Genomic DNA, 72089 nt, shown 5'->3' with positions numbered 1-72089 from the left:
GGTAAGTCCAACGAAGAAGCTGAGAACAATGAGAGTAAATCTGAAGCACAACCATCTACCCCCAAGGTAAGTACTTTTCCTTCACCTTTTGTTGAACCTTATATTCCTTAAGCTCCATTTCCTAGTAGGCTCGCGAGACCAAAACTAGAACGTAAGGACGAGAAGTTGATCGAGATGTTCAAAAAGGTTCAAATAAACATTCATCTCTTGAATGCAATCCAACAGATCCCCAGGTTGTTGGGGTTGATGCCCTAAACTCTCATGGGGTCCTGTAGTTTGTAAACACTTGTATGAACAAACACTTGTAATGTAATAATATGAGATATTTTCTTCACTGTTGTCTATGAAATATGAGATATTTTAGTTGCATTTACCACAAACCAATAAACTAAGATCCCTAGTTGTCGTTGTAACTTAAGTATGTATGTGGAGACATACAAGTGAATCATGTCTTAAGTGAAAACCTAAATGGTCTATAGTATATGGATAAATGAAGGAAACCTTATCCTGGTGACATTACAGATACAGCCCACTTTGTAGATGTTACAAGAATTGTAAGTGCTACAGGTGGTCTGATCTTGATCATTCATGTGGAGATATGCGAGCAGGGGTGTCCTATAAAAAGGAGTTTGTGTAAGACCAGACCAGGAAATGTTTAGTCTCGTTATATAACGCCGTTCATGACAGAGACTTTCATTTCACTTAGATGACCATAGGTAACATGACCTTAATCCTGAGTGAGTTGGGAACTTCTACCTATGAGAGCAGTCCTTTGATTTGCATGGGTGCGAGTGGCCAGATTGCCGACTCAAACCTATCACTTTTGGGATTCGTTTGATTGGGGAGTTGGAAACTTAGTTATACAAGATGGAATTCACTCCTTCCCTAAAGTAGGGGTAAGTAGATAAATTGCTCCCTTAAGGGCTGATTCCGGGCTTGAACGATGTGACACCACACACCTTCTCATGGCCCGAGAGGTGTCCACTTATAGTAGGACTATGATGTATTGTTCATTAGAGGAATCAGTGGTACTTAAAGAGTTAGATGTAACTACAGGGGCAAAACGGTAAATTGGCCTAGCTATACTTATGAGCGATCAGTGAAGGATTATCGTACTATTGATTGGTTATATCCGATGGACACAGAAATATATTTGTGGTGAGAAGAGTGCAACTGTCAGTCTTTAATGGAGTGTCCGATAGTTAACAGATGATGGATCTCGTGATTAAAGAGTTTAGTCAACTATTCACGTACCGTTGGAGCTTTAAGCTACAGGTCCATAAGGTCCCCTTGGTAGCTCAATGGATTCAAGTTGAGAATAAGTTTTTGGGTCAGTTTGAATTGTTCAAATTGACAAATGGGAGTTTGATTATATATGATGTAATTAAATTGGTTCAATTATATGTGATATAATTGATATAATGTATGAGATACATTAATTGGAGGAACTTGATATAAATATGATTTATATTGAATAAAGGAGAAAGGAACTATGGTTTAAATATTACTTATGATGTGATATTAAGACTATAGGTTATAAATATAATATGATAAGTTAGTTATTATATTTATTTATAATTAAAACAATTATATGATAATTGTGAGTGGTTTCTCTTTTAACCGTGCATGAAAGTGGGAGGTTATGATCAGTTTTCATAACTGAAGGATAAAATGAAAAGAGTATTCATTTTTTGAAATGGATCGCTTCATTAAGTACATGACTAATCGTTTAGCTCACGAGAGACTACACGATAGCCTTCATGTGATTTTCTAAACAATCGTCTACTAATGCCTTTTACTAGACGATCATGTAAAGCGATTTACAAAGCGATCGGCAAGCGAGATTCTCTAAACGATCATGTAAATGATCAAGCCTATTTTTTTAAACGATTGTGTACCTGATGAGTTTTACTAAACAATCAAGCACCCAAAGTCGATACGATAGACAGTTCATTCTTCTACTTGCTTGATCATATAGTTCAATCGTTGTTTCCTCCATTACCAAATCCAACAGAGCCTACACCTCTTGGATTTTCACTCCGAGAATACCAAGGTGCCGAATGGTGGTGTCTAAGAGGGTGTTTGTTCGTGGAGAATATTTTCCCGTGACAACTAGACGATTGGGTAGGCGATCTGGGTGAAAGCGAGAAGTTGCTGTTCCAGTCTTCACGAGAGCGAGAGATTTGTAGAAGAAGAGTTCTTCACATGTATATCTCTCATTTATTTTGCTTTTAATTATGAAATCATGTTGTAATTTGTTAGAAGATGCATAACTATTCTGTTTGTTTGGGAATGCCTTTAATTCTTTCACAATGGATTTGGATCGTCCGTGCTTCCACTCATGGGTTCTCTTTGATAAGAGTTCCTTCAATTGGTATCAGAGCCAGGTTCTGATATTCCAAATTCATTAATGTATATAATAAAATTTACATTCTTGGTGGATGTAAGCATGTCTACATTCAGTTTAAGTATTAAATATGTTTGTGGATGTGCATTAATGGAATTTCTGGGATGATTACCTCTAGTTATTAATTCTTTTACACATTCAAAGTTAATTGTAAGGGCCCTTGTGTTTTTGGGCATATTAACTTGCTATTGAGTCTGTAATTCAAAATGTTTGAGTCAGTTTGAGTCGCTCATGATGAAGCTTCAAGGCATGGAGATGTGCATTACTTCGAGGAAGAAGAAGACCAAGTTTTGGTCAGATCGTGTAAACGATGGAGGTAAGCAATCGTTGAACCCTGATTTACACGTCGTTTAGCGCACTAATATTAAACGATGGGGGTAAGTATCATATACACGATGGGGGTAAGTATCATATACAACATCGTCTACATGATGAGGGTAAGTATCATATACACCATCGTCTACATGATGGGGGTAAGTATCATACACTGGGTAAGTATCATGATACCACTACAATTTCTTACCCCTATCGTGTAGACGATCATGATACTTACCCCCATCGTGTAGACGATCATGATTCATAGCATTGTAGTTGTCTACACGAGTGTTTAGATTTGCATTTAATATTAGTGTGCAAAATGATTGAGTGGCCTCATGCTTCATCGTATAGTTAAAGGCACTTGATCGCTGCTACATGATCGTGGCTCCTCAACCATTTTACTAAACGATCAGCAAGGAAGGCTTCGCCCGGGTGGTTCAAGATCCGATTTGCTTGTGAACCGGTTTGCTCGGTGGTTTTATGTATTAGATAGAATTTAATTTCCATTTTTTTAGGCTAATCATCCCGGTCCATTAATTTTGTGAATGTACATAAGATGTATGTTTTATTATATGTCATATAGTATGCCATATAGTTGAAATCCCACCTTAGGTTATGCATTGGTCATGCATCATCTCTATATTGTAGTTTGCATGATAAAGTAGTTTGCATGATTAAATTACTTCAAGAGTATGCTCATGCATCATATAATATAAGAGTTATATTTATGCATGCATTAAGCATATTCATGCATCATCTTTATATTATAAGTGTTATAATATAAGGGTGTATGGAAGCATGTTAGCTTAGTTCATTATAAAGTATATAAGAGATATATATAGTAATGAATGGACATTGCATGAAGCATGACACAAAGGTTAAATTTATAAGAGTTATAAATACCTAGTTTTGCTTAGCAATGTGAATGGTTGGTTGTTTCTTTTATAAGAGTTATAAGGTAAATTAGAACTAAAATCAATAAGAAAGACATGCATGCAAACTTAGGCTTGAATCATGTTTTAAAAGAGTTTTAAAATTTGATGGAGATAAACCTAAGATCATGGTTCTAATGAGATTAGAAACCTAAGGTTTAATCTTTTAATTAGTTTAATAGGATTAAATTGACTAAATAAAAGATTAAATATGTACCAAATCTATAAAGGACTTTTTGTCTAAGGTGGGTTCTGTCTAGGCTGGGGTACTTAAGCTGACGGAAACGAAACACCCTTACCTGGGAACTTACCTAGAAAGGTGAATTAGATAGATTTGATGCATGCATGAAAATTTGATTATAGTCCATTAAAGAGTTTAATGGAACTTGATTTGAACTTGTTTAATTATCAAAGACAAGAGTTGCTTTTAGCAAATTAAACTCACACTTAGATAAAATCAGTAGCCGGATTATCTAAGTTAATGAACCCTTAGGTAGAACATTCAATGGGAGGTACTTGGTGTATATGATACTTCACTTAAACCTCTTCACATTTCTCTCTTTATGTTCACACCGTGAGATCTATCCTCAGCCTCGAGGCACCCTGGGAGTGTCCCCCTAAAGGATGGTGTTTAGGTAGGTCAATACCAAGGTGACTAGAGAGAATGTTCATTGTAAGTGGGAGTGGGACGTGTGATAACATATCCCACGGTCTCTCTCATTAGGTTGGATAACGTTTCTATGCATCGCCTCGAGGCACCTTGGGAGTGTCCCTCTAAAGGATGGCAGTTTTGTATGACTCTTTATTTGATCTCTTGTTAGGATAAGGTTATTGGGTTTTATGTCCTAAAACTCGTGGTTTGTAAAACAATAGAGCTTATTCTAAAAATTCAATAAGTTGTTATTGAATATATTGTTTTTTAGAAATCCAATAAACCTAAAGTCCCTTGACTATTACATAAGTACTTGAACTTTATGTGGAGACATAAAAGTGGATAAGATTCGAGTAAATAGTCCAAAATGATTTATAGTATATGAATAAGTGCTACATATGATGCGGCCTACTCTGTAATTGTTACAAAGAGTTGTAAAGTGCTATATATGATGTGATTCTAATTCATGCATGCTATGACATGAGAAGTGGAGGCGTCCTGTGCAAATGAGTTTTGTGCAAGATCGGACCACGAAACCAGTCACTCTTACTTTATAATGCTGTTTACTATTTAAGACTAACTATTTCAAACGATGACCTAGGCAATTGACCTTAATCCTGAGTTAACTTTGAACTTCTGTTTGTTCGGGATTATCCTTTGGTCTGCAAATGATGAGAGTAGACCAACTTCTTTGCTCAATTAGCCTCCCATTTTGGTGATAAGACCGGATGAATAACTAGGGACATAGGGTGCAAGACGGAATTCACTCCTACCTGATTAGGGTTAGTAGAGAGGTTGTTCCCTTTAAGTGCTGATTCTGGGTCTAGAACAAGAGGTCTCACCCTCTCATTGGCCTGAGAGGGATTTGATTTATTGATTGGATCACAAATCAATTGTTCGTTGGGGGATCAGTGAGACTTAAGGAATAAGAGGTAATTTCGAGGGTAAAACAGAGATTCGACCCAGCCGTTATTACAAACAACCTGTGAAGGGTTAACTTACTAATCATGGTTATATCTAGTGGACATAATATATCTACAGTGAGGGGAGTTCAGCTATGGGCTTTAGTGAAATAACCCATTAGTTAACGAATGGAGGTTAGTTTGGTCTAATGAGTTTAGTCAATTAATCTTGGATCATTGGAATCCATGATTTGTTGGTCCACGAGGTCCCCCTACTAGCTCGTAAATGGATTAGCTCTAGAGTAGCGTGATAAGTTAATTTGAAATGTTCAAATTAGAATTAAAAGAAATCGGAGAGATAATATTTAAATATGATTTAAATATATGAAGATAGAATTGTGTAAAGTTAATTTAATATTTGATATTAAATTAATTAGAATTGTTTAAATTGTTTAAATAATTATTTATTAATTTTATTAAAAAAAATAAATTAATGAAATTAATTTTGTAAGATTGATAGCATTTTCAATTTTATTAAATGAATTGATTTATGGAATCAATTTATAAGAAATTGAAAAGGAAGAAAATACACATAATGGAAAATTGGATTTCTCTATTACTTCTTCAAGTTGCTCACACATTTATTTTTGCTATCGCATGCTTTCATTTCTGTCAAAATTAATGAATTAGAGTGCTTATGGATCCTGGTCACTTCCGTTGTACAATGGTATGTTCCAACAATTGGTATCAGAGCATCATATAAGCATTCAATTCGGTTTAATTTTGGTATGGTGGGTGTTTTATATGAGTTATATGAAACTACTGCACTGATATGGTTCTTTGAGTTTTGACTTTTAATTTCTCTTTGATTTATCAATTAAATTTGTAATTGGCTCTTGCTTGATGAGCTTAGATGTATTCCCAAGAGTCTATAATTTATTTGGAGCTATTAGAATTGAAATTAAGTTGTAAATCGAAGAAACAAGCGAAGAGGCCGAGTTGCAGATTCCAGAAAATCAGCCTTTGTTCATATCATTGTTGAGCTTCAGTAGCTAAACAATCGTTTAGCTTCATGCGTTAGACGATGTGAAGAATAGCTAAACGATCTATAGCTTCGAGCGTTGAGCGTTGAGGTGTTGTGCGCTAGACGATCGTGTACCTGCGGGTGCTAAACAATGTGTTGTATTGCTATGCGATGGCACTACACGATCGTGTAGCTTCGGGTAGGAGTTAAATGATGCATCAAAGAGCTATGTGATAGCACTACATAATCGTTTACCTCTATGCGACAGCTAAGGATGCATTGAAGAGCTATACGATGGCATTACACGATCATTTACCTCTACACGGCAGCTGAGCAATGCGTTGATTGCTATACAATAGCAATAAACGATCGCTTACCTTGTGCACGCGCTAAACAATCAAGTTGAGGCGTTAGACAATGGTGCTAAGCGATCGTGTAGTAAGTGTCCGACGCTAAACGATGGAGCTGCACGATAGTGTTGGACACTAAGTGATCGTGTAGCCTCCTTTGGCACTAGACAATGATACTATGCGATAGAAGGCAAACACTACACGATTGTATACCTTGGTCAAGCGCCATGCGTTGATACTAAACAATCACGCAAACACTAAACGTTCAGACAAACTGATGACGGGAAATTAGAAGTCAATTTTACTCGGCAACCAAAATCCCGTGAATGCGGTATGCGATGCATGTTCTTAAGATATGCGTTGTTAGTCATGCGTCGATGGCATGCGTTGGGATGAAAATGCACCAACAAATGTATGCGATGACCACGCGTCCTATCACAAGTTTTCTTGCGTTCACGCTAAGTATAATATGAACGCAAGTTTCACGGGTAATCCGAGGTCGAACACAGGGACTTGTAGTTGTATGTATGCGGTGATGTGCATGTGGCGGTTAAATAAAAGAATGTTGGAGGGATTGAAGTTAATCCTACTCCTACTCCTATCTAATAGACAACTCAATGAGAATATGCCTGAGAGGTAGAGATACGACAACACTTGACATGAAATAAATGTATGGGAAAATAGATAAAATGCGGAGATGATTTCATTGCAACCCTTAAGAGTGACCGCAAGGGCAACCTTAGCCAACGCAAGCCATGTGATCATGCTACACACACTAAAAGCCTAAATCTAGGACATATGCAGTGTGTATACATAAATGTCGAGATGACTACATACCGCCACCATATCCTACTTCCTGGACGCAACCATTGTCCTCTCCGTAGGGTGCACACGCTGTGTAATAAAAAATGGAGCTTATTCCTAAGTCTCCATTCTTGCTTATGCAAACCTAATCTAGCCCTTTCGAGCATCGATTCTAACTTAGCTCTCTCGAATTATTAGGTCTCTCTTTAGACTCTCTCTCGAACAACTCTAAAGGTGTGATGGGCGCATACATAAGACAAGGTAACTGCATGAACTTGTTGACGCAAGATTATTCCTATCTCTAGTGAACAATGCATACATTGCTTAATGCGACCAACCACTTACCTTCCCAGGCAGTTGGTTGTTGCTGACTTTACTCATAGACAAGCATTGCGTTATCCTATAGATAGGCGTTGCCGCAACTTCACACTAAGAAAATAAGGTTTTCTCACACACTCACGCAATGCACACCTCTCGGTGGTTTGCTACATGCTTCATATCTCTAATCCACATGACTAAGTATGCGATACTCTAGCAGTCTCACTAAGTTTTGCAATGAAAGTAAAGATGCTAAGAAGAGGAGATGGAGATGGAGTCAAAGGAAACACAAAAATGCATTGAAAACAAATTGTATTAATTCTTTAATCACAAAATGTCATATAATACAATATAAGAAAAGAAAGGAAAATGAAATGACCGGCTGGAAGAAAAGAATTGCTTCTAGCGAATGTGCATCAAGGCTGCTGGTGGTGCCATGGATGGGCGGAGGAGCTAACTCTTTCGAGATCTAGCTTCGATCGAAGGCTCCGATCGTCACTTAGAATGGATGAAGGAGGTGAAAAACTCTTAGCGTCTTCTAATGCATTTTGTCTGGATCACAAGGATCCACCCTAGGCGAACCTCAGGTGATAACCTTCGATCCAACCTTGGGCGAATACCCTGGATAACTTGAATTTCAGCTCATTGGCTTCTATTTATAGAGCTTGAGTCGCCGACAACGAACCTCAGGTGATAACCTTCGATCCAACCTTGGGCGAATACCCTGGATAACTTGAATTTCAGCTCATTGGCTTCTATTTATAGAGCTTGAGTCGCCGACAACATTAATTGGACTCCTCTGAGTCTGACGTTTGGCGCGTTAGTCCTTTCTGAACTTCTGCCACTAACGGTGTGGTAGGTGAAATGTCAGCATCATCTTTTGGTTTTTCTCGAGGTAGATGCGTTGATGCATTCATTCCACTAACCTTATGTTGATCCCATTAGCATGCATTGTCGTATAGCTGCAATCATTCAATGACCGCATTTGCTTAATACCGCAACTCTACATGATGACTGCAATCGCTTGACAAGCGCAACTCCCATGCGATAGACACATACGGCTGATTACCACAATATCCATGCGTTGATCGATGTGTTTGCCTTTGCGATGGAGTGTTTCTCCACATGCGGTCATCTATGCGGTGGTAGATTTCTGCGTTTGCATCCATTTCCTGCTTTAGCTACAAAAATAAAACATTGAACGCATAATAACGCAAAATAACGGGTTAGCTGAGATTCAACATGTTGATCGATGCAAACTCTTTTTCTCGTGAATTTTCAACATGATTGACGCATATTCTGCCTAACAACCTTCATAATTCTAAGTAAAAGGCCTAAGATGACATGCATTTCTGCATGTCATCACAAACACATGACGATGGTCGTCATTGCTAAACGATGAGTCTTAGTGAGATTTTGAGCATGGAGCAAGAGTTGTCAGTTCGAACAATTCTCTTATGGTCTGGTTCGATTTAGCCTCAAATAGTTTTTGGCTGGTTTGGTTCAGACGGTTTGGGTCCGGTTCAAGCTACTTGAGTTTGTTTTGGAGCGGTTTGAACGGTCCGGAAGTGGTTCAGAAGCTATTTTGTAATAATTAGGTTTTTGTTTGCTTGTTATTGCCAAAACTAAAACCATATCAGTTAGTGTTTAATTATTTATGCATGTGATGTATGTTATAATTAAATAAATCTTGTATGTGCATACAATATTCCATGTAGATTTAAAATCCCACCGTAGGAAGCATGCAACATGCATTGAAAGTATGTTATAAAATGTTATAATATATAGTATGCATGTTAGGGTTTCTTTTATTTAATATAATAGTTATATTAGATATTGAATGCGTTTGTTGTATGTTGTGGATGTTTAGCATGTCTAACAATTTTGTAAGCTATTATAAAATTGGGTTAGACGTTTAAAATCCATAATAAATAACAGTTGCATGCTCACTTAGGTTAACCACTTGTTTTAATAGTTAAAATAGGTCATTAAACTTATAAAACTAGGGTTATAAACTCAATCGATATATAATCCTATTGAAGGTTGGGGATACTTAAGTTGACGATTTACGTTACACCTCCTACCTGGGGATTATGGTCGAATTATTGAGCCTTGGTAACCAGTTTTATGAGCATACGTGAGCGGTGTGAGGTAATAAAAACGGTTTATCACCTAGACATCGTAGGTTTAAAATCCATTTATAAGTGTTATACTTGGATAAAACATCTAGACTTAGGGTTGTTTTTATTAGCCAAAAAGAACCTAAGTACAAAATTTACCCAAACATTTAGAACACTCCAGTGGGAGAATAAAAGTTATTAGCTCTCACGTCCTCAAGAGTTCACACTGTGAGATTCATGCTCGGCTTTCTGTCGATTTTACCTCGACTGCTCCATTCAGAAAGTGTTTGCATGGGTCAATAATAAGGTGAATGAGGGAAGTCATTCATAGTAAGTGGGTGAAGGAAATGTGTCGACATTGTCCTGTGGTATCCTCCATTAGTTTGAACTGTGAGATTCCTATGTTGCGCCTGCTGTCATTTTTAGGAGGCACTAACTAGTCATTAACCATGGCGATCCCCTCAGAGGGTTGTAACATAGGATTCAGAATAACCCAGGCTTCAGTAAAATGAATAGGGTCTTATAGTTCCATCTTGGGTATTGATCAAAATATGAGTTATTCTGGAGATAGTATTTGGTCAAGAATTGTCTCGCTTCTGTGAAGGAATTCTTGACTACCCCTCGATAGCAATTGTTCTAAACTTAAGTATCGTTACAAAAATAATGATTTTGGGTACATTATCACTCTGCTAAAACTTGATTGGATTTAAAAGCAATTCACTTATAGAATTTGTTTATAATTTCATAATGACGAGTTCAATTATAAAATTGTTGGCATCGGACAAACTGATCGAGTATAACTATGTGACATGGAAATCAAATTTAAACACGATACTTGTGATAGATGATTTGCAATTTGTCTTAACGGAGGAATGTCCTCCCATTCCTAGCTCTAATTCCAACCGAACTGTTCGGGAAGCATTTGATAGATGGATCAGGGTGAATGATAAAGCCCATGCTTATATTCTCGCCAGCTTATTTGACGTTTTGGCAAAGAAACATGAGGATATAAGTACTACCAAAGAGATTATGGAATCTATGAGAGGGGTTTGGACAACCGTCATTCACTCTGAGGCATGATGCTATCAAATACGTTTATAACAGTCGCAAGAAAGAGGAGACCTCAGTTCGTGAACATGTACTGAACATGATGGTCCACTTTAATGTGGCAGAAGTAAATGATGTTGTTATGGATGAGAGAAGTCAAGTTAGTTTTATTCTAGAATCTCTTCCGAAGTGTTTCCATTGCAACTAGGATGGGCAATGGAAACGAAACTGTCCTCGCTGGATAAAGGAAAAGAAGAAGGCTAAGGCCAAGGCAACACAAGGTAAATATGATTACTAGCTTTGGAAACCTGTTTAGTGGAGAATGATGATTCTGCCTGGATTCTTAACTCTAAGGCCACTAATCATATTTGTTCTTCTTTCTAGGGGATTAGATTCTGATGGCAGCTTGAGGCTGGTGAGATGACGATGTGAGTAGGCACCGGGCACGTCATTTCAACTGTGGCAGTGGGAGGACTCCAGTTGACTTTACAGAAGAAATTTATCATTCTGAATGATGTTTATGTTGTTCCCAAGTTAAAACAGAACATAATTTCTGTAAAGTGTTTGATTAAATGTAAATATACTCTTCACTTTTTGGTGAATAAAGTGTTTATTCTGAAAAATGGTGTTGATATTTGTTCAGCAAAAATGGAAAATAATTTGTATGTGCTAAGGCAGTTAGCAATAAATTCCCTTTATAACATAGAAATGTTTAAAATTGTCATAACTTAAAATAAATTACTTAAGGTTTCTCCCAAGGAAAATGCCCAACGTTGGCACCTTTGATTAGGGCACATCAGTCTCAATAGGATTGAGAGGTTGGTGAAGAATGGACTTCTAAGGGAGTTAGAGGAAAATTCTTTACCTATGTGCGAGTCATGCCTTGAAGGCAAGATGACTAATAGACCTTTTACTGAAAAAGGTTATCGAGCCAAAGAGCCTCTAGAGTTAGTGCATTCAGACCTTTATGGTCCGATGAATGTGCGAGCTAGGGGAGACTATGAGTCTTTTATCACTTTTATTGATGATTACTCATGGTATGGGTATGTTTATTTTATGCAACGAAAGTCAGAATCCTTTGAAAAGTTCAAAGAGTTTAAGGCTAAAGTTGAAAACGCATTGGATAGACGGATTAAAACACTTCAATCAGATCGGGGTGGAGAGTTTTTAGATTCTGAGTTCCAGAACCATATGATACAACATGGAATCGTTTTCCAACTCTTAACGGCGAGTACACCTTAGCAGAATGGTGTATCCGAGAGGAGAAACAGAACCCTGTTGGACATGGTTCGGTCGATAATGAGTTACGCTTCTTTATAGGACTCGTTTTGGGGTTTTATAGTGGAGACTGCAGCTTATATCATTACGATGGCGAAATAGAATGTTTCAGTCTCTGTTTTGCAAGAAATAGGTCACCGCATGCATTAATGGCTCGAAGGCAAAATGTATAACGCATCTACATCGCATGTGCCCATCAATCAAGAACGAAGAGATGATCAACGTAATGACGGCGCATGCGACAATCGATCAAGAGCTTTAGTGATCAACGCATTTCAATTGCATGCGGTAATAAAAAACAACACCACATGCGGCGATGGATCGAAGATGTGAAGAGCAATGCATTCGCGAACGATTCTGACAAGTGTACAGCTTTTGTTGTGCAATTGTTACGGATTGGCCGTGGAACAGAAAGGAATTTTCTATTATGCCATTGTAGGAATTACCATAATTAGCTACTAAATAGCTTCCTCAAATTCGCTGAAAAATATACATATACATATACTGATACTAATACTAGGGGAGAGAGAGGTTGGTCTGAAGAGACTTTACAGAGTAAATCTGGGAGAACTATGAGACAAGGCTGAAAGGTGAGTCTCCGAGCAAAGAATTCTTCCGATTCCCGAAGCTGAAGCTCTGTACAAAAGGTAAATTCTACTGGGAAAGCAAGCCTGAGAAGGAAGCTTTCCTCTCCACTACATTCATATGCCAGCAAGCACAAGTCTCCGATCAGGATCTGTGTCAAGACGTTGACACTCTTTCCGTATTTGTTTCTATTCTCTAATTAATCTTATGTGTTCATCTTCTTTAATCTCTCATTCACAAAAATGTATCAAACACTTAATTTTAGAATTAAATGTTATCATCGTCATCGTTATCATCTCTCTGTCTCTTTCCATACATTTATCATCCATTTTCTCCATGATGTGTTCTTAATCCCTGGGGTAAATAGCGAGAATTAAGGGATTGAGTTAATCTGTGTCAAAGAATCAATTAAGTTTAGCTAAAGCATGCTCAACGGCATCTTCACCTGTGAGAGCAGAAGTGAAGATGTTATTCCGCCTATTGAGAGAAGGTTGGAAGAATGCGTTAACTAAAGCGAGAAGTATTTCTAGAGATGGAAACAACCTTGCGTTCATCACATTCATCTCTGTTTCACCATAGACGTATGTGAACGTGGCCAATCACTGACAGGTGTATGCCAAGGGAAAGCGGAACGTCCTTAACACGATTGACGAACTTGCGATGTTTTTACTCTTTACTCTTTCTCTTTCTGCCTCATTCATAAGACTTGCCATCGTATCCATAGATTCTTTTGTACAACTTCACAACTAGTTCTTGACCCTTGCATCATGTATCATGTATTATGTATCACAGTAGTTTAGGAATTTACTTTATTAATGCATTTTTACTTTTAGCGAAATTTATATCTTTGTACAAACTAAAATTCTTTATTCATTATTACAATCGGTCGCATGTATCACATAAGTATCGCATTTAATGACAACAATCCCTGTGTTCGACCTCGGATCACTCTAAGAAACTTGCGTTGGAATTATACTTGGTTTCAGCGCAAGGAAACTTGTGACACGCACTACTTCATTGCATACTACGAGTATATCACTATCAACACATACACTTAGAACGTAGTATCGCATAAAATGTCTTTATCGCAAATCACGTGAGCGCATATAGAGCATCATTCATTCATTCATCAGCATAATAGATAAAGATATCATTCCATTTTTACAGTCAACAAGTTTATGGCAACATGAGCTTGTATTACATTCATCTATCAGTAGTGTGTATAAGCGATACAAAACATAACACAACACAACACTCCATTCGTATCCTTACAAGTTTATGGTGCCGTTGCCGGGGATATGAGCTTGTATGATTCATATTCACATTGTCCATATGCTTAAAGACTAATTTTTACCGTTACAAGTTTATGGCGTCGTTGTCGGGGATTGGTAACGGTTAGTGTTGAAGACTTTTGTGGTATTTTACAGGACAGATCTCTATTGTACTGTCTGTTTATCGCGAAGAGCAGGCTGACGATTTATGAGTATTGGAACTGATCCAGAATTCGAAGCTGACCCAAAGATCGAGCGTACTTTTCGCGCAAGGGCACGCCAGAACAGAATTAGGCAAAGAAGAGTAAACATGGCAAACAATAACAAGAGGCCCGAAGGAAATCAAGGGGCAAATCGACCAGCGCAAGATCCTGTCTTTCTTACTACTGACCGCAACATCCTTATGAGAAACTACGCGGTGCCCAATCTTTACGACTTCTTGCCTGGGATTTCACGACCAATGGTTAAGAAGAATGCACGTTTTGAAATAAAGCTGGTCATGCTTCAGATGATACAAAATGTGGGGCAATTCGGAGGTCTATAAGGTGAAGACCCGCACGCCCATCTGACCAGCTTTATGAAGATGTGCAACACTTTCTACATCCCTGGCATCACCCCTGAACGAATTAGACTTTACCTCTTCTCGTACACACTGAGGAATGAGGCAAAGAGGTGGGCTCATTCGTTGGAGCCAAATGAAATCACATCATGGGACCAGTTGGTGGAGCAGTTCATGAAGAAATTCTTCCCTCCAGCCGTCAACACAAGGAGACGAAAGGATGTGCTAAATTTTGAGCAGATGGATAATGAGACTCTAAGCACCGCTTGGTTGTGTTTCAGAAGATTGGTGAAAAATTGTCTGCATATCAGGATTCTCGATTGCGTTCTGATGGAAACATTTTATAACGGCCTGAATCGATCAACGCAAGCCGTTGTTGACGCCTCCACATCAGGAGGATTTATGGATAAGACCTACACGGAAGCCAAGGTCATCCTTGATCACATTTCGCGAAACACGAATGACTGGGTGGATGACGGGTAAGGGGGCAGAGGCCCCGAGAGAATAATTGAAAACGCCATTGTATCAGCGGATACAATGACAATCTTGGCCGCACAAATGACTGCGATGACCTCTCTCCTACAAACGATGGCAATTAATCAAGGTGCCCTCTCTCGAAGTTCAGTGCAACCTAATGCGTCGGTACAAGTGGCCGCAATAAGTTGCGTCCAATGCGGATGGGGCCATGCTGTAGAGATGTGCCCATCGAACTCGCAACCAATGTTTGCTATCCAAAACAACCCTTACAGCAACCCTTATAATCTAGGTTGGCGGAATCACCCTAAATTCGGTTGGGGAGGGAATCACAACCACGAGGGCCAAAGTAACCATTAGAAAAGTATTTCGGGGAATTGAGGAAATCCTCCATCTTTTCATCTGAATCAAAATCAGAGTCGTCAAAGACAACCGCATAACCAACCATCCTTATCGGACACCTCTATGAATTCATCATCATTGGAGCCCCTGCTGAAACAAGATATTGAGAAAAATGATGTTGTCATGCAGTCGCAAGCGTCTTCAATAAGAAACTTGGAGATCCAAGTTAGGCAATTGGCAACTGAGCTTCGTAACAGAACACCGGGAACGCTACCAAGTAACTCAGAAGCCCCGGGATCTCATGGGAAGGAACAATGTCCTTGATGACATTGCACAGCCAAGCTTGACCGCTGCAGGGGTGTGGACTGCAGTAATCGTGAGAAATTTCTTTCAATTCGCATCTCTAGAATCTATGTTTAATTGCTTTCTTTATAGCTTTCCTTTATTGCTTTCTACATTGCGTTATTTACGGTTTTCTTAAAATAACCTTTACGGCTTTATGAATTTACTTTCAATTTAATTCAATTGCATTATTTCCATGCCTTGTTCAATTTACTTACTTTTATGCATTAGTTGCGTTGTTCTTAAATCTCTGTGAATGACTGACTTAAAAGAAAATGAACACCTCAAAGTCTTAGTGACTTGCATTGTTGATGAGAAATAAATAAAAAATATAAAAATAATAATAAATAATAAACTTTAATAAACATCTGGTATGCATTGCGATGATGGGAGCATCTTGCGCTGACAAGATACACTTTGTGTCCATCTTACACAAATGCATTGCGCTGAGGGGTGTGTTGCGCGCGTATGTATTCTGCGCCCGTCCTTAGCGAAAACGCACTATGTCGAGGTAGCATTGCGCCAGTAGAAATACCGTGTGCCCGTCCTCCAGAAATGCACTGAGTTGAGGGGTGTGTTGCGCTAATGCATGTGTTGTTGCCCATCCTCTGCAAATATGCATTTATGTTAACGGATACGTTGCGTTGATCTTTAACCTTGCGCCCATCCGAATAAAACACAAAAGATAAATTCTTTTTGCGAGAGAGTAGTACAATCGCTTAGGCTTCCAAGGAAATGATGACTTAGCAGATGAAAGGACATTCTTTTCTACTAATTCATAAATGTGAGGAGCACGGCAGCAGGCTTTTTGAGTATCTCGAGGCTTGCCACGCAGAATTTGGTTGGGCCCATCAAGGCCCAACCTATAAATTCCCTCCTCCTCCCTCTGAGGATGTCTATTTGAATCTTTTGTGAAAAAGAAAACCCTAAGTGAATCCTCTGCACACCCAACCTTCGAAATTTCTTCCTAAGTCCTAAGAACTTTTCCAACTCTATCACTCACCAAAGCCATGGCCCAGCAACCCTCACATTCATCTTCCCTACCTTCATCACCTTCCCCAGCCCAAGTAACCGCAAGGGAGGCGGCATTCCTCGTAGCAAGCCACTGCCTCGCTGCCCAGCCAAAGCCTATCCCAAGAATCACCGGAAAACCTCAGCAAAAGCCTATTGTAGCCAAACCACTCCAAATCCGAGAGGGGTCGAGCACGGAGAGTGCCCCACTCCCAACACTGTCATCAGAAAGAGAGAAGAAGAGAAGAGATGACAGAGAAGCGTTTGGAAACATTCTGAGCAATATGGAGAAGGAAGGAGGGCTACCCGAAGCTGGAGTTGTTAATCAGCCCTTGCCTTAAGAAGAAGAGATGGCGAAAGCTTCACAGAGAAGCGCTCTGGCCGTTTCAGATCCTAAGGAAACCGTTCAAACAAAATCCTCTGAGGGACTCATCAGGGTCGCTTTGGAGGAGGTGGAAGCGAAGAAGCTGTCGGAAACGGCTGAAGGGAAAAAGAAAAGAAAGAGCAAGGAGAAGCAGGCAGGAGAAGATGAAGAGGCCCAACCAAAGAAGGAGAAGAAGGAGAAGAAGGAAAAGAAGTCGAGTGAGAAGAGGGAGAACAAGCGAGAAGAGAAGCGCCTGGAGAAGGAGGAAAAGAGAAAGAGGGCAGAAAGCCCGGATATCGACGGAGAATCCACCACTGCAAGGGTGGAAGAGGGGGTGTCAACACAAGAAAAAGAATCAGCGCAACCTCAAAAGGCATCAACGCATATCTGGATGGTTGCGACTGAAGACCGAGAGGATCCAGACATCACCCCTCTAATGCAGCGTCGTAATGAGAATGCGTCGCAAGGGTCAACAAGCGACCCACAATTTTGGCAAGAAGAGAAGGAAAGGAGAAAATGAGAGGAAGAGGAAAAACAGGAAAAGATGTTACAAGCGCAACAAATCATCGCAGTAGGCAATTTGAAAAGAAAACTCCAAGATGAGAAAGTGCGCCGTAACAACGCAATTTCAGTAGAAGAAGAGAGAAAAAGGCTCGAGGATGAACAGTTCATATTGCTGGCCTCGAAGCAATTTGAAAAAGAAATGAGAGAAGAAAAAGAGGAAGAAAAGAAGAAGAAGGAAGAGAAGGAGAAACGGCGCAAAGCAAATGTGCCGTGCATTAGAGAGAACAAAAGAAAATAAGTTACGGAATGGAGAAAGGAAGAAGAAGATCAGCGCAAGGAACGGGAACGGAAACAAAGACAAAGGTCCCCCTTGTGTTGGCACATGATAAGGGCAAAGCGAAAGTTGAAAGCAGTGAGCCTACGTTGACCAAACGGCGTCCATCAAAGAAGAAGGAAAATGATGACATGATGATGGAAATTGGGTTCTTTCCTACGTCAACGCCACTACCGGATTTAATTACAAGTGTTGTGCTGGAGCATGGGTGGGAGACATTCTGCCAATGCCTATCCATCATAATTCCAACGGTAGTGAGAGCTTTTTACAATGGACGACTTCATGGCACCAAAGATGCGGTGATCATGAAAGGGTGTATCGTGCCATTCAGCGTAAAGGACATCAATGAATTATATCATATGAAGGACATCTTGGATGTGTCGGGTAACAAAATTATTGAAGATCCCCAAGAAGAGCAAATGGAAGATGCGTTGAGAACATTAACGCAATCGGGCACTCAGTGGTCGGAATATTTGAAAGGCATTAAAACCCTTGTGTCCAAAAAACTGCTTCCGGAAGCGCGTCTTTAGGTTTACTTGGTGAAAAGGCGACTCATCCCTACATCGCATGACAAAACAGTTTCAAGGGATCGAGTAATGGCCGCATACTGCATAGCGCGCAGTATTCCGATCGACGTGGGTCAATTGATCGCAAAGCAAATTCGAGGTTTTGTGGCGTGTGTGAAAGGCCAGTATTTCTTTTCTTGGACGGTTTCAAGCTTATGCATCTCTATGAGTGTAGGTATTGAAGAAGAGCCAATGCCGAAAGTCCATGGTCTCATCAACACAAAGATCTTGAGAATGCTTCTCAAGGACTCTCCTCATTGCCCCAAGCTTCCATTTAAACGGCCCCTTATCGATTTGAATGTGCTGCAATAGCCAAAGCCCAAGAAATAGTGCAAAGATGACAAAGGCAAGGAAAAAGTCCAAGAGCAATCAACGCAAGATCAAATACCCTTGGACCCCTTACCTTTAGTTATTCGCTCTCCAAGCCTACCTACGGAACCCCTTTCCCCACTCCCTGAACACTTTACGAATCTCCTCCTTGCTCCCGATTCACCCAACGCACTCCCAGCAGCATCTTCCTCCCCTCCATCTCCACCGCATTTTTCTCCTCCATCGTCGCATGTTGACGACCGACACGGTTTGGGTGAAGGCACTTCTGCTCAACCTCAAACCGTTGATGGTGAAACTTCACAGGCGCATCCCACCACCACAACCCTTGCTGCTGAACTAGCAGAGATGCGTTCTCTTCTCTCTCATAAATAAGAATTCTTCTACCAACGAATAACAGAGTTACAAGAGAGCCACACAGAGGTTCAACGCAGTATTGCGATGACACGACAGGTGCTGATCAACATTCAATGCAATATTTTCACGATCCACCTGAACCAAAGACAAATGGCAGAGCGCAACCATGAGTACTTTAACTTTTTGACAGCCTATTTACATGGTCCCATGTTGCCTCCGCATTTACAGCAACCTTTGCACTTTGAAGAAGCTCCTCGAGTTCCTCCGCAAAATCCTCCACTAGAGCCCCTGCCGCAACTCTAAATTTGGGGGTGTGCCACCTCCTCAATAAATCTGCAATTTTTCGTTGCAGTCACTCTTTTATTTTATTCATTTCATTATTTTTTTTATGTATAGAAGCTATACCTTGATTTTTTTTTTGTACATGCTTAAATTTTGTGTTGCGATGATTGTAATTCTTTGTATATTGAGTTAATTTTAATACAACTGAGTAATTTTAATACAACTGAGTAACTATTCTTTCCATATGTGTTAGCCTCTTTACTTATCATCCTTTGTCAAGTATTACGATATTCTTTGTCTTTAATTTTGCGTTATTAATTGCACTGCCATGATGAGTAGTATGCATACCCTTAGCAATATTTCTTATACTTTGCACTTTTTGACTAACACTTAGATAATTCATAGCAATAGCACTACTTTACCTTTTCTATTTCAAGACTCTACTCAAACCTTCTTTTCAAAATTTTGACCAAGTGTTTTGTCTTTTCTGTCCAAAACAACGCAATGAGAAGCTTGTGCATCTCTAAATTTGGGGGTAGGGAAGGTCTAAGCAGATGCGGTCATTATTAGGAAAATGCGTTCATAAAAAAAAGAGAGAGAAAGAAAATAAGAATACAAGAGACAACTCCTTTGACCAGCAAAAGTAAAACTTAGCTGAAAATCAAGAGTTGAAGTTGAGATTGGAACACAACCGTAGTCGGATGCTCGCATGACACCCGTGGGAGCAAGCCAAAACAAAGGGTGTAACCATGATCAATAATCTCTAATAAAATGACGCAAACCAGACCACCGTATAAAGACGCACCTAATTGTTTTTGCAAGAAGAGGCAAACATTCTTCTCAAAACAAGAAGGGAATTTTTTAGTAAAGGTTTGTTGTATAAAAGAATAAAGTGGAGCATATTGATGAATTGTTAAAGGATAGAAGGAAATTGCGTTGTTAAGTAATATTGTAAAGGTGGAGCATTCTGAGCAAACAATCGACGCAAAATTAGGATAGAAATTGAGCAAAATTGCCTTAGTTGAAGATATGCTTGAGGACAAGCATATATCTAAATTTGGGGGTGTGATAACTTGTAAAAATACAAGTTATTTATGCTGTTTTATTTAGATATTGTGGCAAAAAGAGAGGAAACTTACGTCGAAAGTATAAGAATTGGCTAAGAAATAAGAAAATTATGAAATGTTGTAAATGCACCCACTAACACCATTACGATGGCGAAATAGAATGTTTCAATCTCTGTTTTGCAGGAAATATGTCACCACATGCATTAATGGCTCGAAGGAAAAATGTACAACGCATCTACATCGCATGCGCCCATCAATCAAGAACGAAGAGATGATCAATGCAATGACGACGCATGCGACAATCGATCAAGATCTTTAGCGATCAACGCATTTCAACCGCATGCAGTAATAAAAAAACAATACCGCATGCGGCGATAGATCGAAGATGTGAAGAGCAACGCATTCGAGGACGATTCTGACAAGTGTACAGCTTTTGTTGTGCAATTCTGACGGATTGACCGTGGAACAGAAAGGAATTATACTTGGTTTCAGACAAGTATAATTTGGGAGAACTATGAGACAAAACTTGCCTATAAAGAGCTTCCTCAAATTCGCTAAAAAATATACATATACATATACTGATACTAATACTGGGGGGGAGAGAGGCTGGTCTGAAGAGACTTTACAGAGTAAATCTGGGAGAACTATGAGACAAGGCTGAAAGGTGAGTCTCCGAGCAAAGAATTCTTTTGATTTCTGAAGTTGAAGCTCTGTGCAAAAGGTCAATTCTACCGAAAAAGTAAGCCTAAGAGGGAAGCTTTCCTCTCCACCACATCCATACACCGGCAAGCACAAGTCTCCGATCAGGATCTATGTCAAGACGTTGACACTCTTTCTGTATTTGTTTCTATTCTCTAATTCATATTCTGTGTTCATCTTCTTTAATCTCTCATTCACAAACATGTATCAAACGCTTAATTTTAGAATTAAATGTTATCATCGTTATAGTTATCATCTCCCTGTCTCTTTCCATACATTTATCATCCATTTTCTCCATGATGTGTTCTTAATCCTCGGGGTAAATAGCGAGAATTAAGCGAGTGAGTTAATCTGTGTCAAGGAATCAATTAAGTTTAGCTAAAGCATGCTCGACGGCATCATCACCTATGAGAGCAAAAGTGAAGATGTTATTCCGCCTATCGAGAGAAGGTTGGAAGAATGCGTTAACTAAAGCGAGAAGTATTTTCAGAGATGGAAACAACCTTGCGTTCATCACGTTCATCTCTGTTTCACCATAAACGTATGGGAATGCGGCCGATCACCTAAAGGTGTACGCCAAGGGAAAGCGAAACCTCAGTTGTGTCCTTAACACGATTGACGAACTTGCGATGTTTTTACTCTTTACTCTTTCTCTTTCTACCTCATTCATAAGACTTGCCATCGCATCCATAGAGGGAGTACAGTCCACGTAGTAAGATTGTGTTGTGTGAACTTTCCAATGAAACTACCAAAGCTTCAACAAGAGTTGTTGAAGGGCCTACTCCATCAACAAGAGTTGTTTATGGAAGTTCATCTTATATAGGTCAGATCCACCTCAAGAGTTGAGGGAACCTCGACGTAGTGGGAGGGTTGTGAACCCACCTGTTCGCTATATGGTTTCATTGAAATCCTCGCTATGGTAGCCGATGGCGAGGTTGAGGATCCGTTGTCTTATCAGAAGGTAATGGAGGATGTTGATCGGGATGAATGGATCAAAGTTATGGATCTCAAGATGGAGTCTATGTACTTCAACTCAGTATGGGATCTTGTAGATCAACCTGATGGGGTAAAACCTATAGGTTATAAATGGATCAATAAGAGAAAACGGGGTGCCGATGGGAAGGTGCAAACTTTCAAGGCTAGACTTGTGGCAAAGGGTTATACCCAAGTGGAGGGAGTTGACGATGAGGAGACTTTCTCGCCTGTTTCCATGTTGAAGTCTATTTGCATTCTCCTATCCATTATCTCATATTATGACTATGAGATATGGTAAATGGATGTTAAGACTACCTTTCTAAATGGTAATGTTGAGGAGATCATTGGTGCAGCCCGAGGGATTCATAGCCCAAGGTCAAGTGCAAAAGGTTTGCAAACTAAATCAGTCCATTTATGGCCTAAAATAGGCATCTCGATCTTGGAACATTCTGTTTGATACTGCAGTCAAGAACATCCTCAAGTATCTTCAGAGAATAGTGACTACATACTCGTGGATGGATCTAAGGATTTTGTCCTTACTGGATACACGAACTCTGACTTTCAGACTGATAAGGATTCTCGAAAATCCACTTCAAGCTCAGTGTTCACTCTTAACGAAGGAGTTGTAGTATGGTGAAGCACTAAGAAAGGGTGCATCGTTGACTCTACGATGGAGGTCGAGTATGTAGCGGCTTGTGAAGCTGCTAAAAAGGCCATCTGGCTTAGGAAGTTTCTGACTGATCTGGAAGTCGTTCCAGACATGTCTAGGCCCATCACTCTTTATTGTGATAATAGTGGTGTTGTGGCAAACTCCATGGAGCCTAGGAGTCACAAGTGCGACAAACATATAGAGTAGAAGTATCATCTCATCTGCGAGATAGTGCATCGAGGGGTTGTGATGATCATGAATATCGCTTTGGAGCATAACATTTCTGACCCATTTATGAAGGCTCTCATGGCTATAGTTTTTAGGGTCACCTTCAGAGCATGGGTCTACAGGACCGCCAGCGACTGGACGAGGGCAAGTGGGAGATTTTTGTACTGAGCCTTAGTGCCCTAGTTTATTATTTTGTACTTGTTCTTATCTTGTACACCTATTCGCTTTAGAACAAGTGAGAGATTGTTGGGGTTGATGCTCTAAACTCTCGTAGTGTCATGTAGTTTGTAAACACCTGTATGATCAAATGCTTATGATATAATAATATGAGATATTTTCTTCACTGTTGTCTATGAAATATGAGATATTTTAGTTGCATTTACCACAAACCAATAAACTAAGATCCCTGGTTGTCGTTGTAACTTAAGCATGTATGTGGAGACACATGAGTGGATCATGCCTTAAGTGATAACCTCAATGGTTTATAATATATGGATAAAGGGGGGAAACCCTACGGACACGACCCGCTTTATAGATGTTACAAGTGTTGTAAAGTGCTACAAATGGTCTGATCCTGATCATTCATGCAAAGACATGCAAGTGGGGGTGTTCTATACAAAGGAGTTTGTGTAAGACCAGACCACGAAGTTTTTAGTCTCGTTATATAACGCCATTCATGACAGAGACTTTCATTTCACTAGGATGACCATAGGTAACATGGCCTTAATCCTGAGTGAGTTGGGAACTCCTGCCTATGAGGGCGGTCCTTTGATTTGCATGGGTGTAGTGGCCAGATTGTCGACTCAAACCTACCACTTTGGGAATTCGTCTGATTAGGAAGCCGAGAACTCAGCTACACAAGATGGAATTCACTCATTCCCCAAAGCAAGGGTAAGTAGATAGATTGCTCCCTTAAGGGCTGATTTCGGGGCTTGAACGATGTGGCGCCACACACCTTCTCATGGCTCGAGAGGTGTCCACTCATAGTAGGACTATGATGTATTGTTCATTAGAGGAATCAGTGGTACTTAAGGAGTTAGATGTAACTACAGGGGCAAAACGATAAATTGGTCTAGTTGTACTTTCGAGCGATCTGTGAAGGGTTATGGTACTGTTGATTGGTTATATCTGAGATGAGAAGAGTGCAGTTGTCGGTCTTTAATGGAATGCCCAGTAGTTAACGGATGGTCGATCTTGTGATTAAAGAGCTTAGTCAGCTATTCACGTACCGTTGGAGCTTCAAGTTACAAGTTCATAAGGTCCCCTTGGTAGCTCAATGGATTCAAGTTGAGAATAAGTTTTTGGGTCAGTTTGAAGTGTTCAAATTGACAAGAAGGAGTTTGGTTATATATAATGTAATTAAACTGGTTCAATTATATTTGATATAATTAATATAATGTATGAGATACATTAATTGGAGGAACTAGATATAAATATGATTTATATTGAATAAAGGAGAAAGGAACTATGGTTTAAATATTACTTATGATGTGATATTAAGACTATAGGTTATAAATATAATATGATAAGTTAGTTATTATATTTATTTATATTTAAAACAATTATATGATAATTGTGGGTGGTTTCTCCTTTAACCGTGCGTGAAAGTAGAAGGTTATGATCAGTTTTCATGACTAAAGGATAAAATGAAAAGAGTTTTCATTTTGTTAAATGGATCGCTTCATTAAGTACATGACCAATCGTTTAGCTCATGAGAGATTACACGGTATCCTTCAAGTGATTTTCTAAACAATCGTGCACTAGCACCATTTACTAGACGAACGTGTAAAGTGATTTACTAAGCGATCACGTGGCACGCAAGATTCTCTAAACAAACGCGTAAACGATCAAGCCTGTTTTTCTAAACGATCGTGTACCTGCTGAGTTTTACTAAATGATCAAGCACGCAAAGTCTATATGATAGACAGTTTATTCTCCCACTTGCTTGATTGTATATGATAACTTATAGAAATACAAGTTATTTATACCGTTTTATTTAGATTATACGGCAAAAAGAAGGAAGAATTGCGTCGACAGTATAGAAATTGGCTTAGAAATACGAAAATTGTAAAGTGTCGTGAACACACCCACTAACCCCATTACAATGGAAAATGGAATGTCCAAGTCTTTGTTTTGCAGGAAATAGGTCACCGCATGCAACAACCGCTCGAGGACAAAAATGAACAATGCATCCACACAACATGCCGCAATCGATCAAGAATGAAAAGGATCAATGCAATTGCAGTGCATGCGACGATTGATCATGGATTCAAGCGATCAATGCATTTCCACCGCATGCGGCAATCGATTAGAGATTAAAACAATTACACCGCATGCGGCCATCGATCAAAGATGTGAAGAGCAACGCATTCGCAGGGGCTTCTGACAATTGTACAGCTTTTCTGTTGTACGATTCTGACAGATTGATCATGGAATAGAGCGGACATTTGCACTATGTCACCGTAGGAATTATTAGATTTACAAAGTGGGACCACTAATATAGAAGGCTAGGTCTATAAATAGCTTCCTCAAATTCAATGTTAAGGAGGCTGGTCTGAAGAGACAATCCAGAGAAAATCCAGGAGAACGATGAGACAAGACTGAAAGGTAAGTCTCTGAGCAAGAAATGATTTCCATTCTTGAAGAAGAAGCTTTGTACGAGAGGTCACTTCTACCTGGAAAGCAAGCCTGAGAGGAAAGCTTTCCTCCATTTCTTCCACACGCTGGCAAGCACAATGTCTCTGATCGGGATCTATGTCAAGACATTGACACTCTTTCCGTATTCGTTCTTATTTTCCAATTCATCTACTACGTTCATCTATCTTTAATCTTTCATTCACCTTCTGTAACAAACGCTTATCTCTAGAATTTAATATCATTATTGTATTCATCGTCATTTCTCTGGTCTTTTCCATACATTCATCATCCATTTTCTTCATCATGTGTAACTAATCCCCTGGGTAAAGGGGAAGGATTAAGCGAGTGAGTTAATCCTTGTTAAGAAAATCGGCTGAGTTTAGCTAAAGCATGCTCGGCGGCATCTTCACCTGTGAGAGCAGAAGTGAAGATGTTATTTCGCCTATCGAAAGAAGGTTGGAAGAATGCGTTAACTAAAGCGAGAAGTATTTCTAGAGATGGAAACAACCTTGCATTCATCACGTTCATCCTTGTTTCACCATAGACATATTGGAATGCGGCCGATCACTGAAAGGTGTAAGCCAAGGGAAAGCGGAACCTTAGTTGCATCCTCAGCAAGATTGACGAACTTGCGATGTCCTCTCCCTCAACCCATTCTCTTTCTAATTCATTCACAATACTTGCCACCGCATTCATTAGACTCTTTTGTACAACTTCACAGCCAGTCCTCAACCTGTATATTAATAGTTTAGTCATTTACTTTACCGCACTTTATTTACCATCACAATTTATTCTTTATCGCAATTTACTTTTCTGCAACCTAATTCATTATTCTTTATGTTAAACCGGTCGCATCTACCACATTAGTATCGTATTAATAACAACAATCTTCGTGTTCGACCTCAGATTAGTATCGTATTATAGAAACTTAGGTTGGAATTATACTTGGTTCCAGCGTAAGAAAACTTGTGACATGCACTACACGAACGCATACTACGAAGTCTATCAACATCATAGCATACATTTAGAACGTAGTATCGCATATCTTTATCGCAAAGCAACTTGAGCGCATAAAGCCATCAACATCATTCATCAATGCATCATATTTAAATTTCGTCTATCAAGTTTTTGGCACCGTTGTCGGGGACAAGAACTTGAATCATTATAAGCGCAAGATATAAATTTTTATTTACAGTATTTTGTTTCCTCCATCCTTCTACCAAATCCAACAGAGCCCACACCTCCTGGATTCTCACTCCGAGAATACCAAGGTTGCCGAGTGGTGGTATCTAAGAGGGTGTTTGTTCGTGGAGAAGATTGTTTGTGACCATTAGACGATTGGGTAGGCGATCTGGGCGAGTGCGAGAGGTTATTGTTCCAGTCATTACGAGAGTGAGAGATTTGTAGAAGAAGAGTTCTTCAAAGGTATGTCTCTCATTCCTTTTGTTTTTAATTATGAAAGCATGTTGTAATTTGTTAGAAGATGCGTAACTGTTCTATTTGTTTGTGAATGCCTTTAATTCTGTCAAAATGAATTTGGATCGATCGTGCTTCCGCTCATGGATTCTCTATGATAAGAGTGCCTTCACAGGTATGCTAAATTCATTAAGGAGTTGTGCACCAAAAAGAGGACAGGTAAGGATAAAGAAAAGGTAGTGGTAAATAAGAATGTATCGGCTCTCCTAAAACATAATATTCCTAAAAAAATGTTGAGATCCAGGTATGTTCACTTTGCCCTGCATTATTGGTAATAGAATCATCTATCATGCCATGCTAGATCTAGGAGCCTCTATTAATGCCATGCCCTATCATGTTTATGAGGACTTAAAATTGAATGATTTACAAAAAAATTGTTGTATGCATCTAACTAGTTGATAAATCTTTTATCCAACCCTTAGGGATTGTTGAGGATGTATTGTTGCAAGTTAAGGATTTGATTTTCCCAGTCGATTTATATATATTAAAAATGGATAAAATTTCTACACCTTCATCTTCTACAGTTCTGTTAGGTAGGCCCTTCAGGAAAACTGCCAAGACGAAAATAACTGTAGATAAATGTACATATATGATGCCATGAAATTCCCATCTTTCTCCATCTTCCTACTTCCTTTCACAACTTTACTTTAACATATCTTTAGTCTTTACTTAATATGCCTATTACTCACTTATGTAGGGAAAATGGAGTACGGGGTTTACAAAACATGAGAGCATGAGTACTGCGAGGGAGATTATGGAATCTCTGTGTGGAATGTTTGGAAACCGTCATTCTCCCTATCAAATACGTTTACAACTATCGTATGAAAGAAGGGTCCTCTATTCGAGAACATGTCCTGGACATGATGATCCATTTCAACGTGGCAGAAGTAAATGGTGTTGTCGTTGATGAGAAGAGTCAAGTTGGTTTTATTATTGAATCTCTTCTGAAGAGTTTCTTGCAGTTCTGTACGAATGCACTTATGAATAAAATAGAGTATAACTTGACTACGCTTCTCAACGAGCTACAGGCTTACCAGACCATGATGAGGGCTAAAGGACTGGAATCAGAAGTAAATGTTACTACTACAAAGAAAAGAGGATCGTCCTCTAAAAAGCTTGATATTGCTTCTTCTTCAAAGAAGAAGAGTATTTTGGTAAAGAAAAATAACAGGAAATGGAAGAAGAAAACTACTGGCAGAAAAGGCAAGTCAAATGCTACAGATAAATGAAAATGTTTCCACTATAGGGAAGAAGGGCACTGGAAGAGAAACTGCCCACAATACCTTGCAGAGCAAAGAAAGCAAGACAAGGAAACTAGTTCCTTGTAAACTCCAAGTTTTGAACAGGGGAGTATTTCTTAGAATAACCAGTGGGAGATGCAATTGTGTTAGAAGATAAATTTGTTTACTTCTATTACTGTAATGAAAGTTCTTTTATCTTTTTGTTAGAAACATATTGTAAATAAACTTATGTTATAAATGAAATGTTCATTAGCAAAAGTTATATTTGTTCTACTACAAAGCAACTTCTATTAGAAACAACCAAGTTAAAAGTCATTTGAAAATTTTCATATATTTAAACGGCTTCAAATGAATAAGGTAAAGAGTTTTTTAACCTAAGTAATAAGTTTAGAACACTTGAAAGGTTCAAGGTGTGTAAAAATTATTAGGTAAAATAAAATCTGAAATAATTCGATTACTCTCTACATCTCATTGCCTTAATTATTTTCCACATCATTCCAATTTTGAAGTTTTTTTTAAAACTCCATATGAGATGTAGAGAACTCGTAAAAGCTGTTTATGATATGTAAAAGATGTTTACGTAGTTTAGAAATTTGGCACATATGTTAGTGTCGAAACCTTAAGTATTGGAATACCATTCAATAGCATGCCTATTTGTAGGCAACCTTACTTTTCATGTAAAATAAAAATCAAGTGTTTGTGTTGACAAAACACTAAATTTTCCTATCAAAGTATACGAGATCACCATATATTATTTAGTTTCCATAAAAGCAAGTGTATATTAATAAGCGTTATTAATTAAAGTTGACACTGTAAACAAAAGTTGTTTGGAAAGGTCAAATACATCTTACTCAAAGAGTTGAGGGTACCTCGATGTAGTGGGAGGAATGTATGACTTCCTTGCCATTATTTGGGTTTAATAGAAACTCAAGCCATCAAGTCTTGGTGACAGTATCTAGTGAAAATAAGATGCATGCCCTATATAGTTTAATAAGAAGTTCATTGTATATTAACGTGTTTATAGCGATTCTCTCGACTAAAGTGTTTGAGAATCTCCTAGTAAGACTAGAACTACGAGGTATATAACCTAGGGCAAGTGGGATAAAAACCCATGGGAATATGATTCCTTAAGGCAAACCATGGGTATGCAATGCCCTAGTTTATTGTATTTCTCCGTAAAACTAAAAAATCCAGTATTATATATTCATATATATGTTACCACTGAAGTTTTAGTCCATGTGGGAGTTTGTTGGTTTTTATGTCCTAAAACTCGTGGTTTGGAAATAATAAACTCATTCCGTAAAGTTGTTATTGAATATATGAATTGCTTATTTTGTTTTAAATAAATTCAATAAACTAAAAGATCCATGACTATTATATGATTACTTGAACTTTATGTAGAGACATAAAAGTCGATCAAGTTCGAGAAAATAGTCAAAATGATGTATAGTATATGAATAAGGTTAGGTGCCTTATTCTGGTAATACTATCGGATGCGGCCCACTCTGTAATTGTTACAAGGAGTTGTAAAGTGCTACAGATGAAGTGATCCTAATTCATACATGTGATAACATGAGGAATGGAGGCATCCTGTGCAATGAGTTTACACAAGATCAGACAACGAAATAAGTCACTTTTACTTTATAGCACTGTTTACTGTTTAAGATTGACTATTTCAAAACGATGACCTAAGTAACTTGACCTTAATCCTGAGCTAACTATGAACTCCTGTTTTACGGGATTATCCCTAGATTTGCATAGGTGAGGGTTGGCTCAACAGTGCTGGCTGAATAAGCCTCCCATTTCAGGGGTAAGACTGGGTAGATAGCTGAGGACATAGGATGTAAGATGAAATTCATTCCTACCCGCTTTCAGGGATAGTAGAGAGGTTGTTACCTTAAGTGCTAACTCCGGGTCTTGAACAAGGGGCCCCACCCTCTCATTGGCTCGAGAGGGACTCAATTTGATGATTGGATCACAAATCAATTGTTCATTAGAGGATCGGACTTAAAGAACAAAATGTAATCTCGGGGGTAAAACAGCCTTTTGACCTAACCGTTATTACGAACAACCTGTGAAGGGTTAACTTACTAATCATAGTTATATCGAGTGGATGCAATATATCTACAGTGAGGGGAGTGAAACTACAGGCTTTAGTGGAGTGACCCAGTAGTTAACGAATGGGGGTTAATTCGGTGTAAAGAGTTTAGTCGATTAATCTCGGATCGTTGGAGCACATGATCTGTAGGTCCACTAGGTCCCCCACTCACTCACAAATGGATTAGCCTTAGAGTAACGTGATAAGTTGATTTGAAACGTTCAAATTAGAATTAAGGGAATTAGTAATTATATGTGATGTAATTACACGTTAATTTTGGAATTAAATAGAATTGGAGAATCGTTTAATATTTAAATATGATTTAAATATTAAATTCATGAATAAAGATTCATGGTAATGGAATTGGTAACAAATTAATTTATTATTTGACATTAAATTAATAAAATAATTTATTAATTTTATTAGAAAATTAATTATGATTTAATTAATTTTGTAAAATTAATTTCAATTTCTGATTAATATGTTTATTTTGGTTTTGGAAATCAAAATAAAGGAAAAAAATTGGAAATGAAAAATGTGGGATTTTCCCACTAAGGAAGTAAGTTTCTTAGTCATATTTGCACTTCCAAATCCACCTCAAATTGCAAGTAAGGGCAGGATCTCATGCAACAAATGAGTTTGCATGATGATCATGCAATATAAACTTGAAATCTAAGTGGAAATGAGCCATGCAATCAGTTGCAATTTGCTGAAAAAAGAGTGATTGAAGAACCGTTCTTCATATTGTCAAAACCAGAAACCTTAGTGATTGAAGAATCGTTCTTCATATTGTCAAAACCAGAAACCTTCTCTCCTTATTCCCTTAATCCAAGCTTATTTTTAGTCCCATAACTCAATTCAAGGTACCAAGAGGATATTAGGGAAGGCTTTGTGGTGGTTCATGAGCAAAAATCAAGGAGATTGCAGCTGAAGATCATGAATCAAAGGTACTTCAAAAGTTAGTGTTGAAACTCTATTTTTAGTTTATGAGCATGATTAGTTTGAAGCCAAAATTAATTAATTAGGATGCTTAATGATCCCATTTTGCTTCTGTTGCTTGCTTCTTGAATTCAACATAAAGTGGATATATTACGGTTTTGGCATTAGTTTTCATTTAATTTCTTGTTGAAATTTGTAATTTCTCACATGTATATGAGCTTTAATGTGTGCCAAAGGGTCTATAAATTTGATAGAGTCATTAGAGTCGATTTTAGGCTGTAATTGCTCGGTTCTAACAAAGAGGCAGCTTCAAATTTGGAGAAAATTGGCTCACAAACCTGAGAAGCCTCCCAGACTCGGTTCACAACCCACGACCTGGCTCACAAACCTGAGAGTTAGCTTCTATATCCGAGTCTACCTTTCTGACCCGACCTGTAGCACCATCCGACCCAGTTTTGTGTGCTTCCCCCCGCGCGCCAACTGTCTCTTAGCATCCAACCCGTCAGGACCCCCGACTCAGTCTGTTATCGCACGCGCAACTGGTTTCTTCACCGCCCCATGCGTTTGTGATTTGTCAGCGACCTAAGTATTGGGAATGGCATAAACTCGCAGTTCGTAAATGTTAACATATTCTATTTATCGATAAAAATGTTGTTGAGTTTTTTATTCAATAAATTACTATTGATATTGCATCCTTCTATAAAAATCCAATAAACGAATCCATGGCTATAACATGAATACTTCAACTTTATGTGGTGAAATAAAAATGGACCAAGTTTTAGTATGAAGCCAAAATGGTTTATAAGTATACGGATGAGACTGGGTATCTCATCCTAGTGACACTATTGGATGTGGCCCATTTTGTATATTTTGTATAAATGATGTGATCCAAAACTCATTCATGTAGAGGCATGTGAGTAGGGGCATCATGTGCAATGAGTTCGCATAAGATCGGACCTCGAGATAGTCACTTTTCTTTATAACAACTGTTTACTATTAAAACTGACTATCTCAAACTTAAGGCCGAATAGATAGTTGGGGACACAGCTTTGCAATATGGAATTCACTCCTACCCGATTTAGGGTTAGTAGATGGGTTGTTCTCTTAAGCGCTGATGCCTTGTCTTGAACAACGGGGCCTCGCCCTCTCATGGAAGAAAGGGTTATGATTTATAAAGTGGACTATAAATCAATTATTCAATGGAAGATCAGTGGGAGCTTAAGAAGCACATGTATTTACAACGGTAAAACGGTAATCTTTGACCCAACTGTAAATACGAACGACCTATGAAGGATTGACTTACTGATTATGGTTAAAATGGATAGAAATATATCTACAGTGGAAAGAGTGCAACTATTGAGCTATAGTGGAATATCTTGGTAGTTAACGAATAGTGATTAATTCGGTTTAAAGAGTCTAACCAATTAATTACAAGTCATTGGAGCTCATGATCTGTAGGTCTAAAAGGTCCCTCTATTAGCTTGTAATTTGGATTAATAAATTGAGTCATCTTGAGAAGATTTGAAATTAAGTTTTAGAATTAGAAATGTTCAAATTCAATTAGGGTTTCTATTATTGTATTCGATACAATTAAAATGTTTAATTTTATCGAAATTAAACAAAATTGAAGAAACGATTAATGTTTAAAATATGAATTAAATATTAATTTCATTATGATGGAATTTTTTGTTTACTAATTTAATATTATATATTAAATTAACAAAATTAATTAAAATGTTTAATTAATTAGCTTTATTTAAAAATTAATTAAGTGAATTAATTTTTATAAAACTAATAAATGAAATTAAACAAGTTTAATTTAATGATTTTGGAAATCATTTTTTGGAAAATCATTTGGAAATCAAAATCAAGGTGGAGATTTCCAAAAGTTGGAAATCTCCACTATGATTTGAATCACCTTATTCACTCAACTTTATTTTCTTCATGAAGTAAGAGTTGGCCTTCATGCAAACCATGAATTTGCATGGTGAAAGCTCTATAAATTGAAGTGTTGAGCTGAATAATTGATCGATGCTTACAAGAACTTCAAAAAGAACTCTATAGAAACTTTCAAACCCTCTTCAAATCTTATATACATCCAGCTTAATTTAGTGTTTTAACCACACAATCCTAGCAAGAGAATAGTAGAGAAGATCTTGGTGGTGGTCTACTTAAAGATTGAAGCTCTTTCACATGGAACTTAGCTGGTATTGAAGAGGATTCTTCAAAGGTATTGTGTTCAATAAACCCTCTTCTGTAATTGTTACTTTGAAACATGTTTTAAACTCAAATTAAGTATAATTAGAGTGCTTATTGATTCTATTTTTCTCTGTTGCACGTTAATATACTCTTACATCGACTTGCCCGAAGCTCCGACCTGTGCGCCCTGCTTCGCAACCCGTGTGCTCCCACCCATTGACCGCGCCAACGTATGTTGACCAGCCGGTCCAGATGGTCTGGACCAGTCCAGTTGACTTAATTGGGCTAGTTTGACCAGTTCAACCTAGTTTTGGAGTTTCTGAGTCGGTTTGAGGGGTTTTTGGCCGGTTCGAGTTGGTTCAAAGAGTTTGAAGTCAGTTTGAGGGAGCTGTTTGCTGAATTTTGTAATGAATTAGTCGTTTGTTTGTTTTTAATGCCAAAACTGATCCACTTTAGTGTTGTTTAATTTATTATGCATGTGATGTATGATATTGTTTGATTATGTGTGCATAAAGTATGCCATATAGTTTTTAAAAAACCCCACCATAGGATAAGCATGTGGCATGCATTTGTTTTATGTTATAGTGTTATAATGTATATAGTATGCATTCTTAGTTTTAATATAAGTGTTATATTAAAGCATGTTTTTTTAAGGAAGCATGTTATAGATGAATGTTCTAGGGTTATAATGTTATAAAATAACCTAGACTTTTAAAATCTATAACAAAGATAAGATGCATGCTTACCTAGGGTTAACCGATGCAATTCAATCGTTTTTTTAAGAGTTAGAATAGGTCGATGACTTGTAAAACAAGAGTTGTTTACTTACCCGAGGAGATCTTGTCTAAGGTTGGGGTACTTAAGTTGACGATTACGGAACATCTCCTACCTGGAGATCAAACTGGCATCTAAGTCAATAACCCTAGTTTTATGAGCATGCATGAGTGGTGTAAGGTAATAAAATTGGTTTATCACCTAAACATCATAAGTTAATCCCGATATAAGAGTTATACTAGGAAAAATCACCTAGACTTATGTTGTTTAATATTAGTCGATTAATAACCAAGTAAATACCCAATCTTTTATAAAATAGAATGCTTCAGTGGGAGATTAATAGTATATGAGATATATTATTTCTAGTTCTCACGTCCCTAAGAGTTGACACCATGAGATCCATGCTCAATTTCGAGTTTCTATTAGCAGCAATCTCCCTAAGGAAAGTGTTTGCATGGGTCAATAACTAGGTGAATAAGGGAAGTAGTTCATAGTAAGTGGGTGAAAGGTATATGTCAACACGTTCTTCGGTCTCTTCCATTAGGTCACACTGTTTGATTCCTATGTTGCACCTACTGGTTGGCTTTATGCGACCCTTTGTTAGTCATTTAGCGACACCTTCGGAGCATTGTAGCATAGGATTCGGAACACCATGAACTCCATAAATGGATAGGGTTACTTAGGTCCATTTTCAAACAATTGTTTCTCCTTCAAAGGCTTGTTTGATTCCGATCTCTGTAATTCGAAAATGGTGGGTATACACTTATAAGAATTACTAAGTGTTAGTAAAGTACTTGACCAAATAAAAGGTAACTAAGTACTATAAAGATAAAAGTTATTATGGTATTAATATTTAGTCAAGAATATCTTGTTTCAGTGGAGTAGTCAATTGCCCTTCGGTGGGGGCTATTCTGACTCACTGAAGTATCGTAGCAAAATAATAATGAGAATGGGTACATTATTTTTTCTAAATAAACTGGTTTAAATAAAGTTAATCAATTCTCTAATTTTTTGTTTACCTTTTCAGCAATGTCAACATCCATTATACAACTGCTAGCTTCTGAAAAACTTAATGGCGATAATTACGAAACTTGGAAATCGAATATTAACACGATATCAGTAATAGATGATCTTCGATTTTTTTTAACGGAGGAGTGTCCTCCATCCCCTGGTCCCAACGCAAACCGAACAGTTCATGATGCATATGACATATGGGTCAAAGCTAATGAGAAGGCTCAGGTTTATATTTTAGCCAGTATATTTGATGTACTATCTAAGAAACACGAGAGGTTAGCTACTGCAAGAGAGATCATAGACTCTTTGCAGAGCCTATTTGGACAACCATCCACATCTGCCATGCATGATGCAATTAAATTTGTTTACAACTGCAGAATGAAGGAAGGAACCTCCGTAAGGGAACATGTTTTGAACATGATGGTTCACTTCAATATTGCAGAAGTGAACGGAGTCGTCATGAATGAGAAGAGTAAAGTTGGATTCATCATACAGTCTCTTTCGAAGAACTTTTTCAATTCAAGACGAATGCCATGATGCATAAGATAGAATATAACTTGACAAATCTTCTCAATGAACTCGATGAATCTTTATTGAAAAATAAAGGTTCGGAGGCAGAAGCAAATATTGCTTTCACTTCAAAGAGGAAGCCCCAGAAAAATTCGTCTTCTAGGAGTAAATCTGGCCTTTCTTTCTCCAAGAATAGAGGTCTTCAAAAGAAAAAGAAGAAAACTGAGAAGGGAAAGGCTCTAGCAAAGAAGTTGCCAAAGGAAAATGTTTCCATTGCAACGAAAATCGGCATTGGAAAAGAAATTTCCCTAAATATCTTGCTAAGAAGAAAACTGAAAAAGAAAGACAAGGTAAATTAGATTTACTGGTTATTGAAACATGTATAGTGAAGAATGAAGATTCTACCTGGATATTGGATTTAGGGGCTACTAATCATGTTTGTTTTTCTTTTCAGGAAACTAGTTTCTGGAGGCAACCTGAAAAAGATAAGATTACTCTCCAAGTTGGATCAGATGAGCGTATCTCAGCAAAAGCAGTGGGAGTTGTTAAGTTAACTTTTGGAAATAGATATTTGTATTTAGAAAATGTTCTTTATGTACCTTCTTGTAAAAGAAATTTGATATCTATTTCCTATTTGTTGGAAGATTTGTACAAAGTAACTTTTTGTCTTAATGAAGCATTCATTACAAAAAGAGGTATACAAATCTGTTCTGCAAACTTATAAAGTAACTTATATAAGTTAAAACCATCTAAAGTTGAACTTGTATATAACACAGAAATGTTTAAAACAGCTGAAACTCAAAGAAAAAGGCAACGCATTTCTAGAAGTACCTATCTTTGGCACTTGAGACTTGGCCACATTAATCTCAATAGGATTGAGAGACTAGCTAAAAATGGACTTCTAAATAAGTTAAAATATGTCTCTTTACCACCATGTGAGTCATGTCTCGAAGGAACAATGACAAAAAGATCTTTTTCTAGAAAAGGTCATCGAGCCAAAGAAACCTTAGAGCTCGTGTATTCGGACCTCTGTGGATCGATGAGTGTTAAAGCACATAGCTTTATAGATGATTATTCAAGATGCGAATACATTTACCTAATTCATTTTAAGTCTAAAGCTCTTGAAAAATTCAAGGAATTTAAGACCGAGGTTGAGAACCAATTAGGTAAATCTATTAATACACTTCGATCAGATCGAGGTGGGGAGTATTTGAACTTGAAATTCCAGGACTATATGATAGAACACGGGATTCAGTCATAACTCTCTGCACCAAAAACGCCTCAGCAGAACAGTATATCTAAGCAGAGAAACAGAACCTTGTTGGACATGGTTCAGTTCGTGATGAGTTATGCTCGATTGTCTAACTCGTTCTGGGGGTATGCAATAGAGACTGCAGTTTACATTTTGAATAACGTTCCCTCTAGGATTGTTTCAGCAACACCTTATGAGTTATAAATATAACGTAAACTAATCTGGGGTTGCTCGACAAACGTGTTGGTGCAAAATCCTAAGAAATTGGAACATCGTTCAAAATTATGCATGTTTGTACGTTACCCTAAAGGAACACGAGGGGGTCAGTTTTATGATCCTCAGGATGATAAGGTAATTGTATCGACAAATGCCACATTCCTAGAGGAAGAATTCAGATTATAAACCCCACAGTAAACTAGTATTGGAAGAGATTTCAAATAATGCTACAAACGAATCAACAAAAGTTATTGATCAGCCTTTCTCATCAACAAGAGTTGTAGATAGATCAAGGACGTCTGGTCCATCACATCCTACTCAAGAGTTGAGAGAGCCCCAACGTAGTGGAAGGGTTGTGAGACAGCCTGACCACTATATGGGTTTAACTGAAACCAAAGTATCATACCTGATGATGGCTTAGAGGATCCAATAATACATAAATAGGCAATGGATGATTTTGATTGAGATCAGTGGATCAAAGTCATGGACCTTGAAATAGAGTCTACGTACTTTAATTCAGTCTGAGAACTTATAGATAAACCTAATGAGGTAAGACCTATCGGTTGTAAGTGGACTACAAGTGTAAAAGAGACCATACGGGGAAGGTACAGACATATAAAGCCCAGTTAGTAGCAAAGGGTTATACCTAGGTTGAGGGGGTGGACTATGAAGAAACCTTCTCACCTGTTGCTATGATCAAATCAATCAGGATACTCTTGTCCATTGCCATTTTTTATAATTATAAAATTAGGCAAATGGATGTCAAGATTTCCTTTCTAAATGAAGATCTGTAAGAGAGTATTTATATGGTCTGATGCATGTGATATTTATGATAGTAACAATTACCCTTACCGATAGTTAGATCCCCACTAAAGGTGGTGACCTCCTTCAAGGTTCACCAGAGGTTTGTGTTTCCTTCGAGATTCATCAGAGGTTGTGTTTCCTTCAGGATTCATTAGAGGTTGTGTTTCCTTGGGGATCCACCAAAGGTTTGTGTTTCCTACAAGATTCACCAGAGGTGTGAGCTCCTTCGGGACTTCACCAGAGGTTTTTGTTTCCTTCGAGACTCACCAGATGTTATGGGTACTTTTAAACTACGGTAGGGTGGATTCAACTACTCATTTATTTGTCGTTCTATGACAACTAAAGGATTATGTATGTTCCACTAGAGAATGGCATCTAAAAGACAAAGATGCTTAGCCTGGCCTTGGTAGTGGGGTTACTTACTGAGTATTTTATACACATTCTTTCTCATGATTATTTTTTTCAGGTAAGGGTAAGGACGCACTGACGAATGACAAGCGGAATCCATGATCAAGCTACTGGACCAATCATATGCTTCCGCTCATGTTTTCAAGATTTTTTCTATGTTTTAATTTCTTGTTTTGACATTTAGAACTCACAGTTTTGTTATTTGCATTTTAGACTTTTAAGAAAGTTTTCTATATTCGTTTTATGGTTTTGTGGGTACCCTGTTACTTGAATTTTAGTTATTTAGTTTTAATGAAATTATTTAGTTTACATTATTTATTTGGTTTTTACCAAGCTATGAAAAGATGTCATTTTGAACTTCATTCATGCATGTCTATAGTAACGACCTAGCTTAAGTCCTAGGAAATCAGGTCGTTATACAAATTCTGCTATATGGCCATTAAAGTTAAATGCAAGGACATTTGGCTTCTTTGTATAGCATTGTCTTCTTACTAAGTAGTTGAGGAATTGGTTGGGTAGTTTGGCCATTTTAATATTAAGAAAGTGGCCAAATGGGCCATTTAAAACTTTTGGAAAAATTGTCATCTAACTTTGTTCTTATCAAATTTAAGACCTCTACATAAAGTAGACTGTAACTTTTAAGTTTCTGTTCTCATTTTCCATGATCAATTCATGTTCCACCTATTGAAAAAATGTAGTTAATAATATGTTAGAAAGTAAAATTTGAATAAGACCAACAATTATTAAGATAACTATCAATAATGTTTGACAATATCTATGAGATAATATTCTATCACTGTCTATCTCAAATCAAAGTTATCAATAATAACAATCATCTAAACAAATGTAGAGTAAGAACCATATAGAAACTATAGAAACAAATATTAGTATTTACCATTAAAGTCTATCACTGCCTATCTCACTATCTATCTGAGATAGACAGAGATAGTGCTTTATCACTGTCTATCTCATCCTTGTCTATCTCAATTCAAAATTATCAATAATAGATCCACTCAACTAAAAAAATATGGAGTGCAAACGACATAGAAACTATTGAAATAGAAAATGAGGTAGGTAGGAAAAAAGATTTAAGGATAGGAGGGGCAGAGCAGAGAGAGGAGAAGGGGGGGGAGAAGGGGGGGAAAGGGAAGATAGGAAGAGGGAAAGGAGGAGGAGAAGGGAGGGGATGGGGGGGAAGGGGAGAGAAGGGGGGATAGAAAGAACAGAAGAAAGAGGGGGAGAGGAAGAGGGGGGAGGAGGATAGGAGGAGAGGAAAGAAATGAAAGGAAGGGGAAGATTGGAAAAGGGGAGTAGGGAAGGAAGAGGAGGGGAATTTTATTAGTATTTACCATTAAAGTCTACCATTGTCTATCTGAGATAGACAGTGATAGTATTCTATCTTTGTCTATCTCAGATAGACAATGATAGAACTCTATCACTGCCAATCTAAGATAAATAGAGATAGTGTTCTATCTTTGTCTATCTCAATTCAAATTTATCAATAATAGATCCACTCGACTAAACAAATATAGAGTTCAAACCATATAGAAACTATAGAAACAGATATTAGTGTTTACCATTGAAGTCTATCACTATCTATCTCATATAGACAGAGATAGTGCTCTATCTCTACCTATCTCAATTCAAAGTTATCAATAATAGATCCATTCAAAGTTATCAATAATAGATCCACTCAACTAAACAAATATAGAGTGCAAACCATATAGAAATTATAGAAACAAATATTAGTGTTTACTATTGAAGTCTATCATTGTCTGTCTCACTATCTATTTGAGATAGACAGAGATAGTGCTCTATCACTATCTATCCCATCTCTATCTATCTCAATTCAAAGTTATTAATAACAGATCCACTTAACTAAAAAAAATATAGAGTGCAAACGATATAGAAACTATAGAAATAGATATTAGTGTTTACTATTGAAGTCTATCAGTGTCTATCTAAGATAGACAGAGATAGTGCTCTATCTTTGTCTATCTCAATTCAAAGTTATCAATAATAGATCCACTCAACTAAAAAAATATAGAGTTCAAACCATATAAAAACTATAGAAATAGATATTAGTGTTTACCATTGAAGTCTATCACTATCTATCTCAGATAGATAGAGATAGTGCTCTATCTCTACCTATCTTAATTCAAAGTTGTAAATAATAGATCCATTCAAAGTTATTAATAATAGATCCACCCAACTAAATAAATATAGAGTGCAAACGATATAGAAACTATAGAAACAGATATTAGTGTTTACCATTGAATTCTATCTCTCTCTATCTCATATAGACAATGATAGAACTCTATCACTATCTATCTCAGATAGACAGGGATAGTGTTCTATCTCTGTCTATCTCAGATATACAGTGATAGACTCTATCACTGTCTATTTGAGAGAGATAGAATTCTATTTTTGTCTATCTTAATTCAAATTTATCAATAATAAATGGATTGATGTTAAAGTTTTTGCTAAAGTTCCTTAGATAGATAGTTGACATAATGCACAACAAGTACGTATTGATGTTAAAGTTCTATTGATACATAGAGAATTTGAAGTTATCAACTATTTTAGTTTTACCTTATTCTTCTCTTAAAAAATTTGTTTGTTTTTATGATTCAGCTTTCATTATTTTCTTTCCTTTTCCTTTGCTTCCAACAACTTTTGCCATTTTTTTTCTTACCATCTAGTTAAACAAAATTAGGTTCAATAATGTTTAATAAGTATGATTAAATAAAAGAATTAATGAAATTAAAAGAAAAGAGAATGATTATAACCTTGAAGAATTTGATGATAGATTGTAACCTTGAAAAATCAGAAGCAGCAATGGAAGAAGAAGATGAAGTAGTAGGACGGAGGAAGAGGAATAAAAAAAGTCCAAAAATGAAGTAGCGACAGGGGGAGAAGAAAGTGAAGCAATGGAAAAGGGAGAAGCCGACGAGATAGAGGTCGATTGATGGTTATCGATTGCCATTGCAAGAAAAAGACATGGAAGACACGGGTATCGAGAGGATTTTGGATAATCCGATTAATCATTGGGCGGGTCACGATTTTTTGTGTGGTCTGGGATATTTTTCGGTATTTCACATGTTAGGCTGGGCTTTCTTCCATCCATTTTTTGTTCTTTTTGAATTTTGCTATTGATTGTAAATAATTTAGGCCTTTTTATTAAATTTCTACAATATATATGATCCAGGAAGATGGGAAAATATTGATTCTAAATTAATTAACTTATTGGTAGAAAAATATCCTATTAGAGAAAGTCATTTAATTTTTCCAAAAGATGAAAATTCTATAAATTTTTCTAATATTCATTATACTAAAAAATTATCTAATGGCAAAAAAATGATAGAAATTGGCTAGTTTACTCAAAAGAATTTGACAAAGTTTATTGTTTTTGTTGTAAGTTATTTGGTACTAAATCTAATACAGCTCAATTGGCTAATGAAGGTGTTAATGATTGGAAAAATCTCAGTTCTCGGCTTAAAATTCATGAAACTAGTAATGAACACATATCTAATATAAATGCTTGGGTTGATTTACAAATTAGATTGTTAACAAGTAAAACAATTGACAATGATGTTCAAGAATTAATTAACAAAGAAAAAAGCATTGGAATAAAGTATTAACACAAATTATTGTTGTTGTTAACAATCTTCCTAAAAGTAATTTAGCATTTCGAGGAAGTAATGAAAAAATTTATCAAGAAACTTATGGGAACTTTTTAAGCTTAATTGAAATGATTGCCGTTTGATCTAACAATGCAAGAACATGTTCATCATATTCAAAATGATGAAATTCATTATTATTTTCTTGGACATAATATACAAAATGAACTCATATAGCTATTGGGACTTGAAATAAAAATATATAATTATTGAGAAAATTAAAGAAGCAAAATAATTTTCGGTTATATTAGATTGTACACCTAACGTCAGTCATCAAGGATAAATGTCTCTTATATTGAGATGTGTTGATATTTCAACAAGTCCAATAAAAATAGAAGAATATTTTTTAGAATTTTTAAAAGTTGAAGATACCACTGGAAAAAGTTTATTTGATGTGCTTATAAACATAATTAAGGATCTTAAACTTGATATATCGAATATAAGAGGACAAGGATATGACAATGGATCTAATATGAAGGGAAAACAATAAGGTGTACAAAAAACACGATAACTGAAAATAAATCCTAGTGCATTTTATACACGTTGTGGTTGTCATAATCTCAATCTAGTACTTTCTGACATGGCTAGCTCAGGTCATAAAGCTATGACATTTTTTGAAGTTGTGCAACGTATTTATTCTTTATTTTCTTTGTCTACAAAGCGGTGGAAACTCTTGCTAGATCACATAACGATGGAAAAGTCGAATTGAAAGTGTTAAAGCAATAAGATTCCAATTGCCTCAAATAAGGAATGCTTTATTAAAATTAGGAGAAACTAATGAAGATCTAAAGTGAAAAGTGAAGCTAATTGTTTAGCTACTTATGAATTTGAAAATTTTGAATTCTTGTTAGACATGACTATATGGTATGATATCTTATTTGTTGTAAATTCTATAATTAAAGTCTTACAACATAAAGATATGCATATTGATGTTGCTTTAGATCACTTGAAAGGTTTAGTTTCATTTTTAGAAAAATATAAAGAAAACGGATTCATGGATGTTATGATTTCAGCTAAAGAAATTGCAATTGATATGGAAAGACAACCAATATTTCGTGAAAAAAGAATGATTCAAAGAAAAAAAAAACAATTCGATGAGAATATTGACATTGAAGAAACACGATCACCTGAAAATTCTTTTAAAAAAAATTACTTTTACTATATTATAGATGTAACATCCCAAATTTTTTAGATAATTTTACATTAAATTATCTTAAAATATTGGGTGTTATTTTGATAAATTGGGGCTAAAAAATTAATGTGGATTGGGGCATTTGTTTGAGAGATTAGAAGAAATTTTTTAGAACAAACTACACTTTGGGTGAAAATAAATATTTGGATTTGTTTGGATTTATTTTTTATTTGGGTATTTTGGTTTGAAATTAGGCCTCTGATGTTGAAATTAAATTTGGTTAATGTTTAGGGATTGTTTCAAGAATTTTACTGAAGAAAAAAGGACTTTGGATTGATAATTTGTTTGGGCTTAAATTTGAGGTAAGTGACTTTCAACTGGTTCGCCTTCGAACCAGTCGTCTCTACCACTTGGACTGTTTACTTTATACTGCTTGGACTGCTTTCTTGAGACTGATTAGACTCATTGGACTGATTATTCTAGGCTGTTTGGACTGTGAATTTTTCTGACTGATTAAACTGCATGATTTAATGATATTGACTGAATGAACTGTTCAGACCATGATGATATGTACAGTTGACTGAGGATATTACTGATAATTTTACCCCTAAGATAAACGGTTGTAAATATAGCACAGGAGTTATATGAGAATTAATGCATGTTAAGTTATAGTGCTCTTGTTAGATTTTATTATCTAGGAAGATGTACACATATGACTGTATATGTGCACATTTATGACTGATCGTGTACCTTCGGGTTACACACTATGACTGATGCGTGTTCCTTTGAGTTCACGTTACGACTAATTCATGTACCTTCGGGATACACTCTATGATTGATGCATGTTCCTTCAGGTTCTTGTTACGACTGATTTGTGTACCTTTCAGATACACACTATGATTGATGCGTGTTCCTTCGGAATCACATTTATGACTGATATTTGACCATTCAGGATCATCATAACTGATATGATAGGTGTACACTGATGCCTAAATAAACTAGTTAACAGGTTACCTAGAGGGCCTAGTAGTAGGTCACTTACTGAGTATTGTTATACTCATCCTTTCTCCTTTATTTTTTTTTTTCAGGTAAGGACAGGAACAGACCAACGATTGGTGAGAGGGACCTGTGACCGTGCCATATGGGACAAGAAAACTGCTTCCGCTCAGTCTATGTCTCTAGTTATTTAAATATTTTGAAATTAGATTTTAATGTAAGACAAAACATTTTATTATTTTGAATGTTTTCTTTGAAAATATTTTTAGGGGCCCTGAACAAAGGTTTTAATTATTTGTTATTTGTTCTCTAGTTTATTTTGGAAAAACTATCTTTATTGTTTTAATGAATTTTATTTTCCTCAATGGTCAAAATTGTTTGAGTTTAAAATGTGTATTTATGAGTAACGACCCTTGTTAGAGTACTCAAAAGGTCAGGTCGTTACACTTTTTATTAGAGCCTAAATTTTAGGTTTGTAGATCGATTTACGATGTAAGTCCAGGATGTATGTCTCTTATGGCCCATTCACGGATCCTTCGTTCTCGCCGGGTATGTTTTATCAATGAATGTTCTATGAAAAATGATGGAATGAAAATAAGTGCAGCGGAAGGAAAAACAGATCTAAAGTACTCTAATTAGGTTAATTTCAAAGAATAAGCATGCAAATAAATTACCTACAAAGGGATAGAAGAAATACAGCCTTTGTAGACTCAAGTCTTCTCCAAATTAGCTTCAATATCCTCATGAAGGTTCGTAGACCACCATAAAAGTCTTTTCGACTATTCTCTAGCCTTAGATCGGGATGTTGGGATCCGATAAGTGATTAATTTGGAGAGGAAAATGCTAAGTATTTGAGAAAAAAAATAAGGGTTGAGAATATCAAATAATCTCATAAAATTCCACTTGGCCAAGAAGATTAAAAATCATTAAAATCTTCCTTTCAAAGTTATTTCATGCAAAACATGCACTTTTGAGTTTGATGAGAATTTGACACTAAAAAATCCACTAACTCAAAGTGGGACTAGTGGGGTAAGTGTCTTCAATTGAAGACAACACTTAGCAATGCAAATGTTGGCATTTTCCACTCACAAATATTGGATCTTTCCACTAACTTAATCAAAGGTCAAAGTTTGACTCTCAAAGTCCAAAGTCAACAAATTTGACTTTTTGACTTTCAAGTCAAAAGTCAATAATTTGACTTTCATTGCATTTTTTTACCTAGTTAACAATTTTGACTTTTAATGCAACCAATTCCATTTAATTTCAAAATTAATTCTAATAATTAATTTTACAAGTAATTTAATATTAAATATTTAATTAATTTAATTTAATATTAAATCCAACATTATTCCCAATTATTATGAATCCCTATTCATAGTTTTGATATTTAAATCTTATTTAAATATCTCCTATTTTCTCTCTCTTTTTGTTTAATTCACAATTAAAGATTAGGTTAAATATATCGTATATATTTAACGCTTTGCTCCAAAAACTGAATTTGAACACTTTAAATTTGTTCGTCATACTGTTCTAAGGTTTAGTCTGATATGAGCTAGTAAGGAAACCTTATGGACCAACAAATCATGGGCTCCAACGATACGAGATTAACTGGCTAAACTTTTTAACCTAATTAACCACTATTTGTTAACTGCGGATCACTCAACTAAAGCCCAGTAGTTGCACTCCTCTCAATGTAGAAATATTGTGTCCACTCAATATAACATGATTAGTAAGTTAACCCTTCACAGGTTGTTCGTAATAATAGTTGGGTCAAAAGCTATTTTACCCCCGTGATTACCTCTTGCTTCTTAAGTCTCACTAATCCTCTGATGAACAATTGGTTTGTGATCTGATCATCAAACTGAGTCCCTCTTGGGCCAATGAGAAGGTGGGGCCCCTTGTTCAAGTCTCGAAATCAACACTTAAGGGAACAACCTCTACATCCCTAAAAGCGGGTAGGAGTGAATTTCGTCTTGCACCCTATGTCCCCAGCTATCTACTCGGTCTTACCCCTAAAATGGTAGGCTTATCAAGTCGGCGCTGTTGAGCCAACCCTCACCTATGCAAATATAAGGATAATTCTGAATAAATAGGAGTTCATAGTTAGCTTCGAATTAAGGTCAAGTTACCTAGGTCATCGCTTTGAAATAGTCAGTCTTAAACAGTAAACAGCGTTATAAAGTAAGAGTGACTTATTTCTTGGTTCGATCTTATGCAAACTCATTGCAGAGGACGCCCCCAATCCTCATGTCAATACATAAATGAATCACAATCACTTCGTTCGTAGCACTTTACAATAAATTGTAACAACTATAGAGTGGGTCGAATCCGATAGTGTTATTAGAATAAGATACCAAGCCTTATTCGTATACTATAGGCCGTTTTGGTTATTTACTGAACTTGATCCACTCTTATGTCTCCACATAAAGTCATGTATTCATATAATAGCCATGGATCTTTAGTTATTGGATTTAGACTTTACAAGTACAATTTACATATTCAACAACAGTTTTATTAAATAAACGTCAATAACATCTTTATTGATAATGGAAACCTAGTCTCACTAGGTGAACCTTGATCACGTTAGCCAAGAATGCCTTTGTAAGTGGGTCAGTCAAGTTGTCTTCAGAGGCAATCTGCGTGACAATCATGTCTCCTCGGTGTACGATCTCCCTGATGAGATGGTACTTGTGCTCAATGTGTTTTCCACACTTATGGCTTCTAGATTCCTTTGAGTTAGCAACTGTTCCACTATTATCACAACACTGAGTGATAGGCAGATGCATATTTGGAACGACTTCCAAATCAGTCGAGAACTTTTTGAGCCATACTGCTTCTTTAGCTGTTTCACTAGTAGCTACATACTCAGCTTCCATGGTGGAGTCAGTAATACAACTTTGCTTGATACTCCTTCACACTATAGCTCTTCCGTTCAAAATGAATACTGACCCCGAAGTAGATTTCCTATAATCTATATCTGTCTAAAAGTCAAAATCGGTGTATCTAGTAAAGATCAGATCCTTCACACCATACACGAGCATATAGTCCCTCGTTCTCCGAAGATACTTGAGAATATTTTTAACGGTGGTTCAATGATCATATCCAGGATTGGACTGATATCTACTGACAACTTCAACTGCATAGCATATGTTGAGACGAGTACACAACATGGCATACATTAAACTCTCTACTGCTGATGCATATGGAATTTGTCTCATAACCTCAACCTCTTGAGGTGTCTTAGGACACTATTCCTTAGACAAATGATTTCCATGCCTGAAAGGCAACATAACTTTCTTGGAATCTTGCATTTTATATCGAGACAGCATCTTGTCTATATAAGATGCCTAAGACAAGGCTATCGTTCTGTTCTTAAGATTCCAAACGATTTGGATCCCAAGAACATATTGTGCTCCTCCTAAATCCTTCATTTGGAATTGTGTGGCTAGCCATTTCTTAGTGTCAGCTAGAAATTCTACTTCAGTCCCAATGAGTAGAATATCATCAATATATAGAACCAGAAAAGCTACGATTTTGTTGACAATCTTTTTATAAACACAAGGTTTGTCAACATTATGTTCAAAGCCATAAGATTTGATCGTAGTATCAAATCTCATGTTCTACACTTGTTTTAGCCCATAAATGGATCGACTAAGCTTGCAAACGTTTTGCTCTTGACCCTGTGCAATAAACTCCTCTGGTTGAAACATATAGATACTCTCTTCAAGATAGAAATTCAAAAAAGTTGTCTTGACATCCATTTTCCAGATTTCGTAATCATCAAAAGTGGCAATGGAAGAGTATCCTAATAGACTTGATCATGGCAATAGGAGAGAAGGTTTCTTACTATTCCACCCCCTCTTTTTGGGTAAACCATTTTGCCACAAGTCTAGCTTCGTAGATTTGTACCTCACCAGCTTGGTCTCGTTTTCTCTTGTAGATCCATTTGCAACCAATGGGTTTTACCCCTTCTGATTGATCTACAAGATCCCAGACTGAATTGAAGTACATTGACTCCATTTCGAGGTCCATGGCTTTTATCCATTGTTTTTATCCACATCACCCATTACTTGTTTAAAAGTCAGTAAATCCTCTAAGCAATCAACAGGTATGATGACCTGAGTTTCGGTTAAACTCATGTACCGATCAGGCTGTTACATAACCCTCCCACTACATCGAAGCATTCTTAACTCTTGAGAAGGATGTGAAGTACTAGTTTCATCAACAACTCTTGTTGAAGGACCTACTCGATCAACAACTCTTGTTGATCTATCTGTAGTTTCTTTGGTCATCTCATTCAATACTAGCTTATTTTGAGGCTGATGATTCATTAAGTGGTCTTCCTCTAGAAATGTTACATTTGTCGATACCAATACTTTTTCTTGAGGATCATAAAAATAACCACCTTTTGTCTCTTTGTGATAGCCTATAAATAGACATACCTTTGGACAACATTCCAATTTATTTGGGTTTTGTACCAACATATGTTCTGGGCAACCCCAAATCCTGAAGTGATGTAAACTACCTTTACATCCTCTTCGTAACATGTAATGTGTTTCTGAAAACTTTTCGAGGGAACCATGTTCAAAATATATATAGCAGTCCTTGTTTCATGTCCCCAAAAAGAACTTGGCAACTGGGCATAACTCGTGATAGAACGAACCATGTCTAAAGGGTTCTATTTCTCCTTTCTGCAACACCATTTTGTTGAGGTGTGCCAAATGTCGTGAGTTGTGACTAAATTCCGTGTTCTATCAAATAGTCCTGGAATTTTAAGTCCATGTACTCACCACCTCGATCTGATCGAAGTGTTTTAATCTTTTTACCTAATTGGTTCTCAACCTCTGCCTTATATTCCTTGAACTTTTCAAGTGTACCGGACTTATGATGTATTAGGTAAATGTAGCCATACCTTGAATAATCATCGATGAAGCTGATGAAATATCCATACCCTCCTCTCGCTTTAACATTCATCGGACCACAAAGGTCTGAATGTACCAGCTCTAAGGGTTCTTTGGCTCTAAGACCTTTTACAGTAAAAGACCCATTGGTCATCTTGCCCTTAAGAATAGATTCACATGGCGGTAAACAGCTATCTTCTAACTAGTTTAAAAGTTCACTCTTAACTAATCTCTATCCTATTTAGATTAACGTGACCTAGTCATAGGTGCCAAAGATAGGCATTTGGAGAAATTTTTCGTTTCATATTTTAAGTTTCAGCTGTTTTAAACATCCCTTTATTCAAAACAGCTTCTACCTTAGTCGGTTTTAACACATATAAGTTATTCTCTAGATTTGCGAACATACTTTATTACCTTTTGAAATAATGAACATTTCATTATATTCAAAAGAAACTTTGTAATTTTGTTCTAGCAAACATGAGATAGAAATTAAATTCGTTTTCATAGAAGGAATGTAATAAACATTTTCAAGTAAAATGTCTATCTCCAAGAATAACTTTATATCTCTCACTGCTTTAGCTAAAACAACCTCCCCGATCCTTACCTTAAAGGTTATTTCACCTTCTGTAAGCTGTCTCCAGGAACTAGTTTCCTGAGCGAAAGTACAAATATGCGATATGTCATGTTTAGCTCTCGTTTCCCTAAGAGTTCACAATCTCGATACATGTTTCGCTTCGTGTCACCCTAGAAGTGACATCCATTCGGAAAGTGAGTACATGAATAGGAATCGTGGTGAATAGGGGAAGTTATTCATAGCAAAATCAAAAGTGAAATTTTGATTTTAATTCTCACATCCTAAGAGTTTCACACCGTGAGATTCATGCGATGCTTCATGTCACCCTGGGAGTGACCTCCATTAGGAAAGTGTTTGCAAAAGTCAATATCAAGGTGAATGAGCAGAAGTTGTTCAATGTAAAATCAAATATATGATATATTGATTTCAACTCTCACGTCTATGGTCCATACAATGCTTCGTGTCGATTATAAACCTCGACTTCTCCATTTGGAAAGTGTTTGTATAAGTCAATATCAAGATGAATAGGGGAAGTAGTTCATAGTAAGTGGGTGAAGGATATGTGTCAACGTGTCCTACGGTCTCTTCTGTTTGTTTGGACTGTGAGATTCCTATGTTGTGCCTGCTTGTCGTCTTTACGTCGGCCTCGCTAGTCATTTTAAAAACGGCTATCCCTTCGGAGGGTTGTAACATAGGATTCGGAACAACTCAAACTCCAGAAATGGATAGGATTTCTTAGGTCGTTTTCAACTTTGACTTTCCAATTCAGTAGCATCGTTGGGGCCGACTTCTGAGGTCTAAAGACGGAGGGTTTCACTTATGAAATTACTAAAGTGTTAGTAATTTCTGACCAAAAACGGTAGCTAAATAACTATCAGAATTTGAGTTATTCTAGGGATAGTATTTAGTCAAGAATGTCTTGCTTTAGTATCGTAGCAAAAATAATGAAAATTTTGGGTACATTTTTACTTTGCTAAATCTTGATTGGGATTAAAAAGCAATTCATTGATAAAATTTGTTTATATTTTCAGAATGACGAGTTCTTTAGTACAACTGTAGACTTCTGATAAACTTACTAGGGATAACTATGTTACATGGAAAACAAAACTAAATACTATACTGGTGATAGATGACCTACGGTTCATTTTAACAGAGTGTCCTCCCATTCTTGTTTGGGAAGCATACGACAGATGGATCAGGGCTAACGAGAAAGTCTGTGCCTATATTCTTGCCAGTATATCTGATGTATTGGCCAAGAAACATGAGAGCATGAGTACTACCAGGTAAATTATGGAATCTCTACATGGGATGTTTAGACAACTGTCCTTTTCCCTAAGGCATGATGCTATCAAATACATTTACATCTATCATATGAAAGAAAGGGCCTCTATTAGAGAACATGTCCTGGACATGATGGTCTATTTCAACGTGGCAGAAGTAAACATTGTTGTCGCTGATGAGAAGAGCCAAGTTGGTTTTATTCTTGAATCTCTTCCGAAGAATTGCTTGCAATTCTATATGAACCCATTGATGAATAAAATAAAGTATAACTTGACTATGCTTGTCAATGAGCTATAGGCTTACCAGACCATGATGAGGGCTAAAGGACTGGAACCAGAAGTAAGCTAAGAAAAGGGGATCGTCCTCTAAGAAGCCTGGTATTGCTTCTTCTTCACAAAAAAAAAAAAAAAAAAAAATTCCAGTAAAGAAGAACAAAAGGAAAGGAAAAAATAAACCTACTAGTAAAAAAGGCAAGGAAAATCCTGCAGATAAAGGAAAATGTTTCCACTGTAGTGAAGAAGGGTACTGGAAGAGAAACTGCCCATAATACCTTGCAGAGAAAATAGCAGAGATAGCAAAATAGGGAAACTAGTTCCTGAGGATTGCTTGCTTTGAGATAGTACTCCAGATTGTGAATATAGAAGCATATCTCAAAATGACCAGTGTGAGATGTTGCAGTTGATGTCAGAAGATAAACTTGTTTACTTTTTGTAATGAAAGTAATTTTATCTTTTTCTCTAAAGAACATATTGTATAAACTTTTTTGTTATAAATGAAATGTTTATTAGTAAAAGTTTTATTTGTTCTATTGTAAAGCAACTTCTGTTAGAACCAACCTAGTTAAAAGCCATTTGTAAATATTCAGATATTTAAACGGCTAGAAAACAATAAAGCTAAACAGTTATTTAACCTAAATTATATGTTCAGAACACTTGAAAGGTTCAAAGTGTATAAAGCTTGTTAGGTAAAACAAAATCCAGCACACTTCGATTGGATCAAAGTAAGGAGTATAGAAAGCTTGAGATTTCTAGGGCTATTCTGATAAAACATGAAATCAAGTGAAAACTTTCTATATCTAGTTGCCTTAATTGTTTTGAAAATTGTTCCATAAAAGCAAAATATATATCAATAAAGAGTTATTGATCAAAATTGACACTGTAAACAAAAGATGTTTGGACAGGTCAAATACATCTTACTCAAAGAGTTGAGAGTACCTCGATGTAGTGGGAGGAATGTATGACTTCCTAGCCATTATTTGGGTTTAATAGAAACTCAAGCCATCAAGTCTTGATGACAGTATCTAGTGAAAATAAGATGCATGCCCTATATAGTTTAATTGTATACTAACGTGTTTACAACGATTCTCTCGGCTAAAGTGTTTGAGAATCTTCTAGTAAGACTAGGACTACAAGGTATATAACCTATGGCAAGTTGGAGAAAAACCCATGAGTATATGATACCTAAAGGCAAACCATGGGTATGTGATGCCCTAGTTTATTGTATTTCTCCGTAAAACTCAAAAACTTAGTATTATATATTCGTATATATGTTACCATTGGAGTTTTAGTCCAAGTGGGAGTTTGTTGGGTTTTATATCCTAAAACTCGTGGTTTATAAACAATAAAATTTTTCTAAAAATTCAATAAGTTCTTATTGAATATGTGAATTGCTTATTTTGTTTTAGAAATAAATCCAATAAATTAAAAGATCTATGACTATTACATGAGTACTTGAACTTTATATGGAGACATAAAAGTGGATCAGGTTCGAGTAAATAGTCAAAATGATCTATAGTATATGAATAAAGGTTTGGTGTCTTATTCGGGTAATACTATTGAATGTGGCCCACTCTATAGTTGTTACAAGGATTTGTAAAGTGCTACAGATGAAGTGATCCTAATTCATACATGTGATGACATGAGGAGTGGGGGCATCCTATGCAATGGGTTTGCACAAGATCGGACCACAAAATAAATCACTCTTACTTTATAACATTGTTTACTATTTAAGACTGACTATTTCAAAACGATCACCTAGGTAACTTGACCTTAATCCTGAACTAACTATGAACTCCTATTTATTCAGGATTATCCTTAGATTTGCATAAGTGAGGGTTGGCTCAAAACCACTGACTCAATAAGCCTCCCATTTTAGGGGTAAGACTAGGTAGAGAGCTGGGGACATAGGGTGCAAGATGGAATTCACTCCTACCTGCTTTTAGGGATAGTAGAGAGGTTGTTCCTTTAAGTACTGACTCTAATTCTTGAACAAGGGGCCCTACCCTCTAATTTGCTCGAGAAGGACTTAGTTTGATGATGGATCACAAACCAATTGTTCATTAGAGGATCAATGGGACTTAAGGAACAAGAGGTAATCTCGGCGATAAAACAGCCTTTTGACCCAGCCATTATTACGAACAACTTTTGAAGGGTTAACTTACTAATCATGGCTATATTGACTGGACACAATATATCTACAGTGAGAGGAGTGTAACTCTGTGTTTTAGTGGAGTGACCCAGTAGTTAACGAATTGGGGTTAATTCGGGATAAAGAATTTAGCCAATTAATCTCGGATCGTTGGAGCCCATGATATGTAGATCCACTAGGACCCCTACTAGCTCACAAACAGATTAGCCTTAGAGTAGTGTGATAAGTTGATTTGAAATGTTCAAATTAGAATTAAGAGAATTAATAATTATATGTGATATAATTACATGTTTAATTTTGGAATTAAAAATAATTGGAGAATCAATTAATGTTTAAATATGATTTAAATATTAAATTCATGAATAGAGATTCATGATAATAGTGGAATTGGTGATTAATTAATTTAATATTTGATATTAAATTAATTAAAATTAATTAAAATGTCTAATCAATTATTAATTTTATTAGAAAATTTAATTTTGAATTAATTTTTGAACATTAATATAATTTCAGTTTTAAATGTAAAATTAAAAACTGAAATTAATTTGTAATTTTAAAATTTGTTTCAAAATTGGAATAATTAAGAAAATTGAAAAATCCCAAAAGAGGGATTTTCCCACTTTCTTTCAAACTAACTCACACATAATTCCAATATATTTCAGCTAAATTTCTCAAGCATTTGATGTAATCCATGCATGCTTTCTTTTTGCACGAAAATCATGCAATATAAACTTGAAATCTTAGTGGAAGTAGGGCATGCAATCAATTGAAATTTGTTGATAAAGAGTGATTGACGAACTGTTCTTCATATTGTCAAAACCAGAAACCTTCTCTCCCTATCCCTTAATCCAAGCTTATTTTGAGTCCCACAACTCAATCCAAGGCACCAAGAGGATAGTAGGGAAGGCCTTGTCGTGGTTCACAAGCAGAAATCAAAAGAAATTGCAACTGAAGATCGTGAATCAAAGGTACTTCAAAGGTTAGTGTTCAAACACTGGTTTTAGTTTATGAGCATGCTTAATTTGAAGCCAAAATTAATGAATTAGAATGCTTAATGATCCTATTTTACTTCCGTTACTTTCTTCCTGAATCCAACAAGAGGTTTGTGTAAGCATTAACACGAGCTATCTAACGTGAGCATTGGTATGTGTTATGCGTTGGTGTGGACATATAGTATGCTCAAAATTTGGTTGTCTTTTAGAAGATTGTGGACACATATAGTGAGTAGGAAGCTAACCAAAGTGCTAAGTATGGTATGCTAACCTAAGTCAAAGCCATAGTTGGAGATGAAAAAGTTTCAAACGCATACCAAGGGCAAGAGGACGCATAGGACTAGTACGGATAGTGGATTTTGGCAAGGGTAAACACATGGGGAAAAATTGAGGGATATTATAATCTAAGTATGGAGACATGTTAGTGGCATCAAAGCAAAGCCATGCATCCAAGCCAAGGATCATGCGTTGGGAACAAGTTTCCTTGGAAGATCAACTTAAGTTGATAGCAAAGTACAGTACATGGCTCAACTTAAGAGAATTTTGACTAAGTCTAAGTAGGAGGGGGACGTCTGAAAACCAAGCTAGGATGGGAGTTTGACATCAAGTCAACCCATGTGTTGGACAAGCAAGGAAGGGCCACCTATGGTCAGCATGCAAGTAGGAGGTGGACTACATGTGAAGCAAGGAGAAGGCCTACAAACACTGAAGTTGACCACCTTCAAAAGGGCCATGCATTGGCATCCCTAGTTAAGGACAAATGGACCCTCCATGCAAGCTAAGTGTCAAGTTGTGAAGAAGTTTGGGTGCCTATAAATACCTTGAAGGGGAATAGCACTTCTCATCACAAATTCCCTTCAAAAAGACGTTAGGAAGAGTAATTGAGGGAAATTTTGGAGAAAGCCTTGCGTTGATCATGAATAGCATGCATTGATAGCAAGACAATGCGTTGATCAAGAAGGAAGAATATGCAGGTGTTGTCTGGACGTTGAAGGCAGACTGTAACCCAAGTTCAAACGAGAAGTCCTCCCAAACTACCCGTGCAAATTAGATGATTCTTAAGCCAAAATCTCAAACATTGAGTGTAGTTTATATATAAGGGCTTTTGTGAGGAAATTCTAAGTTAAGGGTTCTCAAAATTGAAGGAAACCTAGAGGTGTTCACATAATTGGGGACAGCAGGCAAGGTGAAGAAATCTGAAGATTCTGAGCTCTTGTGTTGAAATTTGAAGCCCAAGTTTTAAGATAAGCATTTCAAGACAATTATGAACAGGTTTGTAGAAGGAAATTTCTTGAGGAAAGGTCTGGAAATGAAGTTATTAAACGAATAATTTGAATCAGGAAATTTTGAACAAGCAAGCAGCTTGAAGGGCTAGATGGTGAAGATGTTGTCGCATAGCCAAGTTGAAGACTAGGAAATTGGCTAAGTACTCAACACCTACTAGGACTTTGCGTTCGAAGGAATAACATCAAAGGAGGGGTATCTTAAAAGGATTTCCCAAAGACTGTGAGTGACTTTTTAGCAAAGCTTTAGTAATTATGTTTTTATACTTTGAGTTATTTAAAACTCTTGTTTGAATGTTTAAGTTATGGTTTTTGAAAGTATGTTTCAAAACCATTAGATCTAGTTCCAAGTTGAGAGTTATGTATGCACATATGACGAATGATATGCGTTGAGTTGGTTCCACATGAGCACAACGACTGAGTGTGTTAAGTTGGTTCCACCTCAGTAAATGAAGGTGTGAGTATGGTTCTGATGCTTGATTTTATGATGTGGAATTATGGATGATATACGATGATGAAATTACGTTGAGCACTCAAGTTTCCTCAGCGAAATCCAAGTGTAAACTCCACTGAGTTTCCTGGTAAGTCCAGGGTCGAACTCAGGGACTTGTGAAAATAGGTTGCATTGGTAATTTTTAAGAAAACTTTGCGGTAGCCAAATAAATCAGTAGTTGTTGAGGTTGTTGTTTACGTTAATGAAAAATAAAAAAAAATACGGTGGAGTTTGAAAAGAGTTGATAAAATGGGAGATACGATGAATATGTGGTGAACGGGTTGAGAAAAGTTTCGGCTAACACTTCTTAGGATGTGTTCATGCTATGCGATCGTGCAACATGCATACAATAGTACACCACCTCTCAATGCGAATGCCACGGCTTCTAAGGCTAAAACGCACGCGATATATGCGATAATTCTATAGGACCTACACATAAGCCTCTATTCTTATTTATGTGATGACAACAAGACACACACACAAATAAGGTGACCACATAATATCATACCTATCTCTAGGATGCATGCGATTCAGGTTGGCAAACAGAGCTCATCTCTAAGTCCCCATCTCTTGTTTATGCAGGTCTAATCTTACTCTCTTGAGTCTAGATTCTAACCTAGCTCTCTCGAGTTTTAGGTTCTTTCTTTAGACTCTCTCTCGAGTAGCTCTAAAGGGATTTTTGGCACAACATAACATAAGATAATCGCAAGCAATGAACTTCCTAGGTCATGTTAGCTTAGTTCTTCTCAATCCATTCGACTAGTTTAGCTACTTGTGCATACTAAGAGAGTGAACAGATGTAGAATAAGAATTTTCGTTGTATAAATATAAAGATGAAGTACAAAATAACAATGCAAGTATAGAATAAAGAGCCTAGTAGCAATCTTTTGCTGCTAAGTTTTTACACTATTTTTCTACTAGTGTTCAAAAGATAATCTCGCTCTCGCGAGAGTCGGCCCGCTCTTTGCTTCTATGTCTCAAGGTTTTCTCTCGAGGTGCCCTGAGCGATCTCTGGCATCACCACTCTTCTCTTGCTTCACCTTAAAACGAAAGAAAAACTATGAACAAAGACGCGCGATCCGAAAGTATGAATTTTCGAACCCCTTTTCTGAAGGTTGCCTTTAGTATTTATAGAACATCCATGGTGAACGGCGGTTTCTCTCTCATGATTGTATAGATAGGATGACTTTAATTTCCTGACTGATATGCCGGATATTTTTCACCGAAAAGCTAAATGTATTATCGTTAGCGGCTGTCAAATTAATTCGGATTCGACTATCATCAGCTTTCTATCCCATCGCGATTAATTAGCCTTTCACCTAGATGCACCCACCATGTTGCACCGACCAAGTTACAGCAATCCTTCTTGAACAAATTTTTGCAAACACGATCACCGCAAAGCCTTGTGGTAATGCTGCGCTCGATCAATGATTTCCTATGATAGCAGTTTCCGCCTTGTGTCAACGCATATTCTGCAAAAAAATACAAAAATCAATTGTTCCTATGCAATGAACGCATGCGACTGCAATATTATGAATTTAATGCTTTTTGGATGCAATTTAACATGTTTTATCAATGCAAGCCTGCATTGTTTAAGAACTTAGCACTATGATAACGTGCATTTCTGCCCATTATCAGGTTCCACCTCATTACCTCGGAGTATGGAGTTGGTCTATACTATAGAAGCTTGGTTACAAGTTTGATGCACTCAGTAAGTTTATTGAAAAGTTGTGCCATATAGTTTGTGTAGTTTTCTTTTAAAGATTTATTTAAAGGCCAGGTTTACGGTTGAGACATCGAACAAAACGGTTCTTTCTCAACTAAGGACCAGACCAGCTATGTTCCAAAAATATTATACATGAATGTTTGCATTGCTAGTTTTCAATTCAGTTTCCTTTTACCAGTTTCCAGTCCAAGCATGAAAGTTATGTTTTAAGTAAAGTCACTCACTGGGCTTCTTGAAGCTCATTCTTTTCTTTCATGTTTTCTTCCTAGGTAGAAAATGATGGAGGTCCAGAGTGCTACTCAGGTCAAGGTCTGCCACGCCACAACCACACTTCCAGATTTAAGTTGTTATTATAGACATTTGTAGTTAAGTCTCGGAGTTGTATAAACGTTATTCTATTTGTAATAAAAATAAGTTTATCCAAGTAATTGTTGCTTATTTACTTGACTTAAAGTTTAATAAGCGAAAAAGGTTCAGATGGGTAGTAGCTATCATAAAATGCTGGTATCTACCGTCCTCACCTCCTTCCAGGTTCGAGAGGTAAGGCTCGGGAGGGGGTGTGACATTAACGCTTAGTAATTATGTAACTGTACCCCTCCATATTAGATCTTAGATATTAACAGCCCCAACAATGCTACCGAATTTGAGAGTCAAGGTTGGGAATCGATCTAAGAAATCCTATCCATTTCTAGAGTTTGAGTTGTTCCGAATCCTACGTTACAACCCTCCGATGGGATAGTCACCGTAAAAACGACTAGTGTAGATCGCATAAAGTCGACAAGCGAGCACAACATAGGAATCTCACAGTCCAAACTAATGGAAGAGACCACAGGACATGTTGACATATATCCTTCACCCATTTACTATGAACTACTTTCCCTATTCACCTTGATATTGACCCATGCAAACATTTTTCGAGTGGAGTCACTTCCAGGGTGACATGAGGCGTTGCATGAATCTCACGGTGTGAAATCTTAGGGACATGAGAGCTAAGAACAACATATCGTATATGCGATTAATCTCCCATTAAAGTGTTCTATTTATTATTTGGGTAAATCTTTACTTAGGAATGTTCCGGCTTATTAAATAACCTAAGTTTATGTGGTTTATCCAAGTATAACGTTTATAATTGGATTTAACCTACAATGTCTAGGTGATAAACCAATTTTAACACCTCACATCGCTCACGTGTGTTCATAAAACTGGTTAACAATGCTCAATTATTTGACCATAATCCCCAGGTAGGAGGTGCTTCGTAGACCGTCAACTTAAGTACCCTCAGCCTTAGACAGGATTATATATCGGTTGAGTTTGTAACCCAGGTTTTATAAAATAATGACCTATTTTAAATATTAAAACAAGTGGCTAATCTATGTGAGCATGCAACTTATCTTTGTTATGGATTTTAATGTCTAATTCAATTTTATAACAACTTATAAAATAATGACATGTTTTGCACCCATAACATTCATCAAAGGCATTCAAACTTTTAATATAAAACTTATATTAAACTTAAGAAACCTTTAAACATGCATAATATATATTATACCCTTTATACCATACTTGCAAAGCATGCTACATGTTTATCCTATGGTGGGATTTTAAATCTACATGGCATATAATATGCAAAAAATAAATAAATTATTTAATTCATACATTCACAATGCATATTAAATAAACACACTTAAAATGGACCGATTTTGGCATACTAAGCTAGCTAAATTCTAATTACAGCAATAAACAGAAAACAGTCTTGAACTGCCTCCAAATGACACACCCCGTCCCAGACTACTCTCTGAGCCTAGGAAAGAACATGACTGCAGCAGTTATCAACCCTTTTTTTGACACTTACTGCCTAATAACTCTTGCGGAAATAACTCTAATACCAATGTACAAATTCATATACAGCGGATGCCTCTTAGGCCAAATTTATTATGTTTAAAAACACAACATATTTAGAGTAATTACATTACTAGTTTCACAAATCCCGATGCCCAAAACCTTAGTCCCTAAATGAACAACTGTGACATGTGTACAATATTTACAGTAACCACCTAACAGACGGGTTACAATATCCTTGTCCTTTAGTGGCAGAGCATATGCAGAGCTATCTCCTGAGGATTTGACCGCTACCTGGGTGAAAGGAAAACATTTGAAAATGGGGTGAGCTTGCTAGCCCAGTGAGTGACTTAAAAAAGAAAACTGATTCTCATGCAAAAGTTTCAATAAAGAGATTAAACTGAAATATAAACTTCTGCAGTAACCTTGTACTGCAGTATAAACATTTTCCAATCATAAAGCATATAAATTTTCTTTTATCATAAAACATTAAAATTGTTCCTTAGTTGAGAATAACCCTGTTGTGGTTAAATCCCAACGTCAACTGCTAATCAAGAAAGAACCCTTTTGCTCAATCTCTGACTGCTAGTCAAGAGAGAACCCTTTTGCTCAATCTCTAACTTTAACTACCTACGTGCACATGGCCATACTAAGTACCGTCATATCTTAGGTACTTCTGCTCAGATACCTTCTCTTAACTTGTCCTTCAGTATCGAGCTGCTCGGACACCTTCTCAACTGTCCTTCGATATCGTGCTTCAAGTAGAACTAGTCATAAATGACTTTTCTCTTTAAAGCATGTAAAGCATAACACATAGCAAACATGTCATAAAAGATATTAGCGCATGTTGGGTGTATTTAAACACACATAAATAGTTTTTCAATAAACTTTCATACATGAATGCGTTTGAATCATAACTCATGGTTTGCTTGGAAATTACTTTGTAAAATTAGCTGGCATGAGAATAATCTTTCTTTAAAACATTGTTTCTTTAAAACATTGAAAATATTTTAGTCACTCACCTTGGTCGTCTAGGAACTTTTCTCTCTAGAAGTTCTTTGTTTACCTCAGGCTCCCTTTTGAACCCCTAAAATCCATATTCAATTTAAAGCTCAGATTACTCATAGTTATAAGCCTTATCTTGAGATACTTCCTTCTACAAACATGCTCTAAAATATCTCAGGAAGCTTACTTTAAAATCGTAGCTTAGAACTCCTCGTGGTTTGGCCGGAATCTTCAAATCTTCAAGACTAGCTCAAGCTTACCCAACAACTTGACCCTTCTAGTTTTTTCTCAGTTTCCAGCCTGATACCTTGAAGCTTCTTCTCAGGCAGCCCTACCCTGAAAACTAGACTCGCGGAGCTTTCATGTGGCTTTAAAATCACTCCAAACGCACGAGTATACTGGGAGAACTCCTCGTCTCAAGTTGATGCTATTTCCAGACTTCACTGTCTAACTGCGTCTCCTCTTGTAGTTTTATTACCGACGCATAGATTTGCTATCAACGCATAGTTTAATCAGCTTTCACACTCTTCTAAATGTCTTTTGAATTATTATCTGAAGAGAAATCCATGGCCCTATTTATAAGCATCCAAAATCTCTCCAAGGTCAACACCTCCTACTTGGCCACATGTCCAAGTCCACACTATCAACGCAACCCTCAAATCACCTTAATCTAAGGTGTCTTCTTCTTCCTTAGCCACACAAAATGCTTAAATTTGCATGTCTTCTTGTGCATCCACCTCATTTACTTAAGGCTTAAGATTTCTTCCCAACAAGCCACATGTCCGGGTGACGACCTTGCATGCATCTATCCAACCTCATATATGTTCATCTAACCACACATGCGCTCAGCCAATTTCCGCAACATTCCTATGTCCGGACATCACCAATCGGTGCATGCATCAATTCAATCTTACCTTGTGCATCTAATTGACGCAACTTGGTCACATATGCTAGATGCTCGCAAGGCTCATCTTTGGCCGCATATCCTTTCCTCTTGCATGACTTACCTTTGCCCTATGCGCTCAACTAGGATAATGACCAACACTCTTTCAACGCATACTATAAGCTTGTCCTATGCGCCCACATGCCTTCGAATGTCCAACGTATAGCATATCACCAACACATAGTGTTGCCGCATACCATCGCATAGCATTGCCACATCCATCGCATCCATCGAAAAGCATCGCCGCATACCATCGCGTAACATCGCCACATCCATCGCATCCATCGTGTAGCATTGTCACATACCATCACGTAGCATTGCCGCATGCCTCCATCGCATAGCATCGCCGCATGCCTCCATCGCGTAGCATTGCTCCTTGATCAACCAGAGCGCGTAACTCCAACGCCCAGCGTCCTTGTCCGCGCAACTTGAGACTACCGCATGCGTTGTTTTAACCTCTCAAGACATTGGTTGCCGCATGCGTTTCTCTTGGCCACACTTTGGCTTCCTTCAATGCCCAAATAACCTCTAAATGAGCAAGGCCAATGCATAGAACAACACTTAGTCAAATTTCTAGCTTCCAACGCATGGGTTATACTTAGCCAAATTTTCCAAGTTTTCCCCAAGAGTCAAGCTTTCAAATTCACACTTTTCTTCTAATTTTTCACCCTTTTTCTCCATAATTATACATTAATTTCCACATTAACCTACTCATCACACTGGTCTCAATAGCGAACATACTCAAATAGAGAAATTAGGGTTCAGGGTTCACATTTACCTCCCCTTTATGAAACTTTCATCCTCGAAATTTGGCTGCAAGTCCGTCAATTAAACAACTACGGATCCTTATTTCTTATTTGCTCTTCAGCTTCCTATATTGCTTCTTCCATTTTATGGTTCCGCCATTGTACCTTTATCAATGGTATTGTTTTATTCCTTAAGACTTGTTATTTTCCATCAAGAATCTCCACTGGTTCTTCTTCATAAGACAAATTCTCTTTTAACTGTACTGGTTGCTCAGGCAACACATGGGTAGGATCTGGCACATACTTTCTAAGCATTGCCACATGAAACACATCATGGATATGAGATAACTCTAGAGGTAAATCCAACCTATATGCCATTGGGCCAACTCTTTCTATTATCTCGTAAGGTCCAATATATCTCGAGCTTAACTTCCCTTTCCTACCAAAACTGAGTATTCCTTTCCACAGAGATAACTTAAGAAATACTTTATCACCAACTTCAAATTCCAATTCTCTTCTCCACTTATCAACATAACTCTTTTTCCTGTCTCGAGCTATCTTAAGATTATCTCTTATAATCTTAACACTGTCTAATGTCTGCTGAACAAGTTCTAGACCTAGTAATTTCCTTACACCGACTTCATTCTAACATATCGGAGTTCTACATGGTCTTCCATATAGTGCCTCATATGGTGCCATTCCAATATTCGAATGGTAACTATTGTTATATGAAAATTCGATTAACGACAGATGTGCATCCCAACTGCCCTTGAACTGCAATACACATGCTCTCAGCATGTCCTCTAATGTCTGAATCATCCGCTCGAACTGACCATCCGTCTGTGGATGAAAAGCTGTACTAAAATATAACTTGGTACCCATAGCTTTCTGTAAGCTAGGCCAAAACTTCGATGTAAACCTGGAAGCTCGATCTGATACAATCGAAAATGGAGCCCCAAACTGACTCACAATTCGATCAACATACAACTTAGCTAATTGGTCTAGGGTAAAAGTAACTTTAACAAGTAAAAACTTAGCTGTCTTTGTCAATCTATCCACAATTACCCATATACCATCATAGCTTGCTGGTGTCCTAGGTAACCCAAATAGGAAATCCATCGTAACATGCTCTCATTTCCACTCTGGTACTGGGAGTGGATTAAGCAATCCTGCTGGCCTCTATCTTTCTGGCTTAACTTGTTAACATACTAAACACCTGTTAACATACTCTGCTATTTCTCTTTTCATATCAGGCCATTGGTACAATCTCTTTAATGTTCTGCACATCTTTGTACTGCTTGGATGCATAGCATAAGTCAAACTATGTGCCTCTTTCAAAATAGCCTGTTTAAGTGATAAGTTATTAGGTACGCATACCCTACCGTCCTTTAATAGCACTTTGTCTGCTCTTAACTGGTAGTCCGTCCTCAGACCTTTACCTACTTCTTCAACTAACTTCTGAAGATCAAAATCCTTTAACTATTCACGTAGAATATCTTCTACGAGAGTAGGACGTTCTTGAAATGAAGCTAGTAAACCTCCTGTTTGACCAACTGATAATGTTGCTTTAGCATTATACAACTCATGTGTTAGTGCACCTTTCACTAAATAGATAATAGCTTTGCATGCATCTATCCAACCTCATATGCGTTCATCTAACCATACATGCGCTCATCCAATTACCGCAACATTCCTATGTCCGGACACCACAAATCGGCGCATGCGTCCATTCAATCTTACCTTGTGCATCTAATTAACGCAACTTGGTCACATATGCTAGATGCTCGCAATGCTCATATTTGGCCGCATATCCTTTCCTCTCGCATGGCTTACCTTTGCCCTATGCGCTCAACTAGGATAATGACCGACACTCTTTCAATGCATACTACAAGCTTGTCCTATGTGCCCACATGCCTTCGGATGTCCAACGCATAGCACATCACCAATGCATAGTGTTGCCGCAAACCATCGCGTAGCACTACCGCATCCATTGCATCCATCGAAAAGCATCGCCACATACCATCGTCGCATCCATCGCATCCATCGTGTAGCATTGCCGCATACCATCACGCAGCATCACCGTTGCCTCCATTGCATAGCATCACCGCATGCCTCCATCACGTAGCATCACCGCATGCCTCCATTGTGTAACATTGCTCCTTGATCAACCAGCGTGTGCAACTCCAACGCCCAGCGCCCTTGTCCATGCAACTTGAGGCTGCCGCATGTGTTGTTCTAACCTCTCAAGACATTTGTCGCCGCATGCGTTTCTCTTGGCCACACTTTGGCTTCCTTCAACGCCCAAATAACCTCTAAATGAGTAAGGCCAACGCATGGAACAACACTTGGTCAAATTTCTAGCTTCCAACGCATCGGTTATACTTAGCCAAATTTTCCAAGTTTTCCCCAAGAGTCGAGCTTTCAAATTCACACTTTTCTTCTAATTTTTCACCCCTTTTCTCCACAATTATACATTAATTTCCTCATCAACCTACTCACCACATTGGTCTCAGTAGGGAACATATTCAAGTAGAGAAATTAGGGTTCAGGGTTCACACTAAACACTTTGAACCAGCTCGAACTGCTTGTAAAACGCTTGAACCGGTTTCAAAAACCCAAAAACCAATTTAAAAAAACCACCCAAAACTAGTCAAAATTGGTCAAACCGGACCGATCCAGGCCATCTGGACCGGCTGAGCTACCAAATCGGGCACGCACAGGTCAGGTTCGGGTTAACTGGAGCTCCAAATGGGGCGTGGGTCACCAACGAGTTGGCTGGAGCGAATCCTTGCACGGGGAGGAGTTGGGCTGGCATGGACGCGGGTTGGGTCGACGAGTCGTGGTCAGGTCTGGAGTTGCTTCACGCGTCAAACTTCACTACGCAGGTCAAGCGCCACTCTAAGTCGGGTGATGGGTCGTGAACCAGGTCTAGAAGGGCTTTCCGAGTCTGGGAGATTTTCTTCACCAAAAAATTAAAGTTGTCCACTTTCTGAAACCGAGCAATTACAGCCTAAATACAACTCTAACGACTCTAGCAAATTTACAACCTTTCATGACACGTTAAAGCCCATAAAACACCAAGTAATTACAATAATTATTACAATCCAAGAGAGAATTTAGATGCCAAAAACGAAATTATTCCCTATGGCACAAACATTCATCACATGAATAAATACTCATCATATGCAAAAAAAATAACCAAAATTGAATACTTTAAGCATGCTCTGATACCAATTGATGAAACGAACATAAGCGCAGTGAAAGGAAAAATGGATCTAAAGTACTTTAATTAGGTTAATTTCAAACAGTAAGCATGCAAATAAATTAACTACAAAGGGATAGAAGAAATAAAACTTTTATAGACTCAAGTCTTCTCCAAATCAATTCCAATCTCCTCACAAACGGTTCATGGACCACCATGAGAGTCTTCCTGACTATTCTCCAGCCTTAGAAAGGGATGGTGGGATCCAGTGAGTGACTAATTTTGAGAGGAAAAGGCTAAGTATTTGAGAGAAAATAAGGGTTGAGATTATCAAATAATCTCATAAAATTCCACTTGGCCAAGAAGATTAAAAATCATTAAACTCTTCCTTTTAAAAGTCATTTCATGCAAAACATGCAACTTTGAGTTTGATGAGAATTTGACACTAAAAAATCCACTAACTCAAAGTGGGATTAGTGAGGCAAGTGTCTTCAATTGAAGACAACACTTAGCAATGCAAATGTTGGCATTTCTCACTCACAAATGTTGGATCTTTCCACTAACTTGGTCAAAGGTCAAAGTTTGACTCTCAAAGTCCAAAGTCAACAAATTTGACTTTTTTACTTTCAAAGTCAAAAGTCAACAATTTGACTTTCATAGCATTTTTTACCTAATCAACAATTTTGACTTTTAATTCAATTTGAAATTAAATTAATATTAAGTAATTAATTAAACAATTTAATTAATTTAATTTAATATTAAATCCAACACTAATCTCAATTATATGTTCCAAATTGATGTCAGTGCTACACCTCACTAACATCACCAAGGACCAAGCCAAGCTCTTATACTATTTCGTTCAAGGGATGTGTTAACGCAGGATGAGTCTTAGGGCCTCGATCCATCGTTGTGGACACTGCTCCACCACTAGTAGCTTAGGGCTCCCAAGCTGTGTCGGAGTTCCAAGGTGGAGATCATTGATGATGAAGAGAGGATGAGGCGTCGGGTGCCCATCTGTAGGTCATCAGTGGCCACCTTCCATGGGCGTGGAGTAGATCAAGAGGACGAGGACTATGGGGATGACAAGGATATTCCCACAATAGAGGAGCTTCCCCATGTTGATCCTCAAAATCAGTACGATGTGCCAACAGAGGAGCCTTTAGGGGAGCAGGCTTTGAGGATGTCCACTAAAGCCCTTACGGTGGCTACCGAGTCCCTGAGAGTGAGTCAAGAGACTGCTCGTCGGGCGAGGCGTATGGAAAGCACGGTAAATTACATTTATGAGCAGAACCGTCTTTATTACGCTATCATCGGTTTCTAGAGCGACCTTTAGAGGGAACCGGACTCACCAGACTCTGATTGAGGCTAGCCTTCCTTCTTGTGCCTTTGGTAGTATTTTTCTTTTTCTTTCTTTTTTTTTTTTTTTTTTTTGGTTATTTTTGTAGTTTGTAGTTTTTCTTTCCTTTAGTTTTTGCTAACTTCTTTTTTGTTTTGTAGGTTTCTTTTGCTTTTGTTTTTCTTTTATTTATTTATTTATTTTTATTTTTTTTGTAGCCTCTTCAAAGCTTCAACAAAAAGTGGCTAAAGCAAAGAGAGTGGTATCCCAACTATCATCCCATGCGCGATTATGTTTTTAGGGGAGGCTTTCTGTTCCTATGTTCTTTTCATTTTTGAGCTTTATTTGAGATACATTGGGGACAATGTATCATTTTAGAGTTGGGGGTGGGGTACCTATTGGGTAGTTTTATCTTAGCTTGGGGTCCTTAAGTGTTGTGCTCGGACTATGCTTTATATGCTTTAATTGTTTTGTTTGCTCCATTACTTTGTTGTTATTATGATATTTTATGACACACTCTTCCTATGATAAAATTTGCATGAAAGAATGTTAGGAAAGCATGATCATGATTTTTAGCCCAATTTTAAATTTTTTCTTTTCTCTCCTGAATCTTTAAGTCATTGTTTTGTGAAATTAAAACCTTGCATGCTTGGAATTGGATTATCTAGTTTGTATTTTTGTTGTCACCCCGAAAGTTCCAACTTTGACTTAAGAGTAACCTTACTTGTTTTAGAGTAAAACTAGACAATGTGGATAAAATAAAGCCTATTATGTAGAAAAAAAAAATAAAAAGAAAGAAAAGCAAATTAGTTGCATTTATTAAAAAAAAACAATAGAAAGGTAGTAGAAATTATAAAAAAAATGAGGCAATGGCTAGCTTGCCTATAAAAAATAGTGTGTCTGAGTGCATGGATAGAGGTGAAAAGATCTACCTTCGCTGTGTCTAATTAGGGCTCCGCGAGGAAATAATGAATAGGTTCCCAGTGGTAGGGTGTGAAAGCTAGCCCTCTAGGTAAAATCCTTTATGTTTTGTGTGTGTGTGTTTAGGCACCCTTGATTTATTGTTGTCCACCCCCCCCCCCATATTTTTTTGCAAGTTTGGTATGTCCAAGGTTGATAACCGAGCCAGAGTGGGGAAAAACGGGATGAGAACCTTATAAAACTTTTCCGGGCTGTGCAGCTTAACTAGCAAGACGCTAGACTCACTTATGCAAGAATAGATTAAAAATCATTCTTGAAATTGTGCTTCATTGATTGATTGTAATTGTATTTCGTTCTTGATTGCAATGTTTATTCTAATTGACTATTGAGAATGAAGTAGCTACTTTGCAACTAGAGCAAGCATGTGTTTCATGATTGTTTGATTGTGTGTATTTACCTTGCTCGAGATGAGCAAGAATTAAGTTAGGGGTGATTGATAGCTCTAAAAAAAAGTTATTATTCCTAGCTTAATTCAGGCTTGTTTTTTGATTTTATGTGTTTATTGCCTTATTTTATAAGTATCGAGAAATCAAGAGGTAGAACCGAGTATTTAGAGCTAAAAGGGGTTAATTTGAAGCAAATTGGAGTTAATTTGAGCATCCGGGCTTCAAAGGAGCAAAAAGACCAAAATGCCCCTTTCAGTGTTGCAACACTCATCCCTTCCCTAGGTCCAATGCTTGCCTGACACCAGAAGAAAGAATGTTGGTGTGTAGGGCAGCATTGCAATGCTTCGAGTTATTCTATAAATATATCTATATGCCCTTAGGTCAAAAAAAATGTTGAATTTGAAGGCTGAATTGATGGAAACAAAGGTTGATCTTCATTCTTCTTATTTTCCCTTTAGATTTTAGTATCTTAGGTTAGTTTTTCTTTTGATTTTGGGTTGTAATCAATCGATCGGATATTAATCTCGGATTTGTATATGAATTAAGAGGTAATTTCTATCTAATTTCTTTGAGCAAGAGTCCTAGGTTTAATTTCTTGGGATTTCTGTGATTAAATGTGATGTTCTTCAATTCTATGTTTTCTTTGAATCTTGATGTAATTAGATTTGAATTTGTGTGTTGGACTGATGACCCTATCATAATTGCATGTCTCTGCTAGTTAATTTCAAGCTCGCACGTTTCCTTTTGTTCGTCTACACTTGAAATTACCCCAGCAAAAGATTGGATGTGAATGCTTAGATTTATAGGTTGGTTTTGAATTTTGGCATTGCATGTTTAATCTAGATTCAAAGAATAATTTCGTTAATTGAATATGGCTTTTTCTGACATTTAATCGATGCAATTGAATCCTCATTTTTAATGCATATGATTTTTAATTCCATATGATCGCTGAGAACCTAGTAGAATTAAGAGCATATGGTTTAATTAGGGTATGGTCTTTCCAACCTTAATTAATAATTAGGACGCTTGATTGATTTTGATTTAATTGATTGTCGGCCTTTGTAGAGATTAGTTAAGTCGAATCGATTTAATAGTCGTGCATTCATAGAATAGAATGTTTGTTTAATTGTTAATTTCCATTATAGAAATTGCATGAGAAACTCTCTCTCTCTTGCTGTAAAAATTAAATAGACCTCTATACTAGATTACATTTACCCTTATATTTCAATTTCACACATTTATCTCTTCCACACCAAAACCCTCCTCATTTACCGCTCTAGTTAGAAAATTGGTTTAGTAAACAAATCGCGCTTCCCTGCGAATTGACTCACACTTACTAATAGCACTGAAAATGTGTTATTTTCCTCTTCTTAATTATAGGTCGTTACTATCTTTAATTTGTTTTTTCATTGATTTTACAGGTATTAAGCATCTTAGAGGTAGAATCCATTGTTATGAGCTGTTCGAGGTTAATTTGGAGCAATTAGGAGCTAATTTGAGCAACCGAGCTTCAAAAGGACGTGAACGGATAAAAATGACCCTAGACGGAGTGTTACAACGCTCAAACGAGCGTTACGCAACACTACAAGGAAGTATCTGATCGATGTTGAAGAAATAGAGAAGCGTAGCATTGCAACACTCCGGATTATGACAGACAGACGCATGCATGAAGCTCGCAGCATTCGCGGCACTGCGTCAACTGCTATATATATCTGTCTTTGATTTAGGACAAAAAGGAATCGACCTCCAATCAGCTCCTACACCGATTTTCTCCTCTTCTCTCCTCTCCACTTGTATTTTTCTTTCTTTTTCTTCCCATCTCATGTAATTAATGGAACGATGCCGAGATTTCTCTTCCCTCTCCGTAGGAAGGTAAGTTCTAGCTATTTACTGGTTTAGGGGATTTTTGAACAGTGTAATTTTTAGGAGTTTTGTTTGAATGTAATCTTTTTATTCTTGTCTATGGGCTTCAATCTGAATTTTGTGTTTATGAATTGCATGATTTAATTGTTGATTGATGCCCAATGATTTTGTTGTATAATTTGAATGCTTGGAGATAACTTGTAATAAGTGACATTTAATTATAGGTTAATCTCAATAGAAGCAATAGGTTAGTTAGGCTTACGATTCATTAGGCCTGAGATTTGTCACCTAAAAAGAATAGTACTACACCTATCAACCTATAAAGAAACCACATTGTTTGATTAGATGCTGGTGTTGGGGTTGATGCCCTAAATCTCATAGAGTTCTATAGTTTGTAATTATAATGCACAAACATTTTATTTGTATAACAAAATATTTTATGTTTTTTTCAAAATTAGTTACATTAACCACAAACCAATAAACTAACATCCAGGGTTATCTTGTAGCTTAAACATGTATGTAGAGACATACGGGTGGATCATGTTTAAGTGATAACCTAAATGGTCTATAGTAGATGGATAAGGCTGGATACCTTATCTTGGTGACACTACGAGTATGGCCCGCTTTATAGGTGTTACAATTTTTGTAAGTGCAACAAATGATTTGATCCCGATCATTCTTATGGAGACATGAAAGCGAGGATATTCTATACAAAGGAATTTGTATAAGACCAGACCACGAAATGTTTAGTCTCATTATATAACGTCGTTCATAATAGAGACTTACATTTCACTAGGATGACCATAGTGATAGAGTAAACTAACATGCAGCGAAAGAAATTAGAATCAATAAGCACTCTAACACTTAATTTGAGTTTAAAAACATGCATTGAAACAACTGTCAAGAGATGGTTTCTAGGGCATATTACCTTCGATGAAAACTCTTCAATTCCTGCTGAATTCCAAAAATTGGATATTCAAATTTATAGCAAACTACCATAAAAATCTTCTCTACTATCCTTTAACTCGGATTGAGAGGTGGAAACTCTGAATTGAGGTGAATTAGGTTGAGAAGGAATAAGGGTTTGGAGAGATAAGCAGATTTCTAGAAAATCAGTTGCATTCCCTTTTCCCATTCAAAATTCTGAAGTATCTAACCATGTAATACATGCAAGTGACTGAACTTCAGCTCATTGACACCTCAAAGAACTTAATTTGAGTGGGTTAAGTGTTTAATTAAAAGGATAACCACTCAAACATTGGAAAAATTTGGAAAACTCCACTAAAGTAGAATTCCAATTTTTTTAATTTAGATTCAAAAAATCCAAATTCAATTTTGTTTTTAGTTAATTTTCATCAAAAATAAATTTAATCGAACAATTCAAAACAAATTTTGAATTTTACAAAGTTAAATTAAATTTATTTTATTTAAATAATTAATTAAATTAATTAATTAATTAATAATTTAATATCAAGTATTAAATTAATTAAACACCTAGTTTATACATGAATCCTATTCATGTTATTTCATATTTAAATCAATATTTAAATATTTTAATCTCTCTATTTACGTTCAATTTGGATAAATTAAACGTTTTAATTATATCGAATATAATTAATCTAACTCTAAATTGAATTTGAACATTTC

This window comes from Benincasa hispida, chromosome 11, assembly GCF_027475165.1.
Source record: "Benincasa hispida cultivar pf3 chromosome 11, pf3_genome.v1.1, whole genome shotgun sequence".
Taxonomy (NCBI): Eukaryota; Viridiplantae; Streptophyta; class Magnoliopsida; order Cucurbitales; family Cucurbitaceae; genus Benincasa; species Benincasa hispida.
The sequence above is the reverse complement of the archived record's forward strand: the minus strand, read 5'-3'. Positions refer to the sequence as shown.